Consider the following 72,089-nt stretch of genomic DNA (forward strand, 5'->3'; position numbering starts at 1 on the left):
TAATGCCTTTGAGATTCATCACATTGATACATATATCAGTAATTAATTCCTTTTTATGGCTGACTAGCATTCTGTTTTATAAAAATAGCATAGTTTGTTGATCTATTCACCCATTGAAGAACATTTGGGTTATTTTTAGTGTTCAGTAATTATGGAAAAGCTACTATAAACATTTGTGTACAGGTTTTTTTGTGTGTGCAAACATAAGGTTCCACTTTCCAAGGTAAATATCTAGGAATGCAATTGCTGGGTTGTATGGTGAGTGTATGTTTAGCTTTATAAGAAACCACCAAATCATTTCTCAGAATATGTGCCATTTGCATTCACAGGAATATATGGGAGTTTTAGTTGCTCTGTATTTTCCTCTGCACTTAGAATTGTCAAATTTTTTGTTTGTTTTTTAGCCATTCTGGTAAGTATGTAGTGGCATCTCACTGCAGTTTCAGTTTTCATTACTGTAATGGTAATGAATTTTAACAACTTTTTATGTACTTATTTGCCATTTGTATATTCTCTTTGGTGAAGTGTCTGTTCATGCATTTTAACTGATTCTAATTGAACATTTTCCCCTTTACTCTTTTATTTGAGAGTTAGTTATATATTCTGCATACAAATTCTTTGTCACATCTGTGATTTGCAAATACTTTCAGTCTGTAGCTTGTCTTTTCAGGCTCTTAACAGTGTCTTTTAAGCAGCAAAACTTTTGAATTTGATATAATTTAACATTATTTTCTTTTATGGATCATGCTTTTGGTGTTATCTCTAAGTTCAGATCATAGAATTTGCCTCCTATATTTTCTTCTAATAGTTTTATGGTTTTACATTTTATATTTAGACCTAGGATCCATTTTGAGTTAACTTTTAAAAGGTACAAAGTTTTTGTCAGGGTTGTTTTTTGCGTATAGATGTCTATTTGTTCCAACATAATTTATTGAAAAACTATCATTCCCCATTCAACTTCTTTTGAGACTTTCATCAATAATAAAATTGTTGTATTTGTGTGAGTTTATTTCTGGACTCTATTCTGTTCCATTGATTTATTTATGTGTCCTTTTATGAAGATCTCACTGTCTCAATTACTACAGTAATCAAGATTACTATATAGTAAGTTTTAAAATTGGATAGTGTGATTCCTCTAAGTTTATTCTTTGTTTTAAAAATTATTTTAGTTGTTTTTAGCCTTTTCATATAAATTTTAATCTACAAGTTTTCTGTTGAGATTTTAATTGGAATTGGGTAAAGTCTTTATATAGATGTGGAGAGAAGTAACATCTTTATCAGTCTTCCAATCCATGAACATGGTGTGTATCTTTATATATTTAGATATTTTAAAGTTTACTTCATTAGGGTTTATCATTCTTAGCATAAAAATTTTATAGGTATTTCATTACATTCATACCTAAATATTTTATGTTTTGGAGCTATTTGGAATGATTTTTTTTAGTTAAAAATTCAATTGCTCATTCTGGTATACAGAAATATGATGGAGTTTTCTTTGTGTTGACATTGTATCCTATGCCCTTGCTACACTTATCTGTTTATTCTATGTTTTTTGTAGATTCTTTGAGATACTCTACATGGAGAGTCATACCATCTGCAAATATAAACACTTTTATTTCTTCCTTTCTAATCATTCTGACTCATTTATTTTCCTTGCTTTATTGCAGTGGCTAGAACTTCTAATACAGTGTTTAATAGAAGCTGTGAGAAAGGACAGCCTTGCCTTGTTCCTGATCTTAGTGATAAAGCATTCATTCTTACACTATAAAGTATGATGCTAGCTGTAGAATTTTTATTGATGCTTTTATTAAATTGAGGATGTTCTCTACTGTTTCTAATTTGATGAGAAGTTTTATCATGTTTGGATGTTGAATTTTGTCAATTTTTTTCTTGTATCAATTAATATGATAATATTTTTTATTTCAAGTCTTAATATAATAAATGACATTAATTTATTTTAGAATATTGAATCAGCCTTACTTTCCTAGGATTAAACCCCTTGATCATGGTGGAACTTAAAAAATACATATTGCTATTTTTGATTTGCTAAGAATTTGTTTAGGATTTTTGTTGTTATACTCATGAGGGATATTGGTCTATGTTTTTCTTTTTTGGTTTTATTTTATTTGTAATACAAATAAAACAATTACATATTTATGGGGTACAGTGTAATGTTTTACTATATATATAAATTGTATAATTTTTTAGTTTGTTATAAAGCCCATCCTGGCCTCGTAGAATAAAATGGGATGTATTCTCTTATTTTCTAGAAAACAATATGTATAATTTGTATAATTTTCTTCTCTTTAGAATTCACTCATGAAACTTGGAGATTTCTTTTTTTGAAAGGTTTTAAACTATTAATTTCATGTATAAATAATGGGTTAGTATGGGCTTTCTATTTAATCTTGGGTGAGTTTTAGTATTTTGTGGTTTCAAAGTACTGATCTATTTTTTTAAGTTGTTGAACATATGTGCGTAGAGTTGTTGTAGTATTCACTTATTATTCTTTTACTATCTGCAAGGTCTGTGGTGATATCTCCTATTCTATTTTTGTCATTGGCAATTTGTATGTTCTCTCTCTTTTGTTTGTCAGTCTTGCTAGAGGCTTTTTAGATTTTAAAAAAATCTTATTGCTATTTTCATTGCATGTTTAGATCAGTCTTTCTGTCCTGTCCTGTGTGTGCGTGTGTGTGTGTGTGTGTGTCTGCTTTCTTTCTTCAACCTTCTGCAGGGTTATTTGAGCCTTTTGTTTAAATATAACATTTTAATTTTCTGATTTATTTTTGACTTTATCTTTTTGCATAATTTCTTCTTAGTGTTTTTTTTAATTGCAAAAGATGTACTTAACCTTTGGTAGTCTAGTTAGAATCAATACTTTACCACTTAAAGAGGAATTTACAATATTTTCATCTTATAGGTTCCATTACCCTCCCCTTTTTATGTTGTAGTTGTTTTATGGATTATATCCATATGCATAAAAAACCCCATCAGATGATGTTTTTGCTTTTGAGTATTACATTTATTTTAAAGAACTCAAGGTGTGAATAGTCTGTTATATTTACCTAGATGTGTACTATTTCTGTTGAGCTTCATTTATTTATCATTATTTACTTAGGATTATTCCAGGTTTCCCTCTGATAACACTTCCATTCTGTTTGAATGACTTCCTTTAGTAATTGTTTAAAGTAGATGTGCTGACAAGATCCTCTGTTTTTCTTCACTTGAGAATGTATTAATTTCACCTTTATTTCTGAATGATATTTTTCCTAGAAACACAACTCTCAGTTGACTATTATTTTCTTTATTTTTTTTCTTTGGGGCTTGTTAGGCTACTTTATTATGCAAGTCTATGTCTTTGATTAAATTTGAGACATTTCTGGGCAATATTTCTTCAAGTTTTTTTTTCTAATCTACATTCCTTCTCTTCATCTGGAGAATGTTAGACTTTTGTATCACCTACAGGTCTCTGAGTCTCTGTCAACATTTTCTTTATCTTTTCCCTCTTTTTTCTGATTAAATAATATTTATTTATCATCCAGTTCACTGACTCTTTCCTCACCTGGGTGGCTTGCCACCCACACTCATTCATCTCCATTCTGCTACTAAGCACATCTAGAGAAATTTTTACTCTGGTTATTGTATTTTGAAGTTCTAAACTTTTTATTTGGTCCTTCTTTATAATTTCTATTGCTTTTCATGCAAAAAGTTTTTAAATTTTTTCCATAGGTTATTGGGGTACAGGTGGTGTTTGATTATACAAGTAAGTTCTATCATGTGATTTGTGAGATTTTGGTTCATCCATCACCTGAGCAGTGTACACTATACCCTATTTGTAGTCTTTTATTCCTTGCCCTCTTCCTACCCTTCCCCTTAAGTCCCCAAAGTCCATTGTATCATTCTTATGCTTTTGCATCCTCATAGCAGCTCTCACATATCAGTGAGAACATATGATGTTTGTTTTTCCATTCCTGAGTTACTTCACTTAGAATAATAGTCTCCAATCTCACCCAGGTTGCTGCAAATGCCACTAATTCATTCCTTTTTATGGCTGAGTAGTATTCCATCGTGTATGTATATATATATATATATATATATATATATATATATATATATATATATATATACCACAGTTTCTTTACCTGCTTGTTGATTGATGGGCATTTGGGTTGGTTCCACGATTTTGTAATTGTGAACTGTGCTGCTATAAACATGTGTGTGCAAGTTTCTTTTTCATTTAATGACTTCTTTTCCTATGAGTAGATATCTAGTAGTGGGATTGCTGGATCAAATGGTAGTTCTACTTTTAGTTCTTTAAGGAATCTCCACACTGTTTTCCATAGTAGCTGTAGTAGTTTACGTTCCCACCAGCAGTGTGGAAAGTGTTTCCTGATCACCACATCCACGCCAACATCTACTGTTTTTGATTTTTTGATTATGGCCATTCTTGCAGGAGTAAGGTGGTATTGCATTTTGGTTTTGATTTTCATTTCCCTGATAGTTAGTGATGTTGAGAATTTTTTCATGTTTGTTGGCCATTTGTATATCTTCTGTTGAGAATTGTCTATTCATGGCCTTAGCCCACTTTTTGATGGGATTATTTGTTTTTTTCTTGCTGATTTGTTTGAGTTTGTTGTAGATTCTGCATATTAGAACTTTGCCGTATGTAAAGATTGTGAAGATTTTCTCCCACTGTGAGACTTTATATTTTTGTCTTTGTTTCATGATTGTTATTCCATACTTTTCAGAGCACTTTCATAATAGCTACAGAAAGCCTTTCTTTTATTATTCTAATACCTCTGTCATCTCTACATTGGTGTCTGTTGACTGTTTCCCACTTGAGTTGATTTTTGGTATTGTAAATAATTTTGGATTCTCTCCTGGACATTTTAAATATTTTGTTAGGCGACTCCGGGTCTCATTTAAATTTTTTAAAAAGTTCTTATTTTTATTCTAGCAGGCCATTTACTCAGTTGAGTTTAGGCCAGTTCTGGCCAGCATCGTTTAAGCTATGGTTTTAATGCCCTTTCCATTTTCCAAGCCTTTGCAGTACTGTTGGGATTTGTCCTGCATATGCATCACTAAGTGGCCAGTGCAACTTCAGTGTGAGCTCAGGAGCTCATAAACGACTTTATGGGGTTGACTTCTCAGTGTCCTCCTTCTTCATGATGTCTCACAAGCTCTCCAGTTTCCTGAGCTCCCTATTTTTTGTCTTCTAACTGGAAAGCTGTGGCTTTCTTCACTCTGGGCAGAAGGGTATTACTACTGTATATGTCCCACAATTGTGCCCATGTCTAGGCAAGCAACAGGTGACTGATGGGAAAAAACTCAGGGTTTTAGGTACCTGCCCCTGCAATTATCACTGACTCTGTTACTATGGGGTTATCTGAAGACAGGGATATGAGACAACAAAAAGAAAAAGTGGGGGACTTCCTTTACTGTCTCTGAGGGATTAGCTTCTTTCTTGTTTCTCAAGCTAGACCCAGAGGATTTATCCTAGAAATTTCTCTGAGCTCCAGGGCCCAATTCTAGATTTGGGGGTGCCTCAGCTCTGGGTCAGGAGATCTACCAGAGGAAAAATGGGAAATTTACCACTTACGTAGCTTAGGATTTAGAATTCTGGTCTTCCTTCCCAATTTGCTTGCTACTGTTTCCTTATTAGAGTCCTCAAATATCTGCTCCATGCATTTCATGCTAGTTTTATTGCTGCATTCCATGGGAAAGACAGGGTGGAGTGTTCTTGCTCCATCTTACCTGGAACCAGACCATTCTTTTCATGCTCACAGCCCCCTTGCACGTGTGGAAGCACAGCGCTGGCTGCATTGAAGCATAGGTGGCTGTTGCTACTACACTGGTCATTGAATTTTATAAAGGGATGTGGGCAAGATTGGCCCTCTGTGAGTTAAAGGCACACCATTTGCACTTGTACTTCAAGTGCAAAGCAGCTTGTGCAGCCCTTCCCTGGAACTAAGCTCATTTTTTCTTTTCTGACACTGGTCTTGGAAACCAGTGACCACCCATGCCTTGATCATCACATGGAGATGTTTTCTTTCTTTCTCTTTTTTGAGAGACAGAGTCTTGCTCTGTCAGCCAGGAGTACAGTGGCGTGATCTTGGCTTACTGCAGCCTCCACCTCCCAGGTTCAAACTATTCTCCTGCCTCAGCCTTCCGAGTAGCTGGGACTACAGGTGTGTGTCACCACACCCGGCTAATTTCTATATTTTTATTAGAGATGGGGTTTCGCCATGTTGGCCAGGCTGGTCTTGAACTCCTGACCTCAGGTGATTCACCTGCCTCGGCCTCCCAAAGTGTTGAGATTACAGGCGTGAGCCACCGCGCCTGGCCGAGATGGTTTTCAATTACAAATTAAAATATATGTATATGAAATTTAGCTTATCTATTGATTCATTTTGTGTGCCTAGATTTTTACAGTTTGTTTGAGATGTAATTCACAAACTATAAAATTTATCCTTTTATAGTGTACAATTCAGTACAATGTAGTGTGTTTTCGTATATTCACCCTTGGTCTATTTGTGCAGGCTGTCAGGGGACCAGAGCTCTGAGACCAGTTGCCTTCAGCTGCAGTCATCCTTGTTTGTTTATTCTTGTGTTCTCACAAATATTAGCATTTCCTATTTATAATTTAAAGTGTAAAAGGCTGGGAGTGTCACTCTAAACCTCCTCCAAAGTGCCTTCCCACTCTGCGTCTCCATGTCTCCATGGACCTGTGTTTCCTGCCTTCTGGTTGATTTCTCTTTCTGCTGTGCCTTCATGGCATTGTGTGTGGTGCCACATTGCAGGTGAAGGAGTAATGGCCTGGGCTGACCCAAGTACACTGATAAAAACAAGTAGGCAAAACCTAGTGAAGATGCAGATTCCCAAGCTGCTGTGATCTACCCACCCCACTACTCAGTCTACACTGAGGGAAGTTCCAGTGCAGACACGTAAGGAGACACACAAGTGAATGCACGAGGGAAGTTCCAGTGCAGACACGTAAGGAGACACACAAGTGAATGCACAGTACAGCATGGTCTGCAAGAGCATGCATCCCTTAGTAAGCGGAGAGCTCTCTTCAGACACTGGCAGACTGTGCCACAAACAAGAGGAATGAACCAGCATAGGTATCACAATGGGTACATTTGAGAAACATCAAATAAGCAAGAAAAGCAAGTTATTGAATATGTTCATTATATCAAAGACAGTAGGGGTGGAAAACAATAGTCTATGTTGTTACAGAGAGATGCAAAGTCTTCAAAGAAGGGGAACATGCATGTCAAAGCTGCAAAGTAATTTTGGGAAGGTGGTCACCTTTGTGGAGGGTAGGAGAGGAATGGGTCATGTAGGGCATCCAGGAATATAACTGGTGTGCCACACATTGTAATGAAACAATGACATCATGGCAGAAGGTTTGATGAATTGCAGGCTGGGTTCTGGTCACACAGGCACTTGTTGTGCTACTTTTTTTTTTTTTAAACTTTTTTTGGAAACATTAAAAAACAAAACTAAGCAATGAACTGAAGGGCTCCATGTCAAGCACTTAGTCCTCGTCCCAGCACATGAAGCTCCCATTGAACTTGAACTGCTCACTGCATCTTCCCAGACCTCCTAGAAGTTCATGATTTCACAGATGGGAGACAGGAGTGCTGCAGGGTTGTGTGGAGGGTCTAAGGTTGCACACGGAGTCACAGGCAAAACCAGATGTGACCCACGTCTCTCTGAAGCCAGAGTGGGACCCTCAACACCACTCTGGTCCACAGGTTCTTGGGATGCTCCTGAGGCTGAGGGACCAAATAATGGGTGACATCAGTCCCTCTCATGGCCAGCCCTCTGGGATTGTCTAACCAGGGTGAGTGGTTAACAGCAGGCACTGCCATCCCCTGAATGGGGCTGTGCTGTTTTCTTAGTCCCAGGCGTGCATCTGCTAAACAGCAGCAGGGCGTTTGCCTCCGGCTATTGTGCAACATGATCTTGATTCCTCTTTTAAGGGGAGCTTTTAAGACGAGCTTACTCATGTCAGCCAAAGCCCAGCATCAGGCTGAACCATGACAAGCCCCTCTGGACAAACCTGCCAGGGCAGCTCAGAGAATCAGTCCCCAGCCTCGGTGGCACTTGGTGCAGACCTGCCAATTGTCCCACAAAAGCTGGGAGCCTTGTGATGTCCCCCACTGCCCACATGGCCTCCAACCTCTGTGTTCTCCCCAGGATCTGAGGGCCCGATTCATGTCTGGTCCCCTAGCAACTGATGCGCGGCCCTGGACAAGTCATTCCCTCTTAAAATGCTCTGGTTTCTTTGTTGTGTAATGAATGGGTGCAGTCAGCAGACTCTTGGGTCTCTACCACCTTCAGTATTTTATGGTGAGGAGCGAGCAAGCAAGAAAGGTTATTAGCAAGCAGGAAGCACAGAGGAAGGTGGTGTGTGTGTTTTGTGTGTACTGTGTGTGTATGGTATGTGGTTATGAGCTGTGTGTGCTGTGGTGATCTATGGGTGTTGTGTGGATGGGATGCGTAGAATGTGTGTGTTGTGGTGTATGTTGTATGTTGTGGTGTGTGTGTTGTAGTATGTGTGTTTTGTTGTGTTGGGTGTGAGGTGTGTGTTGTGAGCTGTGTGTGGTTTGTGCGCCGTGTTTTGTGTGTTGTATATGTGTTGTATGTGTGAGATGTGTGTGTGTTTTGGTGTGTGTTGTGTTGTGTGGTATGTGTATTGGGAGCTGTGTGTGGTGAATATTTGTAAAACTTGCACACAACAGGAAGTGCCTTCTGGATCTCAAACCTGGTTGCTGGCTACCAGAGGAAGGGAAGTGTCTGATTAATTCAAAGGTCTCTTGTGAAAGTTGAAGATGCAGAAGACTTGGGGTGAGAGGAAGCTTCACTGAGAATAAACCTAAGAGTTCCTAAAAATCCAGAGTGCCAGCACCCAGCTCGGGATTGATTCTGGATGCCCCGCCCTACAAAAGTCTGTGCTGTAGGTTCAGTAGGAGGAACACTGCCCTACATCATTCGGGAGACACAGTTCACTGGCTGTCTTGCTGCCCAGTCAGTGTCACCAGACATGCATGCGTGGGTAAAGGGCTGGGTAACTGAGAGGTGAGAGAAGTCCACTTGCCAAGCGAGCCCCCAAGTGTCTCGGCAAATCCTCACACGGTAGAACAATTCGTAATCACCTGGAAGACAGGCATGGGCCTAAATAAATCATTTTCATCTCAAGCTTGGTCTTTTCCAGGAAGGAAGAGGCGCAGTTTCGCCATTGCCAACCACAGAGCAGCCGACCGGTGCATCACCGAGGCCGGCTCCGTCAGCTCGGTCAGCTCGGGTGGGCTTATTTCTTTGAGTGGAGGCACCACTCAGTTCTGAGTTCAGAGGAAAAAGAATGAGTGGACAATGTTGCTGTTGTTGTCTGCACAGAATGCTAGGGGAGTGAAAGGTGTTTAAATAGAGGAAGGGAAAGTTCAGAACAGCTGCCAGGGCAGAGCAGATGCTGGGAGGGCGGGAAGCGGTGAGAAGGCTGGGGTACAGGATTGCTCCCGAGACCCGCCCAGGCACTGGATGCACCTGCAGCCTGAGAGCAGCAGGGGGCGGGGTGCCGGGAGGAGAGGGATTTCAGATCCCCTGTGCCCTGTGGACGTCAGAAAGCAGGACTTTCTCTTCCGAAACCTGGGCTAGTTCTCAGGTGCAACAGGCCCTGGGTGTGATGCTCTGACCAGGCGCCCCGGGTGTAAGTACTCAGGCTTCTCGTGCTTCCTCTTCATACTACACCTTTTGGAACCCAAGAACCTCGCGGCTGCTCCTTCTGGCAATGGAAATGTCAGAAAGCAAAGGAAATTTAAGCTCCACTCAGAGAAAAGAGAAGATACCAAAAAGTCCAGGGCAACAGACTGTGGTAAGATGAATGTGTCATATATGCTGATGGGGCTGAAAGAATGATCTGGAAAGCCAGGGCATGGTAATCAGGGAGTGGGGTCCATGATGAGACCCTGTCAGGGCAGGGCTGGAGTTACTGCTTATGGAAGTCTGGGAGTGGAAGGCCGAGGTGGGTGCAGGACAAGGTCCTGGGAGAAAAGAAGGTCAAGAAGAAAAGGAGGTCAGATAGGACAGACTTGTAGACAAGAATTAAGGTAGCCAGAGTTTTGGAGAAAATGGCAGAGGCACTGGAGCTAGACTCACCCAGGAAAGAAGGGGAGAGGCCCTGTGGGAGGGCAGAGCAGCAGCAATGAGCAGTAATGGGTGAGGGACTCCACTAACAGAAGAGCGGTTCAGCCAGGAGCAATTGTCAGCGAGAAACAGGAGTGCACCTGCGTCCTCTGCAGGTCGAGGGGGTGCAGGAGCCGGGGCAAAACAAATTACAGTGGAGAGGCAGCAGCACCCTCTGGGGGGACTGATCCCCTTCAGAGTAGGAGTCAGCAAACTGCTGCTCAGGGGCCACATCCAGCTACCCGTTTTTGTAAACAAAGATTTATTAGAGCATGGTTGCCCCCACTCATTGGCAGTGGGTTTTGCTATTTATGGGATCAAAGTTTTCTTAGTATGCTCTGAGAGGGTTACTGCAATAAATAAGATGACTATATTTTTTTTTAGCAGAAAGGTCATATGATTGTGAGAGGTGAAGCCGGCTGGGATTCTGGGTCAGGTGGGGACTTGGAGAACTTTTCTGTCTAGCTAAAGGATTGTAAACACACCAATCAGCACTCTGTGTCTAGCTAAAGGATTGTAAATGCACCAATCAGCACTCTGTGTCTAGCTAAAGGATTGTAAATACACCAATCAGCACTTGTAAAAATGCGCCAATCAGCACTCTGTGTCTAGCTAAAGGTTTGTAAATGCACTAATCAGCACTCTGTAAAACAGACCAATCAGCGCTCTGTAAAATGGACCAATCAGCAGGATGTGGGTGGGGCCAAATAAGGGAATAAAAGCTGGCCACCCGGGCCAGCAGCAGCAACCTCCTCAGGTACCCCTTAGTGGTGTGGAAGCTTTGTTGTTTCGCTGTTCACAATACATCTTACTGCTGCTCACTCTTTGGGTCCGCACTAGCTTTATGAGCTGTAACGCTCACTGCGAAGGTCTGCGGCTTCACTCCTGAAGTCAGCAAGACCACGAACCCACCGGAAGGAAGAAACAACTCCGGAAGCACCACGTTTAAGAGCTGTAACACTCACTGCGAAAGTCTGCAACTTCACTCCTGAAGTCAGCAAGACCACAAACCCACCGGAAGGAAGAAATTCCAGACACATCTAAACATTGGAAGGAACAAACTCCAGACACACCATCTTTAAGAACTGTAACACTCACCGCGAGGGTCTGTGGCTTCATGCTTGAAGTCAGCCGGACCAAGAACCCACCGGAAAGAACCAATTCCCGACACAATCGTATGTAAAATTTTACTTCCTGATGTGGGAGTTCATGAAAATGAATTTAAACCTAATTTTAATTATGCTTATATTCTTACCCCCTCCTGTTGCCATTCCGTCCTATACATGACCCCAAACCACAAACACTTGAATTGTTTATTTTTAATTACACCACGAGGCTACATTTTTATTGTTTTACAAGGCATAGGTAAAAAGCAAGGAGTTGAAAGCAAGTGGACTGGGGCAGGGAGGTGGTACTGGAGCGCACTGCAGTCAGAACCCTGGGTTGGAGGTTTTGTTTCTGTCTCTGCCAGAAGCCGTCTCTCTTAACTGTGGACAGATCTTGTTCCTGAATGGACGCTTTCAGTATTTCTTTCTGAAGTCTGATATTTGCTATAGATTTTATTTTTTTCTGTGGCTATAGATACCCTTTATCTGGTTAATAAAATTATTATCTATTACTATTTTGCTAAGTTAAAGAAAAGCATGACTGTTGAAATGTATCACATACTTTTCTCTGCACCTACAAAGATGACCAAATGAACTCACCATTGGTTTATTAATGTTGTGAATGACATTGATTTTGCTCCTAATGTTTAACCAATCTGTGTTCCTGATCATGATCAAACCTGGTCTTTATTCTTCTTCCCCTTTTCTTTTTCCTGCTCCTGCTGCTTCTCATCCTTCTCCTTTTCCTCCTCCTCCTTTGAATATTACTACATTAAGTTTGCTAATTATTTAGTGTGTGAATTTTGGGTTTACATACTTTTCTTTCTTGTACTACTCTTCACTCTTTAAAAAATGTTTATTTTGAAATGTTAGATTTCTAGAAGAGTTATAAAGATATACAGAGAATTCTCACATAACCGTTCACTCAGCTTTCTCTCATTCATCTGACATGACCATGGTACATTAAGATTAAGAAATTGGCCAGGCGTGGTGGCTCATGCCTGTAATCCCAGCACTTTGGGAGGCCAAGGCGGGTGGATCATCTGAGGTCAGGAGTTCGAGACAAGCCTGGCCAACATGGTGAAACCCCATCTCTACTAAAAATACAAAAATTAGCTGGGCGTGGTGATGCGCACCTGTAATCCCAGCTACTTGAGAGGCTGAGACAGGAGAATCGCTTCAACCCAGGAGAGAGAGGTTGCAATGAGCTGAGATCACGCCACTGCACTCCAGCCTGGGTTACAGAGCAAGACTTCATCTCAAAAAAAAAAAAAAAAGAAAAAGAAACGTTAAGAGATTAACATTGGTACAATGCCATTAACTAACTGCAGACTTTATTCAGATTTCTGCATTTTTTTCCTCTAAGATATTTTTTTCTGTTCTGGGATCCCAATCTAGTATACCTTGTTGCATTTAGCCATCATGTTTCTTTATTCTCGTCCAATCTGTGATAGTTTTATGGTTTTTCCTTTTTTAATGACTTTAATTTTTTAAAGAGTAATGATCAGGTGTTTTGAAGAATGGCTGTCAATTTGGGCTTGTCTGTTATTTTCTCATAATTAGACTGGGCTTACAGATTTTAGAGGGAAATGTCATAGAAGCGAACTTCTCTTCACATATTATATCAGAGTGTCATTACCGGCATGTTAACTTTGATCACTGGCTGTAATGTTGTCTTACAAAGTTTTGTTCAGGTTTTTCTAGCCTGGTAAAATAAGTTAGGGAGTATATCTTCTCTTTCTTTTACTGTAGAAGAGTTAGTGTAAGGCTAGATCATTTAAACATTCTGGAATTCACTGTAGAACCATCTGAAGTTGGAGTTTTCTTTGTTAGAACATTTTAAATTTCCGATTGGATTTCTTTAAAAGTTTTAGGAATATGTGTTTTCTCTTTCTGCACTTGTCAATTTTGGCAGGTTATTTTCCCTTGAAATTACTCTTTTCAACTAAATTGTGTATTTATTGACATAAAAGTTGGTTACAATATCTCCTTGTTGTCTTCTTAACGGGGACAGGATCTCAAATAATGTGTTCTTTTTCATTTGTGTTATTGATTATGCCATCTCTCTTGTTAAACAGTTTTGCCTGAGGTTTTGAGTTTTATTATTAGTTTTTGCAAAGAATAAACTTTCTGATTTCTTTTGGCTCTTATCGTTCTATTATTTATTTTCTGTTTCGTTATTTCTGCACTCATTTTTTATTATTTGCTTCTTAAAGCTTATTTTAGTGTTCTTTTTTAATCTTTGGGGACATACGTTTAGATTGTTAATTTTTAGCTGTTCTTTTCACACACGCACACCATACACACACACCATACACACACACATATGGTAAAATTCATGTCCTACTAAGAATTATTTTAAATTCATTACTCAGTTTTGATATGTAGTGTTTTGTTTGTAATCTAGTTCAAAATATTTTCTGTGACCCTTACGTTTTCTTCTTTGACCCATCTAATATTTAGAAGCATGTTTCTTAATTTTCAAATACATGAAATATGCCTGATTTTAAAAATGTATTTCTAGCATGATTACACTGTGATTGGAGAACTTTCCCTGAATGATTTCAGTTCTTTAAATATTTAAAGGACTTCTTAATGGTCCTGTATATGGTTAATTTTTTAAGAAGCTTACGTGAGTTTAACAACAGAATGTACTCTATAATTTTTGGATGCATTGTTCCTAGGTCAAGTTTATGAATCATGTTGCTCAGATTTTAGATAAGATCTGTATTTTTTGTGTGTTTTATTGTTACTTAATGCGAGATATGTATTATAATCTTCCACTCTTGTGAGTTTGTCAGTTTCTTCTCATGGTTCTGTCAATTTTTGTTATATATTTTTAGGCCATGTGAATTAAGTACATATACATTTAGTATCTTCCTTGTTTAGCAAATCATTTATCATTATAAAACAACTGTATTCATCTCGAGTAATTCTTTGGCCTTCTTTAGAATTCTTTGCATCTATTCTCTTCTGATGTTAAATAGAACTACCCCAACTTTCTTTTGGTTAGTTATGTATGCTATCTACACAGTTATTTACTCTTACAGCTTTCAATATGTACCCAGCAAATTTAAGCGTGTCTCCTTCGCAAAGCACAGCATTAGATTTTGATATTTAAATCTAGTGATTGATATTTCACTCAAACATCCAGTCTACTTACCATTACTGTACTTACTAATATATTACGGGGTAAACCAACCATCTAATTATGTGTTTTCTATTTGTCTGGTTTTATGCCTTTTCTCTTTCTTGCCTTCTTTTTTGGGTTGATTATTTTTTTCTTTGCTCACAGTAACACTCACTCTTTTTGGTGTACAGTTACATGAGATTGGCGAATGCATGCACTTATGTAACCACAAGGCAGCGTCATCGCAAAACTCTCCCCTGCGCTGGCCATTTGCACTCAGTCATCTCATCTCCACTCTCTGGCAACAACCAATGTGTTTGTGTTCCTCTAATTTTGAATTTTCCAGAATGTCATATAAATCAAATCATAGTTGAGCATGGTTTCCGTCAGTTATAACGATGTGTTTGAAATTCATTCATGGTGTGTGTGTGTGTGTGTGTGTGTGTGTGTATAATAATAATCCATTCCTTTTTATTGCCAAAGAGTATCGGCCAATAACATTAACTTTGGATGCACCACAGCTTTTTTACCCAGTTGCAAGTTAAAGAACATTCAGTTGTCTAAGCTATATTCCAGGACCAGGCACACCCTGAGGGGATATCTTGGAAAAAAAATAATGGGGAAAATAGGGGATTCCCATGTACACCCGTTTAGCCTCAGGAGCCCTTTTCTTGGTTTCTCAGGCCTAACACACAGAATCCATGAATTCTTAACCACCAATGTTGAACAGTCTATGATTAGGACTGCCTTTGGATCCATGTTGTAAGGGAAAAGAGAACAAACAAAACTAGAAAACACCTCCTTTTAGGCTACTTTTCCGTGTTTTGACTCTCCCCACAATTGTTGACTTTTGTTTACTAGATATTTTAGTTGTAATCAGTGATTTTTGTAGCTGTAGAGGTCTAATCCTAGCTAGAAGGAGCTTTCCTAGTTGATTAATTTTATGATTTTATAATGCTTCTTCCTGGTAGTTTTGAAGTGTTTTTTTTTTTTAGTCGTCCTGTAATATTTCCTAGAAATTACAATAAGCCTTCTTAATTTATAAAATTCAAATATTAATTGATAATTGTACTCTAGTCCTGTGAAGCAAAAGCACACTCAGACATTTCAGTTCTATTTGTCCCTTTCCTGATTTCTGTGCTCTCGTTGTCATGTATTTTAATTTCACCTGTATAATCTACATCCTAAAAATGTTAGTGTTCTTGTTTTAATACAGTGTTCATTTCAATATAGTCTCACAATTCTTTTGATCCCTTTCTGCATCTTCAATTTTTCATCTGTGATAATGCTCCTTCTGCCTGAAGTACATACTTTTTTACATTTTTTAGTGTTCTATTCTATTGTATTTAGTATTCTGTTCTAATAAATAAGTTATTTCAGTTTTTGTTCATCTGAAAACTTCATGTTACCTTATTTTTTACCAACCAGCCAAGTGTCCTGTATAAAATGAAAAACATGCATTGATTGTAGTAGTTACTGGCTAATGTTATATAGAATAATTAAGATTATTTTTTCTGTGGAATAAGCCTCATATTTTTGATCCTTTAAATTGAATTGCAAGGGCCAGATGATGTGATCTATCTATTTCTTTTTTGTAATATATTAATATATCAAATTATTTAAGCAATCTCAGTTTCTTTTCTTTTGCCTTTTCACTTTGGTTCATTTCATAAAGTAGGTGTTATTTTCAGTTTTGCTGGTACAAAGTTAATTCATGATTGCTTTATGTTTTTTGCACCATGTCATTTTCAACATTTATTCATTTCCCATCATTTATATGCTGCAAAGTGTTATCACTAACAATGTATTTTTCTGTTTGCTTGCTCTTAAATGTGTAGACTTCTAGTTAGGTGTGGTGTTTTTTTACATGAACAGTGAATAATGACTTTATAGGTTTCCTCATCATTCTCTTCGAATACCATTGTGGATCCTAAGGTTCAAGTCTTGATGCCAGTTTAGTGGGTGGAGGGAGGGAGCTAAAGCTTTGATTAATTTTTGGAAAGGAAATTTGCTTCTCTGTCTGTGTCTTTTCTCCTCTGGGTTTGGCAAATCTCATTTTTTTTTTTTTTAGTACCAGTCTTGACATGGCTGAGTCCCATTCCTGGTGGAGGGAGGAGAAGCATATTCCTTTTTCTCTTTGGAGAGGAGCTAACTCCCCACCTTGCCTGTTGCCTTCTCCTGCTGTTTGCATAAATGAAGAACTCTTGCAGTCCTGGGAAACTGTCCTGGGAGACAAAGTCCCATAGACCTGAGCCTTTTCATCACTACCCACAGATTCCACTGCAATGGCCGTCAAAGCCATCTCAGATGTAATTTTCATTTTCTCCTCTACCCTCCAGTTTGGGGGTGCATTGGAGTCTCAGATCTTCGTTTGTATCCTTTGGGTCCATACTGCTTCTTCAGTGTGGTGAAGTTTCGAAAAGTTCCAAGAGTTCTTAATAAACCTGGTCCCATTTTCACTGTTCCTAATAAAAATTCTTTTGAGTTTTGGAATTTTTTGGCTTCCAGTCTTAACATTTCAGTTTGCACATTTTCCTCATAGGATTCATAATTAATATATAACTTCTTTTTTTGTATGAAGGTGGGAGAATGAAACTTACCTCCTAGATTTACTATGTTTTCCAAGGACTTTGTTTTAGGTGACTTTTAGAAATTTTTTCTCTCTCTTTATTCTTTATTTCATTAGTCGTTTTTTCTGATCAAGTAATCCATGCTTATATAAAACAATGTAGAAAGTCAGAAATAGTGTAAATCAGAAAATATTATCTTAGACTTTGTTGTTTAGTAAAGAATCTATCTGGTCTTTGTCCTTAGTTCATGGGAGGCAGCCCCTAAACCTTTGGAATCTTCCAAGTGGTAAGAATGTCTATTTTTTTTTTTTAAAGGGCTAAATTTCTTTAATATACAAAGATCTCTTACAAGTCAATAAGCAACAAATAGGCAAAAACCACTCACATCCAGATACTGAAATGAAAGATAATAGCCTATTGACATGAGTATATTTAATATCTTCACAATTCAGAAAATGCAAATTAAATAATAAGGATATAATTTTCCTTGTGTCTGATTGACAAATTGAACAGGTTAACATTTAATATGGGGAAGGATGTGGGAAAACAAATATTTTGTTGGAACATAAATGGAATTAACCCTTTTAGAGAGCAATTTGGCAAAATATATCAAAATTGTAAATGTGTATTTCCATGCGTAACAATTTTATTTACACCATTTTCTATGAGTGCTTGAAAATATTAGTATATTCCAGGTAGAATCCCTAAGGAAAAAAAAAACAAACCACTAGTACAATGAACTTAATTATCCCAAATGCTAGGGAAAATGGATATGGAATTTGTGGTCTGAGCAAAGCATTCAATGCTTTTCTTCTTTTCATCCTAAGTTATAGTTGGTTACTTCCAAATATAAAGGCTAAAGCTTGGCATTACCGTGTTTTCAGAGATTCAGAAATTCTATTTTTTTTTTTAAATTATACTTCAAGTTTTAGGGTACATGTGCACAATGTGCAGGTTAGTTACATATGTATACATGTGCCATGCTGGCGCGCTGCACCCACTAACTCTTCATCTAGCATTAGGTATATCTCCCAATGCTATCCCTCCCCCCTCCCCCCACCCCACAACAGTCCCCAGAGTGTGATGTTCCCTTTCCTGTGTCCATGTGTTCTCATTGTTCAATTCCCACCTATGAGTGAGAATATGCGGTGTTTGGTTTTTTGTTCTTGTGATAGTTTACTGAGAATGATTTCCAGTTTCATCCATGTCCCTACAAAGGACATGAACTCATCATTTTTTATGGCTGCATAGTATTGCATGGTGTATATGTGCCACATTTTCTTAATCCAGTCTATCATTGTTGGACATTTGGGTTGGTTCCAAGTCTTTGCTATTGTGAATAATGCCGCAATAAACATACGTGTGCATGTGTCTTTATAGCAGCATGATTTATAGTCCTTTGGGTATATACCCAGTAATGGGATGGCTGGGTCAAATGGTATTTCCAGCTCTAGATCCCTGAGGAATCGCCACACTGTCTTCCACAATGGTTGAACTAGTTTACAGTCCCACCAACAGTGTAAAAGTGTTCCTATTTCTCCACATCGTCTCCAGCACCTGTTGTTTCCTTTTTAATGATTGCCATTCTAACTGGTGTGAGATGGTATCTCATTGTGGTTTTGATTTGCATTTCTCTGATGGCCAGTGATGGTGAGCATTTTTTCATGTGTTTTTTGGCTGCATAAATGTCTTCTTTTGAGAAGTGTCTGTTCATGTCCTTCGCCCACTTTTTGATGGGGTTGTTTGTTTTTTTCTTGTAAATTTGTTTGAGTTCATTGTAGATTCTGGATATTAGCCCTTTGTCAGATGAGTAGGTTGCGACAATTTTCTCCCATTTTGTAGGTTGCCTGTTCACTCTGATGGTAGTTTCTTCTGCTGTGCAGAAGCTCTTTAGTTTAATTAGATCCCATTTGTCAATTTTGGCTTTTGTTGCCATTGCTTTTGGTGTTTTAGACATGAAGTCCTTGCCCATGCCTATGTCCTGAATGGTAATGCCTAGGTTTTCTTCTAGGGTTTTTATGGTTTTAGGTCTAACGTTTAAGTCTTTAATCCATCTTGAATGGATTTTTGTATAAGGTGTAAGGAAGGGATCCAGTTTCAGCTTTCTACATATGGCTAGCCAGTTTTCCCAGCACCATTTATTAAATAGGGAATCCTTTCCCCATTGCTTGTTTTTCTCAGGTTTGTCAAAGATCAGATAGTTGTAGATATGCGGCGTTATTTCTGAGGGCTCTGTTCTGTTCCATTGATCTATATCTCTGTTTTGGTACCAGTACCATGCTGTTTCAGTTACTGTAGCCTTGTAGTATAGTTTGAAGTCAGGTAGTGTGATGCCTCCAGCTTTGTTCTTTTGGCTTAGGATTGACTTGGCGATGCAGGCTCTTTTTTGGTTCCATATGAACTTTAAAGTAGTTTTTTCCAATTCTGTGAAGAAAGTCATTGGTAGCTTGATAGGGATGGCATTGAATCTGTAAATTACCTTGGGCAGTATGGCCATTTTCGCGATACTGATTCTTCCTACCCATGAGCATGGAATGTTCTTCCATTTGTTTGTATCCTCTTTTATTTCCTTGAGCAGTGGTTTGTAGTTCTCCTTGAAGAGGTCCTTCACATCCCTTGTAAGTTGGATTCCTAGGTATTTTATTCTCTTTGAAGCAATGGTGAATGGGAGTTCACTCATGATTTGGCTCTCTGTCTGTTGTTGGTGTATAAGAATGCTTGTGATTTTTGTACATTGATTTTGTATCCTGAGACTTTGCTGAAGTCGCTTATCAGCTTGAGATTTTGGGCTGAGACAATGGGGTTTTCTAGATATACAATCATGTCATCTGCAAACAGGGACAATTTGACTTTCTCTTTTCCTAATTGAATACCCTTTATTTCCTTCTCCTGCCTGATTGCCCTGGCCAGAACTTCCAACACTATGTTGAATAGGAGTGGTGAGAGATGGCATCCCTGTCTTGTGCCAGTTTTCAAAGGGAATGCTTCCAGTTTTTGCCCATTCAGTATGATATTGGCTGTGGGTTTGTCATAGATAGCTCTTATTATTTTGAAATATGTCCCATCAATACCTAATTTATTGAGAGTTTTTAGCATGAAGGGTTGTTGAATTTTGTCAAAGGCCTTTTCTGCATCTATTGAGATAATCATGTGGTTTTTGTCTTTGGTTCTGTTTATATGCTGGATTACATTTATTGATTTGCGTATATTGAACCAGCCTTGCATCCCAGGGATGAAGCCCACTTGATCATGGTGGATAAGCTTTTTGATGTGCTGCTGGATACAGTTTGCCAGTATTTTATTGAGGATTTTTGCATCAATGTTCATCAAGGATGTTGGTCTAAAATTCTCTTTTTTGGTTGTGTCTCTGCCCGGCTTTGGAATCAGGATAATGCTGGCCTCATAAAATGAATTAGGGAGGATTCCCTCTTTTTCTATTGATTGGAATAGTTTCAGAAGAAATGGTACCATTTCCTCCTTGGACCGCTGGTAGAATTCGGCTGTGAATCCATCTGGTCCTGAACTCTTTTTGGTTGGTAAGCTGTTGATTATTGCCACAATTTCAGAGCCTGTTATTGGTCTATTCAGAGATTCAACTTCTTCCTGGTTTAGTCTTGGGAGAGTGTATGTGTCCAGAAATTTATCCATTTCTTCTAGATTTTCTAGTTTATTTGCGTAGAGGTGTTTGTAGTATTCTCTGATGGTAGTTTGTATTTCTGTGGGATCGGTGGGGATATCCCCTTTATCATTTTTTATTGTGTCTATTTGATTCTTCTCTCTTTTTTTCTTTCTCAGTCTTGCTAGCGGTCTATGAATTTTGTTGATCCTTTCAAAAAACCAGCTCCTGGATTCATTAATTTTTTGAAGGGTTTTTTGTGTCTCTATTTCCTTCAGTTCTGCTCTGATTTTAGTTATTTCTTGCCTTCTGCTAGCTTTTGAATGTGTTTGCTCTTGCTTTTCTAGTTCCTTTAATTGTGATGTTAGGGTGTCAATTTTGGATCTTTCCTGCTTTCTCTTGTGGGCATTTAGTGCTATAAATTTCCCTCTACACACTGCTTTGAATGCATCCCAGAGATTCTGGTATGTTGTGTCTTTGTTCTCGTTGGTTTCAAGGAACATCTTTATTTCTGCCTTCATTTCGTTATGTACCCAGTAGTCATTCAGGAGCAGGTTGTTCAGTTTCCATGTAGTTGAGCGGTTTTGAGTGAGATTCTTAATCCTGAATTCTAGTTTGATTGCACTGTGGTCTGAGAGATAGTTTGTTATAATTTCTGTTCTTTTACATTTGCTGAGGAGAGCCCTACTTCCAAGTATGTGGTCAATTTTGGAATAGGTGTGGTGTGGTGCTGAAAAAAATGTATATTCTTTTGATTTGGGGTGGAGAGTTCTGTAGATGTCTATTAGGTCCACTTGGTGCAGAGCGGAGTTCAATTCCTGGGTATCCTTGTTGACTTTCTGTCTCGTTGATCTGTCTAATGTTGACAGTGGGGTGTTAAAATCTCCCATTATTAATGTGTGGGAGTCTAAGTCTCTTTGTAGGTCACTCAGGACTTGCTTTATGAATCTGGGTGCCCCTGTATTGGGTGCATATGTATTTAGGAGAGTTAGCTCTTCTTGTTGAATTGATCCCTTTAGCATTATGTAATGGCCTTCTTTGTCTCTTTTGATCTTTGTTGGTTTCAAGTCTGTTTTATCAGAGACTAGGATTGCAACCCCTGCCTTTTTTCGTTTTCCATTTGCTTGGTAGATCTTCCTCCATCCTTTTATTTTGAGCCTATGTGTGTCTCTGCATGTGAGATGGGTTTCCTGAATACAGCACGCTGATGAGTCTTGACTCTTTATCCAATTTGCCATCTATGTCTTTTAATTGGAGCATTTAGTCCATTGACATTTAAAGTTAATATTGTTATGTGTGAATTTGATCCTGTCATTATGATGTTAGCTGGTTATTTTGCTCATTAGTTGATGCAGTTTCTTCCTAGTCTCGATGGTCTTTACATTTTGGCATGATTTTGCAGCAGCTGGTACCGGTTGTTCCTTTCCATGTTTAGCGCTTCCTTCAGGAGCTCTTTTAGGGCAGGCCTGGTGGTGACAAAATCTCTCAGCATTTGCTTGTCTGTAAAGTATTTTATTTCTCCTTCACTTATGAAGCTTAGTTTGGCTGGATATGAAATTCTGGGCTGAAAATTCCTTTCTTTAAGAATGTTGAATATTGGCCCCCACTCTCTTCTGGCTTGTAGAGTTTCTGCCGAGAGATCTGCTGTTAGTCTGATGGGCTTCCCTTTGAGGGTAACCCGACCTTTCTCTCTGGCTGCCCTTAACATTTTTTCCTTCATTTCAACTTTGGTGAATCTGACAATTATGTGTCTTGGAGTTGCTCTTCTCGAGGAGTGTCTTTGTGGCGTTCTCTGTATTTCCTGAATCTGAATGTTGGCCTGCCTTGCTAGATTGGGGAAGTTCTCCTGGATAATATCCTGCAGAGTGTTTTCCAACTTGGTTCCATTCTCCCTGTCACTTTCAGGTACACCAATCAGACGTAGATTTGGTCTTTTCACATAGTCCCATATTTCTTGGAGGCTTTGCTCGTTTCTTTTTATTCTTTTTTCTCTAAACTTCCCTTCTCGCTTCATTTCATTCATTTCATCTTCCATCGCTGATACCCTTTCTTCCAGTTGATCGCATCGGCTCCTGAGGCTTCTGCATTCTTCACGTAGTTCTCGAGCCTTGGTTTTCAGCTCCATCAGCTCCTTTAAGCACTTCTCTGTATTGGTTATTCTAGTTATACATTCTTCTAAATTTTTTTCAAAGTCTCCAACTTCTTTGCCTTTGGTTTGAACCTCCTCCCGTAGCTCAGAGTACTTTGATCGTCTGAAGCCTTCTTCTCTCAGCTCGTCAAAGTCATTCTCCGTCCAGCTTTGTTCCATTGCTGGTGAGGAACTGCGTTCCTTTGGAGGAGGAGAGGCGCTCTGCTTTTTAGAGTTTCCAGTTTTTCTGCTCTGTTTTTTCACCATCTTTGTGGTTTTATCTACTTTTGGTCTTTGATGATGGTGATGTACAGATGGGTTTTTGGTGTGGATGTCCTTTCTGTTTGTTAGTTTTCCTTCTAACAGACAGGACCCTCAGCTGCAGGTCTGTTGGAGTACCCGGCCGTGTGAGGTGTCAGTCTGCCCCTGCTGGGGGGTGCCTCCCAGTTAGGCTGCTCGGGGGTCAGGGGTCAGTGACCCACTTGAGGAGGCAGTCTGCCCGTTCTCAGATCTCCAGCTGCGTGCTGGGAGAAGCAGTGCTCTCTTCAAAGCTGTCAGACAGGGACATGTAAGGCTGCAGAGGTTACTGCTGTCTTTTTGTTTGTCTGTGCCCTGCCCCCAGAGGTGGAGCCTACAGAGGCAGGCAGGCCTCCTTGAGCTGTGGTGGGCTCCACCCAGTTCGAGCTTCCCGGCTGCTTTGTTTACCTAAGCAAGCCTGGGCAATGGCAGGCGCCCCTCCCCCAGCCTCGCTGCCACCTTGCCGTTTGATCTCAGACTGCTGTGCTAGCAATCAGCGAGACTCCGTGGGTGTAGGACCCTCCGAGCCAGGTGTGGGATATAATCCCCTGGTGTGCCGTTTTTTAAGCCCGTCGGAAAAGCGCAGTGTTCAGGTGGGAGTGACCCGATTTTCCAGGTGCCGTCTGTCACCCCTTTCTTTGACTAGGAAAGGGAACTCCCTGACCCCTTGCGCTTCCTGAGTGAGGCAATGCCTCGCCCTGCTTCGGCTGGCGCATGGTGTGCACACCCACTGACCTGCGCCCACTGTCTGGCACGCCGTAGTGAGATGAACCCAGTACCTCAGATAGAAATGCAGAAATCACCCGTCCTCTGCGTCGCTCACGCTGGGAGCTGTAGACCGGAGCTGTTCCTATTTGGCCATCTTGGCTTCTCCTCAAGAATGTCTATTATTCATCGGAGGCCCCTGGGATAACACCTGAGTTTAGACTACTAGAGTAACCCATGGTAGGCCCCCTCTGTATCTTCAGGTCAGGTCAGAAAGACCAACAAAGTGATTAGAGGGTTGGTGCTTTAAGCCACATCACATCATCCCAACATCTGGGTAGGAAAGCTGGAGACTGAGTCAATCACATGGGCAGTGATTCAATCATGTCTTGCTAATGAAATCACAATAAAAACTCTGGACACTGAAGCTGGGGTAGGCTTTTCTGGTTGATGGTACACATCAGTGTGCACAGAGGGTGCCTTGTCCTGAGGACATGGAAGCTTCACATTTGAGACCTTCCCAAGGGTCATCCTACAGGTCTCTTTTTTTGGCTGGTTCTTATTTACATACTTTTTTCTGTAATAAAACTATAATCATAAGTATATGACTTTCTTGAGTTCTGTGAGTTGTTTTCTGAATTATTGAACCTCAGTGGATGGTGGAAGCCTCTGGATTTGTAACCAGTTGGTTAGGGTTGCCTGGGAACCCCAAGCTTGTGGCTGGCATCTAAAGTGAGGGCAGTCTTGTGCTAACTGTGCCCTTAACCTGTGGAATTTGAGCCACCTTAGTTAGTGACAGGATTGCATTGCAGAATGCCACCCCTCAGATCCCCTGCCTATTTACATGTTGAAATACTTTAGTCTTTATGAATTTTTCTTCCTTATAATTGAGATCACCCCATCCATACAATTTTCATATCCCTTTTCTTGTCATTGGAGACTTCCAATTTGAAATAAGGTGTACAAGATGTAACTTTACGTACTTAATTTTATATTTGTAAATTAAATCTTGTTCCTCATCGTTAGATGTTATTTCTTGAACTTATCTTTTATGGCTAATTCCATTTTTCTGATATACTGAAATTTATTTTATTGCCTCCTTATTGTTTGACATTTATGTTGCTCTCAAATTAATTATAAGAATATTTTTACAACTCCTTTGTACATAAAGCTTTTATCACATTTTGTATTTTTCCAATAGATACCTAGTAGTAGAGCTATTAATACTTTATTAAAAGGCATATCAGTTTTAAAGCTCTTTGCCGAGACTTTTAAAAATTTGCAAAGTACCTCTTTATTGAGGTATAATAAATCTGTGCATTTGAGATCTGTGCATAGAGGAAAATGCAGAGATCTTAAATATATACTTTGCTGGATTCTGACAAATGTGTACACCTACCTAACTGTAACCCACCACCTGTCAAGATGGAATATTTTCTTCACCCTAGAAATTTCTCCTATGCCTCTTTCCAATCAACGCTCACCCCCAACATCCTAGACAAAACCTCTATTCTGATTTTAATTATTATAGTTTTTGCCTATTCTAAGCTATTAATGGTCATCATAAATACAACTTATTTGAACATTCTTTTTTTAAAAATGAAATTTTTATTGTGCATATTTGAGATTTGCAATATGATGTTATAGGATACATATAGGTAGTAAAATGGTTATGATAGGCAGATTAACGTATCTCTCATCTCACACAGTTACTTTTATATAAACATTCTTGTACAAACCTTTGTGCAGACATGTCATTTCCTTTTTCTTGGACCTCAAGTAATCTATATATTCCTTCTCTATTTTTTCATTGAGTTGTATTTTTTGAAGAGTCTGGATTCTTTATCTTGCCTTTTCCCAAAGTCTGGAGTTTGCCAATTGTACCTCTAAGATGTTAACATGTTTCTCCATCTCTTATAATTTTTCTAAATGGGTAGATGTGCTCAGAGGTATTTCATTGTTTTTTAGAAAGAACTCTTTGTAGGTGGTAATATTTCTATTAGGAGGCATAAAATGGTATTTCTGATATACCAAAATTTATTTTATTATTTTCTTATAGTTTGACATTTATGTTGCTCTCAATTATAAGAATAGTTTTACAATTTCTTTATACATGAATCTTTTATCATGCTTTGTGTTGTTCCAATAGATACCTAGTAATAGAGCTATCATTACTATTCAGACAGCCACAAAGGGCTGACAGAGCTATTCAGACAGCCACAAAAATGCTGTCTCCTTTTTGTGATATTAGTAGGCATTTATGAACATTGCTTAGAACCAGTAATTTATACCAACCTGAAAAGTGGTGATATTTCAATTCTATTTTCTTAATTTATTAGTCAGAATACCCTTGTGAAAAAAAGCTCTTAAGTAACAACCTTTCTGAGAGACACTAGGGCAGGTGACCACTGGCAAGTGGGACACCACTACCATTAGCAGCACAGTCCTGGTGGCTTCCTCGTCCCAACTGGCCTGAGACTCTCTTTCCCCATGGCCCACTGGAGAGCCCCATCCATCCCCTCAATCAGCAGGGATAGCAGTAGCCCCGGTAGTACAACACCAAGGAAACAGAAATAAAACTACAAGAATTGGAAAGTAAAATTCTCATTCAAACCAAAGCCCACAAAACTAAGCTAGCACCTGTATGATACATCTAAAGAGGTGACTGGATACTGAAATAGAAGATGTAAATGGACCCAGAGCCTCCAAAAGTTGACATGCAGTATGATTCCATTTATATTACATTTTTGAAATAACAATTTTAGAAATGGAGAGCAGATCAGTGATCCAGGGTTAGGGACAAAGGAGGGGAAGACAGGAGCAAGGTAGGTGTGGTTATAAAAGGGCATCAGGAGGGGCTTCCATCAGGTGATGGAATTGTCCTGTGTTTTGACTGTAGTGATGGATACATGAATCCACACTTGGGATTTAATTTTCTAGAATGAAATACACACACACACACACACACACACACACACACACACACACACACGTTTTTAGAAGTAAAACTGGCAGAAATTACCTGAATTCAATTGTTGGATCTATGTCATAATATATTGGTTTTATAATATTGTACTATAAATTTCAAAATGTTACCGCTGGGGGGAGTTGGCTAAAAGGTACATGGGGTCTCTATGTATTATTTTTTACAAGCGTATGTGAAGCTACAATTATGTCCATAAAATTTTCAGTTACTTCAATCAATGTTACCAAAACTCAGTTTTTTGGAAAAACAAAACAAAACAAAACAAAACCAAACCAAACCAACAAAGCTCAGGAACTAACAAGGGGACATTATTACAGATCTTACAGACCTTAAAAAAGTTATGACAATATTATGTAGCATTTTTTGCAATAAATTCAACTACTTAGATGAAAAGAATAAAATTCTTGATTGACAAAAATTACTAAAGTTGACACAATAAATGACAGAAAACTGACACAACAATTTAAGTTCTAGGTATATATATTTATGGCCCATGAGAAAGGAGAGTCTCAGACAAGATGAAACAAAAAGGCCTCTAGGACTGGGTTTCTAGTTGCAGTGGTATTCCAATTGCCAGTGGTCTCATGCCCCAGTTTCTCTCAGTGTAGGTAAGAAGAGGCCTCATGAATACTCTCCCAGTGTCTCTTCATGAAGAGAAGAGTATGGGCCAGGCAGAGAAGTGCATATCACCTGGCCCCTCATTATTAGAGGGCTTCCAAGCAATCTTTTTTGCTGATGGTACCTGACTCCCTTGTGTTGTGAAGAGACTTCTGTTAGATCCAGGGGAAGATCTTACCTTAGATGCTCTAATGGTAGGTTAGGGGTTGGAAAGTGCCAACTATGGGTCACCTTCTATTGGTGGGAATCATGAGATATCCTGTCACTGTGCTGTTCTTTTAGTCTGGGGAGTGCAAACCAGTTCTCCTTCCTCTTACTACTTTTTAAAGTTCTCCTTTGGTTGGCTCTTGCATTACTTCCAGAGGTATAGTTGTATCTCATGGAGAGGAGCAGGGAAAAATAGTCTGTTCCATCTTTTCCTGATCAGAAGTTGTTTTGATTGATTCTTTCTACTCCTATTTAATTTCTATTTCTTTGATTTCTACTTTTAATTATTTTTCTCTTCGTCCTAACTTTAGGTTTAACTTGCCTTTTTCTGGAACTTTTTAAGGTATAAACTTAGATCATTGATTTAAGCTTTTTTTTTTTCCAATTTAAACACTTCAAGCTATAAATTTCACTCTAAGCACTGCTTTAGTTGTTTCCTATTTTGATATAGTGTGCTTTCATTATAATTCAGTTCTAAATGCTTTCTTATTTCCCTTGTGATTTTTGTCATTGAACCAAGGATTATTTAGAACTGTGCTACTTAATTTCCAAACATTCATAAACTTTCTTGTTATCATTATGTTATTGATTTCTAATTTAATGCCATTTGGTAAGATAAAATACTCTGTTGATTTCATGACTTTGTAATTTATAGAGGCTTGTTTTGGAGCCCAGGAAGTGGTCTCTCTTGGTGAATGTTCCATATGCATGTGTAAAGAATGTGCCTTCAACAGTTGTTGAATGTAGTGTTCTGAACACGTCTGCTGGTTATGTTAGTTTACAGTGTCTTCGTTATCTACTGCTGCCTAATGAATTACTCTCAAAGTCAGTGACTTAAAAGAACAAATATTTATTATTTCACATAGTTTAGGAGTTTCAGGAATCTAGAAGAAGCTTATCTGGGTGGTGTTGGTTCAGGGTATCATGAGGTTGTAGTTCAACTGCAATCCAATGGGGCTGCAGTCAGCTTAAGGCTTGGTTGGGTCCAGAGGACCCACTTCCAAGATGGCTTAGTCATATGGCTATTGACAAGAGGACTTAGTTATTTACCACGTGGGCCACTCCATGAAGCCACTCGTGACATGCTGATGTCTTCCCCACAGTAAGTCATTTGAGACAGACAGAGCAAGCAAGATAGAAGCCATAGTGACTTTTTGTGACCTAGTCTCCAAAGTCACAATTTTTCAATTCCATTACTCTATTCATTAAAAGCAGGTCCAGCCCATACTCTAGGGGAGGGGAATTGGGCTACACATCTTGAAGGAAGGAATATCAATCAATTAACTATTAAGAGAATAATATTATAATTTCCAGTTACAACTGTGGATTTGTTTATTTCATCCTTTATTTCTATTGGATTTTGCTTCATGTATTTTTAAGGTCTGTATTAAGCATCTATGCATTGAACATTGTCTTCTTGATAAATTGATTCTTTTTTAAAAATGAAATGTCTATATTTATATAATTTGTATCTTTAATATAAATAACTTAATAGAAATTTTAATATCTTTAATGTAGCTTAATGGAGCGACCCACATGGTGAGAAACTGAGGCCTCTTGGCAATAGCTATGTCACTAAACCAACTTGGAAGTGGGTCCTCCAGGCCAACCAAGCCTTAAACTGACTGAAGCTCCACTGGGTTGCAGTTGGACTGCAACCTCATGGAAGTTTCTGCCCTGGGTACTTTTCTTGTCATCTACTTGAGGTGGTATTAACTACTTGGTATGTATATTTCATCATTTAAATTTTAACCTAATGGTGTGTTTATGTTTAAAGTTTCTTTTTTTATAAATATAGTTGGGTCTTTATTTTTATTTTTAAACCTAGTCTGATAATCTTTGTCAGATTAATTGGAGTATTTAGTTAATGTAAATCTAATATAATTATTCATTTAATTGGGTTTAAGTCTACCATCTTGCCATTTATTTTCTATTTGTCCTGTTGAATCTTTGTCCTGTTTCTCTTATTCTGCCTTCTTTTGGGTTTATTATCTTTCAATATTCCACTTTATGATTGCTATTGATATTTAACTATACGTTTTTGTATTGTTTTTAGTGTTTAGAGATTACAATTACACTTTAAACTTTTCTCAGCATACCATTATTTAATAATATACCGTTTCTCAAACAACATAAGAATATTAGACCATCATAATTTTATAATTTGACTTACTATGACCTCTAATCTTTGTGCTATTGTTGTAATGTTATAAAACACACAATACAATATTCTTATATATTGCGTGTATGTTATAAAACATACAGTGTTCTCACACTGTGTGTATGTTATGCAATACAGAATACAATGTTCTTATTTTTTCTTTACAGAATCAATAGTCTTACATGTTTTGAATTTTATCTTTATTATATCTAAACTCACTGATTCACTCTGGTGTTCCTCATTCCTCCCTGCAGATCCGTGCTTTCATCTTGGCTCATTTCCCTTCAGCCTGAAGATCTTCCTTTAGTATTTCCTTTGGTGTAGCCCTGCTGATGATGATCCTCTCCGCTTCCTTTATTTTCTGAGAATGATATTATTTCATCTTTATTTTTAAAGAATATTTTTGCTTACTGTAAAACTTAGGGTTATAAATGTTGTTCTTTCCACACTAAAAAATAATTGTCTTAATTCTGGCATTCCTTGTTTCTAAGGAAAAGTTACTTGCCTTTCTTATTGTTGTTACCCTGAATACAATTTGTTTCCTTTCTGTGTGTACTTTTACCATTTTCTCTTTATTCTTGGTTTTAGAAAGTTTGACTAGGGCATACTTTGTTATAGATTTGTGTGTGTGTGTTTATCTTTCACTGAATTTGTTGAGCTTTTTGAATTGTTGGGTTGATGACTTTAAACAGCATTGGAAAATTCTCATTTATTATCTTCAATTATTTTGCTTCATTATCTCTCTCCCCTTCTGAAAATTTAATTTCATCCTTATTAGACTTTGATATTGTCTATATCTCTCTGATATGCTAGAATATCTCTTTTCTATCTTGTCCATATTTTTTGTACTTCAATGTGAATACTTTCTATTAAGGTGTTTTTGAGTTCACTAATTTGTTTCTTATTGTCTTATTCAGCCATTTTTTTAAACCAACTGAATGTATTCTTAATTTTACCTATTTTTTTCATTCTAAAATTTCCATTAGGATTTTTTAAAAATAGTTTTTCTTTTTTTGCTTAAATCATCTCTTTTTAAATACTTTTTCATATTTTTCTTTAGTATTTTAGTATATGTATCACAGTTATTTCAAAGTCTTTGTCTGTTAATTTCAGAATCTGTGTCATCTTTCAGTGTGCCTCTACTACCTGCTTTCTCTCTCTCTCTTTTTTTTTTTTTGAGACAGAACCTCCTTTGTGGCCCAGGCTGTAATGCAGTGGCGCAATCTCGGCTCACTGCAACCTCTGCCTCCCAGGTTCAAGTGATTCTCCTGCTTCAGCCTCCCAAGTAGCTGGGATTACAGGCGCCCGGCACCACGCCCAGCTAATTTTTGTATTTTGTAGCAGAAACGGGATCTCATCATGTTGGCCAGCCTGGTCTTGAACTCCTTACTTCAGGTGATATGGCTGCCTCAGCCTCCCGAAGTGCTGGGATTACAGGCGTGAGCCACTGTGCCTGGCCTGCTTTCTCTCTTTATTATGGGTCTCATTTTCTTGTTTCTTTGCATGTCTTATGATTTTTGATTGTATAGTTGACTTTGAATATGAAGAACAGTAGAGAGGACATACCTTTTCCTTTGTCAAGCAGCTAGAGTGAGGAGCTAATCACTTTCCTACAATTATGAAAAGAAATTGAGCCAGGCCATGGCTGGTTTGCAGTTTATTCGTAGCTCATTCTGGTTTGAAACATCTTCAGGGTGACACACCAGGTTCTTCTCGGTAGTAGAATATTTGGATCTAAATATTTGAAAACAGTGATGTCTCTCTCACTCTCCTCTTTGAGGTCTCACTTCCATCCTCTCAACTGGGAGAACAGGCAGGATAGGTGAGCTAGCTCCATGTCTGGGAGTCCTCCAGATTCCAACCCAACATGCCAAGCCAGTAAATCTCCTTACCCCAGCAAAGTTGCTCATCTTATATTCTGCAATTGCCCTCAGAAAGGAAAATGGCCATTGGCTTTTTCTTACCTGGAAAGGGCTTATAAGCCTTCTGGAATTTAGTAAATTTAGACTTCTGTGCATATGCAGATCTCTGATGGGTCTAAGTAAAATACGATATTTTAGAAGTTTATCAGCTTATCTTCTTTTCTCATTGCTTTGGTGAGAGCGATGTCTTGTAGTTGAACATTCTATCTTGAAGCAGACATCTTAGTTATTTAAGTATGATACTCCATTAAGTGATTGTATGATCATTTGTTTAATAGTCCCCTATTGATAAACATTTTGGTCATTTCTAGCGTTTTCCTTTTGTAAAACAGCACTACTATGAGTAATCCTGTGGATGTCTTTCCAAATTTTTGCCAGTATATTCTTAGAAGTGACACTGCTGAATTCAAAGGGTAAATGAAGTAGTGATTTAGTTATATCCTCCTCCATAGGATCTGTGTCACTTTGTATTCTCACTAGCTATAGATGAGGAAGCTTCCCCTTGTCTTGCCCGTGTTATAGGTCATCAGTCATTTGGATTTTCTGACAATTTGATACGTGAGAAATGGTAACTCAGTATACTTGGAATTGGCATTTCTATTATGAAAATAGTTAGTTGAGCATCTTTCATTATATTCAAAAGTTATTTGCAGTTCTTTTTTTGTGGCCTGTCTGTTCATACCTCTAGCCCATTTTTTTCTGTAGGATTCTTATTCTCTTTTCTTCTTTAAGAAACTTCATATTTTAAGGATATTAATCATTTTTATATAGGTTGCAAATGTTTTTCCCTTTTTGATTTTTTCTTTCTTGTAAGATTAAGCATAGATTTTTATTTATTTATTTATTTTTTTGAGACTGAGTCTCACTCTGTTGCCCAGGCTGGAGTGCAGTGGTGTGATCTCAGCCTACTGCAACTGCCGCCTCCCAGGTTCAAGCGATTCTCCTGTCTCAGCATCCCCAGTAGCTGGGACTACAGGTGTGTGCCACCATGCCCAGTTAAGCATAGATTTTTGAAGATTTATTTTGTAGTATAATTGTTTAAGACACCAGTTGTCACTTCAAATAGAAAGGTATTGATAGAATTTTTTTTTTTTTTTACTTATAACATAGATTACAGACTTATTTTGGTATCCCGGAAGGTTCCCCTTGGTACCTCTCTGTCTATCTTTTGCACATTGTTGATTGGATTGGCCATACTGAATTATGTCTTGAAGATATTACACTGTTTTCTGCCATTTTGTGTAAGCTCTCAATGACATTTTCCTTTCTTAGAGCTTCAAATCAAAGTTGAAAGGTCACCGTTTCTCTAAGTGTTGCCTGATGCCTCCAGATTTTTCATTACCTTTTACTATGATTTTCTTGTGCTCTATTATTGACCTCTATAATGGAGCTTATTCCGCTTTTAAGAAAATTGATTTTATGTCTGTTTCTCCTCTTCAAAGTCAGGGACCAGGTCTTACTTTTTTTTTTTTTGAGACAGAGTCTCCCTCTGTCGCCCAAGCTGGAGTGCAGTGGCGCGATCTTGGCTCACTGCAAGCTCCACCTCCTGGGTCCACGCCATTCTCCTGCCTCAGCCTCCCGAGTAGCTGAGACTACAGGGGCCCACCACAACACCCGGCTAATTTTTTCTATTTTTTTGGTAGAGACAGGGTTTCCACTTTGTTAGCCAGGATGGTCTCGATCTCCTGACCTCGTGATCCGCCCGCCTCGGCCTCCCAAAGTGCAGGGATTACAGGCGTGAGCCACTGCGCCCAGCCTCTTTCACCTCTAATCCCAATTCTTCCAGATAGGTGCACTATGGATATTTTAACAATGGAGAAAACCCTGTTCATGAGCTATGATCCCTGGGAAGCTGGGCTGCCAAGTGTTTAAACATGTAATGATGGGACCGGGTGCCTCAGTGGCTGGGAGCTGGGGTGGACATAGAAGTCATGAGTCCCTGGAGACCAAGCTGGAGCTTATGGCTTTGGAATCAGGATCAGGATGGAATGCTGCTGTGGCCCTCTAGCAGCCAGCCACATAAAAGCAAGACCGATCATTCATTAAACACTTATTAGATGTCAGTCTTTACACTAGGCATTTCATGTAGTTTATAATATTTAATCCCTATAGCAGTTACATTATGAGGATTTTACAGATGAGGAATCAGACCCAGGAAGCCCTTTTTGAAAATGTCACTTCAATGGGCAATGACAGTATAAGAACCTGTTCATTTGAAGATTTCCTAGCCCTGAGGTGCATGCCCTTCTCCACTGTGCTGCCATGCCTTCATTTAGTATTGTTCTCCAATGCAATTTCAAATAACTCTACTCGATTCAGAGATGATCATTTTTGCTACATAGATGTATGAATTATGCAGTTACTTTCTGAGTTTGAAGACCTGGTATAAGAAAAAGAAACCAGATATTTGATAGAATCAAACCTGGTAAGGTATTCAAAGGCCAGGGGTTTACAGAAAGTGTGGGAGAGAAAGAGAAGGATGTCTAGGTAAATATTTCAAACTAGAGATTTAAGAAGATAAAAACTTCCCCTGTTGTATAAGCATGCCATCTCCTTTTAAAGAGTTGGGTGGAATTTTTGGAGGAAATCCTATTTCTCAGTAAGGCAACAGAAGAGATTTCTGATGATCTGAGATACATTTCTTATTCCATTTAAAACAGCCTTTCCCTAAGGATTGTGTATGTTTGGGTGAACTTGTGTATGTGGACATGTGCGAGAGCGTGTGCACACCTGTGAGTGTATGTACACGAGTGTGTGTGTGTCTGAGTGTGAGCGTATGTGAATCTGAATATGAGTTTTTGTGTGTGTGAGTGTGTTTGATGCAGGCACAAACTCACATTTTCTCATTTTATCACTTGTTTTTAGTTGAAGAAAGTATTAGCTAGAGGCATAATGAAACAATAATGATCAAGATTGGCAGAAATACAAGCATCAATTCAATTTGAAAACAACTTTACTGGCCAAAGATAGGTTGTATTTTGTTGAAATGCAGAAAATAATTTTCACTAATTTTAGGGTGGAAGGGTTCAAAAAATAAAGCCTTTTGTAAAGACTTCTGAATATCCCCCCTGAAATCACCCAATTATATGAGGATGATTTAAAATGTCATTGTTAACTTCAAAAGTTCAGAGGCTTCTGAGCATGCCCCAGAACATATTGAAATATGTGAAAAAAATTACGAATGAGAGCAAGTAACTTTTCTAACAAGCCGCAGGCAAACAAGCAAAAATCCCAGTTCAACAGGGGCAGGCCATGTAGGCGGAAACCTCAAGCTGTACACAGCCTACTCCCTACTGTAAGGTTTGTAGAGTGTTGATCCACCAGAGTATAGAGATTGGGCTTGGAAGAGCCTCCAAACCTTGCCTAATTTCCAAACGTGTGAGCTTTTTCAATTCTAGTTAGCTTGATGAGGAAAAGGTAATTAGGCAAATCCCAAATACTCTGGTAGCACCCTTTGTGGTGTGGCCTGTCCTGGGAGGTGTGGACTCCTGGCCTAGAGGGCGTATGAGCTATGTGGCCCTCCCTACCTCTGTCAGCTCTCTGAGCTCAGGCCTGGGATCTGCCTCCTTGGGGTGGTGCTGGCATGATTCTCTAACTTGGGACACATTAACAGGTTTAGGGGCTCTAATCAGGGTGGTGGACACGATGCTTCACCTCCCCACAGGGTATTCAACAGAGAAATAATTCTGAGATCTCTGTAATGAAGCATAGAGATGATTTTATTATGTAGATGTTGACCCCTTTTGCCAATACAGCTTGGTACAATATTTGGGGGTTTCTTGGTGGGTCAGTTTGGTTTACTCATCCAGAGTGGGACTGAGTGGCCTGGTCTCATAGGTTGACGATCAGGCTGGCTGTTACCCTCTGCCTGGGCATGGCCCATATAGGGGAGCAAAGGCAGAATTTCAGAGGCAACGTACTAATGCTGGGGGTTGGGGGTCTTTCCCACTGACACCCTCTCTTCCCCTGCTCTGCCCTCCTGGCTGGGCCTCGGGGTGAATCTGCCTCTTCCCCACCTGGTTAATGTGGCTCCGCAAGTGTGTCATTACATTTGTGTGGCTCTGCTCATCCAACCCCATGCTGGGCCTGGGTTTTGGTCTCCGTGAGAGGCCCTGTGTGGGCAGACCCCTAGCCAGCCGATGGGACCCCATCTGGGGTGACAGCTTGCAAAGACGGCACCCTGACTCTGAGTCTGCACAGTGTCTGTGTGGTCTGCAGAGCTAAGTCCTTCTCCATTTGCAAGGACACAAAGCGCACAGGAGAGTGAAGACACACTCTGTATATGTTTGCTTTAATGCTTAAAGGCCTGGTTTGGGGCTCGGTGCAGTGGCTTATGCCTCTAATACTAGTATTTTGAGAGGCTGAAGTGTGAGGATCACTTGAGGCTAGGAGTTCAAGACCAGCCTGGGCAACATAGTGAGACTGTGTCTCTCCATGCAAAACAAAACACAAAATCTAAACCAAAAAACTTAGCTGGGTGTGGTGGCATGTGCCTGTAGTTCCAGCTCCTCCGGGAGGCTAACTGGGGAGGATCCCTTGAGTCCAGGAGTTCAAAGCTACAGTGAGCTGTGATCACACCACTGCACTGCATTCCAGCTGCGTGACAGAGAAAGACCCTGACTCAAACCAAAAAAAGGAAAAAAATATCTAGTTCGACTTCCTTTGAGAGTCTTTTCCCTGGAGCTGTGGAGCTGGCAAAGCCTTCAGGAGTCCTGAGATATTTTCTCCCTGAGAGTCCTAGGACACCCTTTATCATTGGAGCCTGCAGAGCCCATAAGGAATGTTTAATTACAGCTTCGGTCCTTAGAAAAGAAGGTCCATCTCCTGGGTCTGTCCCTGCGGTTCGAACCCACCATGCAGGTCTGGGCGCGCATGACCACATGTTTCTACAAGTGCGTACTCATATCCAACTTCCCAGTTTAAACAAACAAACAAAAAATACATCAAGGAAAAGTTATTTTATACTTAGCAATCCACACTATCAAAATTTTTCAGTCAGAAAAGTCCTTAGTATGTGAATCAATTCCATCATTTTATAAAACCGATGTTACACACCTTGTCTTGTCTCATAGAACTGAGCCTTTTTATCAACCTCTTGCTGTTAGAACCTGGCCTGTTTCCTCTGCCTGCCTGGCATAGCTAGAGACAGGACACATTTTGGTTCTTTGTCCCCTTTGTAAGATCCCCATGAGGTCTTGAGTGTGAATCTCAGAAAACAGTTTTGCTCAAAAACCAAACACCCCCTAAGATCCCAGGAAGTGGTGGTGACTTTGCACTGTTTTCAGCAGTGCCTGTTCCAAGGAAGGTTGTTAGCATTGGGTTAAAACCATCAGAAAATCCATCATGAGGGCGTTTTCAGCTTTACCAGAAGCAGGAAGTTACAGAAATCTCTGAAGTAGAGTCCGTCCTGGTGCAGCCCGGCTGACTCAATGGGTTTACATGTTTTGGTTGTGGTTTGAGGATATAAACCTGTGGATGGGATGTCAGGTGAACCTGCAGTTTGCTGATGGCTAGTAGGGTTTGAGTATTTCTCTGTATGTTGCTAGCTGTTTGTGTGTGATGCTCCTTTCCAATTTTGTTCTTCCAGATCCCCTCCTCTCCTTCAAGAATGTGTGGACTTGTGCTGCTATCTTCTCAGCCCTTCGCAGAGCTGGGGGTCTCCTTTGTATTTTGCGATGTTTCAGAGTTTCTGGGGCTCTCTGGGTTGGCCTCCCTTTGCCTGAATGCAGGCCATTGTCTTGTACGCTGACTTGCCCCAACTATTGTATGGCTGTTCCCGAAAAGTAGACTTCACAGCTCACTTTGTTAATTCTACCAAGATGTACTCTATAAAATCTTGGGGGAAACAGCTGAATACGGAGGATGACATTACCTCCCTAGAACCGGCTGCTGGTAGAACCACACATCTGGATCTGGCCCTAACATTTCCCAAAAGGAATCTCTGCACTTTGGGATCCAGGCCTAATGTGCTGCCCCCTCTGTCCTGCAAGGAGAGCCTTATTCCAAGTTGCAGCATGGTCAACCATGAGGACCTCTGTTTTCTCAGGGATGATCTTTTCCTGACCCAGGGGAATTGGGACCTCAAAGAGCTAGGGCAAGGTCATCATAAAATGTAAGTTTACTTATATTTTTATATATAAGATGGAAGACTCCGTCAGGCTTCCCTCCCACTGTGGGCGCTCTCTCAAGCCCTTCATGCTGCCTCTCCATAGCTGGTCTGGCCCAGTCTCCCCAAAGACTTTGCCTCAAATTCTCAGTGAGAACACACTTGAACCAAGAGAATAGATTCATAAATTCATAGGTCATAAATAGGTCATACATTCATAAACTGGGAAAAGGAGTAAGTTCTTAACCTTCCAGGGCTGTGGTCTTCCTATTCCAACCACAACACAGAAGTGCTGTATCCTCCCAAAGGAGGATTAGAAGGGATCCTGTGGCTCAGAATCATGCACAGAACGCTGCAAAAGTTTACTCCAGGGCAATCCCAGCCTCCCTGAGACTCACTCACAGCCTTTCCCCTTCAGAATGGACCCACTGAGCCCTTAGCTTTGACTTGAACCTGAACAAGGTGACCTTGGGCAGGTGGTCTTCCCCAGCCTGAGTCTGACCCTCAAATGTGGAGGTTGGAGGTGGCCAGGTCTGCCCCTTGCTGCCGTCCTGTGCTCTCCCTCACTGCTGGAGAGGGGATTTGCTGGGGCACGCTTGCTTTTCTGACCCAGGCAAGCTGCTTTTTGGTGCCTTTCTCTAACAGATAAAAAAATGGTAAGAGAGAAGAATTGAGCACCTGTGAGATGCCTGCCCATTCCCAAGGGTTGGGGAACTCAGCCTGACTCCCACTCCCTGGGCGGGCCTGGTTGCCTCACCCCCAAGGTCCTCACAGTCCAGGCCACAGAGAGCGAGGGCTGTGGCTGTTCTGTCTTTTTCCTGTGTCATCTCAGCAAAGGGGGATCCTGCCAGTTAATGCAGGAAACAGACTGGAAAATATGGCAAACCCAAAGGTAAGAGTGTCCTGCCAGAGCTCCCCAGGGCTCAGGAGACTTCCCACCCTTCTCCTGAGGGTGGGCCTGGCTTTCCTGCCTCTCCCACCCCTGGTGCCTGCTGCTCGCCCGACAAGACCCTATTTGGTCAGTGCCCACATCCTCTAAGGCACACAATCCTGGGCCTCCAGGCAGGGCCTTCTCCTTGGATTGACAGGCGGGGCCTAGGGGAAGGAGCTTGTATTCTCCCACACTCTCTGTCTCTTCTGATCCTTTTTTGTTTTTCAGAGAAACTGTTCCAACAACACAGGAATATACAGACTCAGGTGTGCTGGTTCTCGCTCACCTGCCCTCCCAGCCCTCTCTCCCCGCAGAGGTGAACAGAGCCATTGCCTGGTGAGCCCCTGCGGGCTCCATAAGTGCTGCTTCCATGCCCTTCCTTTAAATGGGCCAAGGGCGGGCTCTATTGATGTAGCAACTTGCTTTCCACAACGTGTCCCGGCTCTTTCTATGTGGGTGGACACACATCTCTTTCATCTTTCAAACTTGCCCCCTTTGCCCAGGTATGGTAAGTGTCCAATGGCTACAGAAACTTGATGAATAGACTGTATTAAGCTTCTGATGAGCTGTAAATCCTTGTGCTTGGTGTTGGAGATCTGGGGTAGTATCTGTTGCATGCTGACCTTCCCAAGTCAGGATTTCTCTCCCTTCTGATTTGCCTTTTTCCGATTAACGTCCAAACGTGAGGAATATTCACTTCTCTTTAGATGAAGAATCTCCTCAACTAAGAGTCATCTAGATGGAAGATTTTGAAAATTTAGTTGCAAAGAGATGAGGCTGTGTCCTGTTTTGTATTCTGCTTTCTCTCTTGTGGGAATGTCCCCACCCTTCACGGAGCTGCGCTCCTTCCTCGAGGCCGGCAGGGCGGATGCCAAGTGTTCTGGAGAAACTGAATTAAGTACACATTGTTTTCTACCCCTCTGTGCACTCATTTTGTTTCATATCAGATGATATCATTTTGTTTGGATATATATCGGATTATACCATTAAATCTGAGGGGACCATAAATATCGCAAAGTGAATCCCTGGCTAACATTCTGACCTTGCTTACCTGCCTGGATTCTACACTTAACAGAAAGTAATTTATTCCAGGGGTGACAGGGAATTTCCATGGTGCGAGTGGAGAAGAATTCTGAAGGCTTGCCCATGCTGGCAGGAAGGAGTGTCTTAATGATTAATTATGTCCTCTAGTCACTCTAAGGCCAGTGACAAAGGGTGGGCAAGTATTTGCCATCTTCTGGAGTGAGCAACTGTTGCTACCCTCTTTGGCCCATCCAAAAAGAAACATCCAAGCTCCTGAGGGACAGAGAGATGCACATCACATAAGCCAGTGGGTGTGCACTTTATCGCTTAGTGCTTAACCTGGTCATCTCCCTGCCAATCAGCTGAAACATACCAATCTACGTGGGAAGCTTCCATTCGTACAGTCCTGCCACTTCCTGTGGCCGCTGCATATTCGATGCTCCTTGCTGCTTATTTCTGGAGTTGAGGTGGCCTCGTGCTTTTATAGGACAGCAATTGACACATTTGCCCTGGCAGCTGAGACAGCCCATGAGGAAAGAAGCTTTGGGGTCCACCTGTGCTATTTAGAAACAGTTACACAGTGAGTTAATTTCCAGATGCTGGGTTCATTTTCAGAAAGTCTTTTGGAAGCAGGGAAAAGAGTGGTTTGGAACCCTTGTTCTTTTGGAGTTTTTGGGGGGAATGGAAAATAACCTCTGGGCAGTTCTCTTTGTGTCAGAAGCCTTGTATCAATCACCAAATAGTTATCCAACATTTACCCAGTCTGGAGTGTATGGGGCTCCGGGCCAGAGCCCAGGCACAGAGCCCTAGTTGGGAGGAGCCCACGTTCAGCAGGGCACATGGCAAAAGGTGGTACTCGTTCAGGTCAGGGCTGGGAGATCAGCAGTATAGAGAGACTGGTGTGGCTGCCCAGGCAGGGGGTGGTTGTGCCTGCCTGGGGCATTGGGAAGGCTGCCGAGACCCAGTGACACTTGGGCCTGGCCTTGAAGGTAACTAGGAGTTTGCAAGCTAGAGAGTGAGGGAGAGGAGAGGTTGGGAAGGATGCACAGAGGCTGTGTTTCGGACTTGGGGAGAATTGGTTGGGTTGAGGGAATGTCCAGAGAGAGATTTGGCAAGGACACTTGGAGACTGGTGTGTGGGTGGCCTCCTGGGCTGCCTTAGACCCTCATCTTCATGCCCTGCTGCTATGAATTTTTTATTATTGTATTTTGTTTCATTTTGACAGGATATTTTGATAGACTTCTAAAAATGGACAGGACTGTTTTTCTAGCCTTTTGTGATAAAAGTGCCCTTTGTGCTAAAAATTCTAGCCCATGGTGTGTTGCATCTGTAGGTCTCTAGCTTGGCCAGGCCTGCTTCTGTTTGGGGTTTCTAGAGCTGATATTCCTCTGCTGAAGGCTTTATAAGCTCAGATGGCATTTCCTGCCCTGAATCCAAGTCTGCCGCTTAAGAATACGCCATTAAAGGCTCACTGGGTTTGGGTTGGAGTGTGGAATTCTCATTCCACTCAGAATGAGCACGGTTGGGCACAGATTGCAAGACCTCTTTTAGATTTGAAGGTCTCAGCTCTTGCACATGGAAATGACTGAGCTCCTGGTGCTGACCTGAGAGCTAACATTGAGACAGAGGAACTGTGGGCACCATCCACATTCACCTGGATCCTGAGTGTGGCTTCTCTTTTCCTCTGCCCTTCTCAGTTTGAAGTTTTTGAAGCTCTCATTTCTTCCTCCAGTTCTGTTTACTTTGCTTTTTATTTCATTTCCTTTATCCAGTCTGTTTCTCCTATTTCTGTGAGAAACTATCCTAGTTCAATCTCTCATTTGAATTCAGTGAAAGCTGTCTGCCTACAGACTCCACGTCTCTTAAACCTCTGTTCCTTGGAAACCCAGATTCCTTCTTCCCTTCAGAGCTCAGTTTCATCAGCACTTCTGGGAGATTGCAATGTTGTCTGCACAGAAAAATGACCCCTTTATTTCACGGCACTCCTCTCTACCTTCCAGAAGCACGGTTTTGGGTGTGAGCTGCCAGTTACAGTCCTTAGCATGGTTTGCTAAGGTCTGGGCCTGGGCACATGATCCATCCCAAGCCAAAGGCAATCCTTCCCTGGGACTGCATCTGGAGCTGGCGTGGGGCATATATGTTTCTCTGCGGTCCTAAAGCCGCAGGGTCATCGATTTGGAGATGCTTCCAGCCTTGGGGTGGATGAAAGAACTCCTCCCTCAGAGAGTGAATCCATCACCAACCAGGAGAAACACATAAACAAGAGACGTGGGCCTTCACCTTTATATCTAGGCCCATTCCTTTATTGCTCGGTCCTTCAATTCACCAACTCTTTTTACCTTCTCTCCCCCAAACTCTTGCTACAGCATTACTCCTTTGTGGTACGCTCTTTGGAAGATTTCTGTTGAAACTAGAATGAAATCTCGACTCTCATGTGGTCAACAGGCCTGGCTCCTGCCTGCCTCCCTCCCTGCTCCCTGGGTGTCCTAGACCCATCTTGCAGCATGTTCCTCCCTCAGGGTCCCTTCCCAGCCCTGTTCAGAGAGGCCTTCCCTGGCATGTCCCTGAGGGAAGCCACCCTCCTCACTCTGAATCATCAGGTCCCAGAGATTTCTTTTTAAAGTACTTACATCATTTTATATCTGTACCTGCCTTGGAAATTTACTTGCTTTGTTCCCTCTTTGTCTGTCCCACAAAGAGTTCAGCACCACGGGGAGCCCATCTGCCCAGGACACTGTATCCCTAGCGTTTGGCATGGGTGGGCTCCAGAAACTGCTTGTTGAGTGCACGAATGAGAGTGAGAATACTGGAGAACATCCCCCTGTGGCCAGGGGCTTGTCCCCTAAGCCAGCCAGCTCTGGCTTTCCCAAGGTTACGCTATGTGCACCAATAGCGTCTGGGTGCCATCCTTTCCTGTCTCACTGTGGTAAAATGTGGGTTAAGAAGAATGAATTTCACTGGGTGTGGTGGCTTATGCCTGTAATCTCAGCACTTTGGGAAGCTGAGGCAGGTGGATCACTTGAGGTCAGGAGTTCGAGACCAGCCTGGCCAACATGGCAAAACCCCATTTCTACCAAAAATACAAACATTAGCCAGGTGTGGTGGTGTGCACCTGTAATCTCAGCTACTTGGGAGGCTGAGGCAGGAGAATAACTAGAACCCGGGAGGCAGAGGTTGCAGTAAGCTGAGATCGCACGACTGCACTCCAGCCTGGGTGATAGAGGGAGAGTCCGTCTCAAAAAAAAGAAATAAATAAATAAAGAAAAAAGAACAATGAATTTGAGGGGTGTAGTCTTTGGGCTGGGCCCTGAAGGGCACATGGGATTTGGGCCCAAGAGATATTCCCAGCTGGGTGGGGTCTCAGACCTCATAGCCGTGTGAAACACCTGAGTCTTAGGAAAGGCCTTTCAGTACACCCCATTCACATTGGCTGCCACTCCCTTCCCCTACCCTCTGATTTATGAACTTTGGCCTCACTTGTTATCTTCCTGATATGAGAAAGCATCTTTTGTTCATTTCCTGCATGGTTGGACCCAAGGTCCGTGAGACCAAAGACAAGGTCCAGCCCAGGATGTGGAACGGCCACAGAGGATGATGGTGACAGCTTGGGGCTGAGGGAAACCGTGGGAACAGAGCACCCACGGTGTGGGCTGGGCTCAGTCCCCAGGCAGGGCGACTGTGCGGCTGGGATGTAGGAATGTCAGGTGCTAGTTGGCTGGGGAGGCACAAGCCCCTGTGGGCAGGGGGAACGCAGGCAGCCCTATGGTTGGTTTATGGGGCCCTGGAGAGCTGTGGAACAAGTGAGGGCGTGGTCAGGCTGCATTTGGGGAAGACAAGTGGAGGGGGAAGACAGAAGCTGGGACAGGGCAGGTGGCTGTTGGTGTCGGTGCAGAACTGGGCAGACACCCCAGGTCACTTGTGACCAAGAGTCTTTTCGGAGGTGAGACCCAGGATGTGGGTGTGAGTGAAGAGGGCTGAGCCAGAGGAAGTAACTCTCCTGTTTTCTGAAGGAGCTGCCTGATTTCCTTTCCACTCGGTGTCTTCCTGCACCTTTCCTATTTCCACCTGTGCTTTTCTCATTCAGAAAAGAGCATAGACGTGGATGCCACCCACAGCAGACGGTCCCGAGGGGCCTTGAGAAACACCAACTGCAGCTTCTGCTGTCCTGGGGCTCCCCCACCCCCAGAAGCTCCCCCGCCTCACAGAGTCCTGAGCTAAGCACAGAATATTCTGGAACATTTTCCCTGTACACCCTGGGGGAGTGGACACAGAGCTGGAATTATCACGGTTCATCTCAAAAACGGACACATAGTTTGTATTCTGTTCTGTAATACGTTTTTATTTAAAATAAATACAATGCTTTACATTTTTACCCTAGAGAAAATTTCATGCTGCAGCATCTCATTTAAACTACACTGCAGCACCTTCGAGTGGGTTCTAGTGTTATTATTACTATGACTAAAAGTTCCATTTGACATTGATGTAGATTTTGGGAGACTCAGAAAAGTGAGGGCCTATCAGCACTCAACGCCAGAACCGAACCTTAGGTTGTTGGCCAGGTGGGGATCCTGAGGAGCCAGTTGCTGAGGATCAGGACCTGGGAGGCACCCACTGCACAGTTATTTTATTCATGTGATTCCATCTTCTCAGCAATGCTGTCCACAGGCACCGTGGCTGTCCTTACACCCTCAAGGAGGAACTGGAGACTTAAAGTTGCCGGGATCCTCTAGGGAGGCCTGCCTTGGAGATGGATGGGATGCTGCCGCTTCCACCGGCTGCTTCTCCAGCATCCACTACTGTCTCCTGGGCGTGGGCCTGGCCTTGGAGAACCAACTTGATCCCTTGCCCCCTGTGTCCCCTCTGTGGTCATTTGTTAATTGTGCTTTCCTTTCCCAAAGTCAACAGAACAATGCACAAAGCCCCTTTCATTCTGGAGAGCCTATTTATTTGTTTAGATAGAGCTTCAGAGAGTTGGCAGCCCTCACGCAGCTGCCCGCTGCCCATCCCAGGCAGGAAATGGAAACCCCCACACAATCGGCCTGTTGTGTAAAGCACAGTGATGACCATCAGGAGGTGGCTTAGCCTCCCGGGATGGGGGTGTCTGCTTGCTATGCAGCATCTCCAAATGCTCCCTAGTTACTAGAGTCAGTGTGCTCTCCCCCTCCGGGGGTTTCCTTAACAGCCCATGTGCTGACACATGGTTCTCAGCATTTTTCTGCCTCCATGCTACTCACACTAAACCCTCAGGTCAATGTCAGTGTCACCTCTCTGATGGTCAGTGATGCTCCTTTTTTCCGTGGGGGCAGCACCCAAGGAAGGGCTGGGGAAGTTCTCTCCTCCCAGAGTTCCTATTCATAGGGAGTCATGGAGAAGGTCCCAGAATAGAAATATCCTACACCCCCACATACCAGCCACATAGCTCCCCCTGCCTGGGGACTGAGCCCAGCCCACGCCCTCGGTGCTCTTCTCCCTAGGTTTAAATTCAGAGCCCTGTTGCCTGAGTTGACCCTGCTCTCACCTTGAATGCACTGGCAGATTTCCATGGGCTTCCAGCACCTCCTCTGTGCCCACTGGCGCCTGGTTCTGGGGATGACAGCAGGAGTGAAGAGGGGATGAAAACTGTCCCTAAAGAGCCAAGTGATGTTGAGTGCATGGGGAAGGGAACAGCATGATCTGTGGGTACACACAGACCATGGGGAGCTGACAGGGAAGGATATGGCTGGGCTCCTTGGAGGTGCATGAGGCACATGGAGCACAGTGCTCAAAGGCCGAGACACCAACGATGAAACGGGTGCGTTTAACACACTGACAGCTTTTAAAATGTGCCCTGAGGCAGGTGGCTGAGCTTATGTGTGATATTGATCCCTCCAGGGGTAGATGAGGCAGCACCACAGACTGAATGCTCACCCGGCATCAGCATCACGCATCCTAATTCTCGAACTCATCATTCGAGTGGGGTTGTATCTACTTTTTAAAGATGAGGAAATTCAGTAATGTTTTTGCAGACATGGTAGAGCTAGTGGATGGCAGGAGCCCCTATCTCTGCTCAAGGGTGTCTGTCTTAGTCCATTTAGTGTTGCTATAACAGAATGCCTGAGACTACGTAATTTATAAAGAAAAGAGGGTTTTTTTTTTTTTTGGTTGGGGGATTGCTTTCCAGCAAAACCTGAAAAGCCTGCTAGACAAATTCTAAAAGAGCTCTAACACTTAAGAAAAGAGGTTGATTTGGCTCATGGTTCTGGAGGCTGTGAAGTCCAGGAAGCATGGGGCTGGCTTCTCATGAGGACCTTGTGCTGCACCCTAACATGGCAGAGAAGCAGCAGGGGAAGCAAGCATGTGCAAAAGGCCAGCCATGAGAGGCTGCCTCAACCTGCCACAAACTGCTCTTGTGAGGGTGAGTCAATTCCCGTGAGAACTGACCCAGTCTTGTGAGAATGGCATTAACCCATTCATGAGGGTGAGTTCTCAAGACCCAAACACCGCCTGTTAGGTTCCACCTCCTATCACATGAACTTTTGGGGGACACACTCAAAATGTAGCAGTGTCCTTGTCCTCAGGCACCCCTCCGGTGGGGTGAAGGCTGGGCACAACAAAATTGGTGTGAAGACTCATCCCAAATGAATGGGGCACCTTCTTCCCTGCAGGAGCGTCCACATAGCAGCTCCAAGCACTCAGCTTCCAGGGCCAGCAAGCTGCACGGGTGGCACCACTGGGCTCCCGAGAGGGCTGGGGGCTGCCAATGACATTTGCACTTCCCTTCAAAGCACCGAGGCACCAAGACTCTGAGGATGATGCCCAGGGGGAGGGTTTGGATGAGGTCCAGGAAGAAAGAAAGCTGAAGCCTCTTTGGGCAGGTGAGGGAGATGGCAGGAGCTTGTGGTTTTAGAGGCTGTGTGAAGTGAGATTGCACACTCAGCTGGGTCAGCCCAGAGGCTGGGTCCTGAGGTTGGTCTCAGGGCAGCTCCGGGAGACTCCACGTGTCCCTTCTGCAGGATGCTTCCCTCTCCTCGAGGCCCATCAGTGTGGAGTGGAGCATCCACCAGGGCCCCCAAGAACTTGGCACTGAGGGCACTGGGAATGTTTAGCAGGGCAGTGCCCAGCCTCAGCATGACAGGCTCGATGGCCCCAGGAGGATGTTCCAGCACCTCCCCTGCCATCCTCACCAGGGCTGGGAGGTGGAGATAGGCACTGGTGCTGCCCATGCAGTGCCCTGGGTTCTACATCTGGATTTCCCAGCAGGATGGGGTTTCAGGAGTCCCCTTAGAGAACCAGCTAATTTAACCTTATTAATCAGATGGGAATCAAAGGTCCTGGGTGGGGAAGTGAAGAGCTGCATGCTACAGACACATGGAGGTGATAGGGGCTCCTCCATCCACCCGGGAAAGGGCTCTGGGTGGGAGCCCTTGCTCTGCCAACCTTGGGAGGGCTTCATCCATCTCCTGGACACTCCCAGGGCCTGAGGAATCCTTGACGTCTCCTCTAGGTGCAACCCATGTCCCTGTGTGCATCCCAGGGGTCATCCTCAAATACTACCGTGGTCTTGGTGTCCAGAATCTTCTTAGCAGGTGGGGCTCTCCTTTCTTCACCAGCCTGTTGGGATCAGCTCAGCCAGTCTGGTTAAAGGACAAGTGGCTCTGAGCTTTACTGTAGAACTTACTTTGTTTTCCTCATAACTTTCTCTTTCCATGTCTGCAGCTGCCATTGTGTGGGGCTCCTTGAGGATGGGGACCCCCTGTTCTCTCAGCTCCACTCCCCAGCATGAGTCATGGTCTCTCTAAAGACCCCCTGGCCTTAAAGCAAACATCACCAGGTGCACCCAGCAAGGCTGGTGTCGTCTCTGGATTCTCTTCATAACGCTATGGGAACACAGGAAGATAAAGCTCAAAGTGGAGGGAAATTTTTGGTGGCTTTGGGTGTTGGAAGTGGTGCAGTTCCCCAGGACCCCAGCCCCTCAGCAAAGCCGCCCTCAGATACTGTGTATGGGCTGTAGCAAGTCTGTTGATTTCTCATGGGGTAACGCCCTCCTTGGATGTTACTCTTTGCAGTTCACATAATACTAGACACATATTATTTTCTTTTATCTTCATACAACCCTACATTTTCAGCATTCTGGGAATTAACCACAGGCCCCACTATCTGGTGCCCAGAAAGACATGGGACACCCTTGGAGAGGAGCACTTGGCCTCTTTGCTGTCCTCGGACTTAGTGCAGGGTGGTGGGTGCCGGGTGCGGTGGATGGGGCTGGGCAGCAATGATGGTGCCCTTTACTCTTCTCCATTTACCTCCAAGGTTCTTCATGGTCTATGACTCCAAGGTCTGAAATGATCTCATTTACCCCACATGATAGATGTGGCCCTTCCAGATGAGGAGTTCAACAAGACTACATGGTAGAGCAGCCAGAGAACCCACTGGAAGTAAGGCTCAAAATAAGGAGTAACCACAAAATAAGGTGATTTATAAAGGTGCATTAACTTATTTCACTAGAGAGGCAGCATTTTATTGAGTAAAGAGCACTGGGTTTTTAATCTCAGAGTCAACTATAGGGTTCTGCTGTCTGTCTAAAGATCTTGGTCAAGAGTGTCTCCTTTCTTCCCTTGTAAAGGGATGAATGGGAATCCCCACCTTAGAATCTCTATGACATTATGAAGCTGGAAGTAAATAAGGGACATAGACAACCTTTCAAAATCAGCAAGGGTTGTCCCAATAGGGTGTTGGCTACAAGAATTATTTCATGAAAGAATATCTCAGGGATCACAGTTGAGCTGAATCTGGATCATTCTTTTGACCTGTACTGAGGAAAAGACAGGAATTTGAGTGCATTTAGGGTGAGCTGGCATTTTTCAGTTCTCACTTCTCCATGCAATGATGCTGTCTGCTGGCCCCAAAGGCACTGTGTTTGCCATCTCTCACCAGAGCCTTGTCAGAGCCTGCTGCAGCCAGGGGCTGGGCTTGCCTAAGAGCCGGGAGCCACTGTTCCCAAGTGGGCATTACAGGGTTAACTTGTGTCTGTGGCCAAGGCACAGAATCAAAGTAGGATGAGTCACCTCTTGTGCATTTCTTACTTCAGCCCTCCTGCCACTTTAGAAGTTTCTGATGTTTAATTTCCTCGTTTCATTCCAGAGACAGAGAATGCTGATTCACTATGCAGTGAAACATGCCTAACGTGTCAACAGCTAAATGCCCGGTGACAGTGTGGTTGTCTGGGCAACAGAAGAAGTCACCCACGCAAACACTTAAAGGTGAGCTGTGAGAGTTAAGCAAGCGGGAGCTTTTCACTGAGTGAACTCACGTCCACACAGGGTGCGTGTTCAGACTCACGGGGCAGCTCCAATTATGGGGAAGGTCGGAGAAATTCCAGGCTCCGAGGAGTCCAAGACAGCATTCCAGCTCATTCCTAGTTTTATATTCAGGTTCCTTAAAACAAAAACTTCACTATGAGACATTCAAACCCTTTGCATGTTACAGTCTGCAAAGTTTGAAAAGCATTTCCTTCCTTAGTGTCTCTGAGTTGCCCTAAATACTTTCTTTGAACCAGCAGGATAGGGGACAGTAGGTTTTTGTGACTACTTAAGTCTTGGCAGCAAGAATGGGGCCCCAGAAGGCGCTAGTGTTTCTGGAACAACCGATATCAGGGCAGATGTCTTGTGCTTGGCCCCTTGGTGGGCCACTTGCCTGGAGTTATGGGACAGGGATGAGCATGTTCCTGCCCCTGAGGAGTTCATGGTCAGTAGGGGAGGCTGCATAGACAAAACTCAACCCCTGGACTATGGCTGTGGCCCTGGATGGCCCAGAGGCCCAAGAAAATATTGGGCCAGAGTACCTCTTTTCTTCCTCTGTAAAGGGAGTAATAGGAATTCACACACTACAGTCATTGTGACAGGATGCATGGGTGGGGGTGTGCAGGGGACTTGAAGAGGCCACTGCATCCCAACTTTCTCTTCTGCTGATTATTTCCTTTAAATAACTCCTTGTGGATATTGCTTATGAGCAGATGCCTTGCTAGGTGGGAAGGGGGATGGAAGTGAAAATACATAAATCATCATCTCTGTTTGTGGAACTCGAGGTCAGGTGTGGAGAGGGCTGAGCAGGTGAAACTGAGTCTCCAGGTTGGGGCATGAGCCGGGGGCTGAAAGGGGCTCTCCCTGTACTGGCAGGGAGGATTCTCTTCTTCCCTGCTCTGTGGTTGCATGTGGCCTGGCAACCGTTTCTCTGTCACACCATGATGCAGTCATGGGTTGTCCACCCATTGATCTCAGGCATCTGTGGTCCTCCTCAAGGGAGAACACATGTTGGGTCATCTTTGTCTCTGATCTTTGTCCCTGCTGTGCCTGACCATGCTGGAGGTCAGGAAGGAGCTAGGCTCACAGGTGTGCCCAGGTGTTTGGCAGGGCAAAGGCCTGGGCTGAGACTCTACAATCTTGGGCTTGAGTTTTCCCATCTGTAGGACAGGAGCAGGGCCAGCATCCTAGGTTTGTGGTGAGGACTGGTTGAGGGCCACACCAGGCTCCTGGATGTGGCCGGCTGACCAGGGCTGGGTGTCTCACTGGCTCGCAACAGGGAAGAACAGAAATTGAGAGTAAATCAATGTGAACTTTACAGCAATTAGGCAGAGTAATTTCATATTTGTTGAATCTAACAAAAGATGGGATTTGTGTTTTGTCTTCATTTCATTTTTCTAGGACCTTATTTATTTTACAAGAGGAATAGTTTTCAATGGAATGGGTATTAAACACACACCTGGATCCCTTTACCACAGGTGCTTTGAGAGGCACCATCAAGGACAGTGAGCTAACGCAGGTAACTCAGGTAACTCAGGTAACAGGGCAGTGAGCTAATGCAGGTAACACAGGTGACAGAGTCATGGGCTAATACAGGTAACACAGGGTAGTGAGTTAACTCAGGTAATATAGCTAAGCCAGGTAACCCAGCTTACACAGCCAACACCTGGCAGTGGGCTAACACAGTTAACTCAGGTGCTCACCTCGGACACATCCCCAAGGCCCCTCGTGAGGTGGTCTGATGGCTGTCTACATGTGCCCCTGGACATCTGTATCCTGATGCAGGGGAGCCTGGCAGGAGAGGGGACCCTCAGACTCTCCCTCAGCCACATAGGGCAGACATCCTCCACGTGGCTTCAGCTGCAGCTGTCAATTGAGTGGTGGGCAAGGCCATGCTCTGGATAGTCTCCCTGGTCCTCGGTGAGGCCCAGCCCCACTGACAAGCATTTGGGGTCTGTTTAATTGCTCAGCCTGTCTGCTGCTATTTGTCACATGCTAGTATTGGTGTGGCAGCTGCTTCTCTGAGTTCTAGAGCAGGAAAGTCCTGGAGACGAGGCCACTGCCAATGGGGGACCCTGCAGCCTGGAAGGGAAGGTGCCTGTGTGGTCCAGCCCTAGTGGCAGAAACTTGGGTCTGCTCTGTGTGTTGCGTCTATAAGTGTGTCTGCTTGGCTCCTCACTGACAACTGGAGTCTAAGAGATTCCTAACAACTGACTAAACAACGCAGAGTCTGAGCAAACATTACAGAAATGGGGGAAATTGCAATGAAATTCTGGAAAAGGAAACAGGCACAACTGAGACAACATGGAACCTTGCTTCTGAAGGAAGGGGTGGGGTGCTGTCTGGAAAGTTCTAGAAGACAAAGCACTAGCAAAAGGCAAGAACATATTGTGAATGACTCAGGAGAGGGATTCTGCAGTTTTTTTTATCCACTAGGACAATCCTGTACTGAAGAGAGTGGGGCTCTGGGCAAACCCTTCTCTCCCCCGAGTCTCATTATTTTCAGTCTATAGTAGGGCAGTAGTGGGTAAGATGCCACTAAAGTCCCTTCCAGGACCAATGCTGGGAGTTTTCTTTGAAGGGACACAGTGGCTGCTCGTTTCCACCCTGATGGCTTCCTCATGCCTCTTCCTTCCTTGCCAACCCACATCATCTCCCTGGGACTTTGCTTGCAGTCAGCTCAGAGGCTGCCTCCACGCCTGCATTCCTACTGTGCTGTAAACACAAAGGATTCTTGCCAGATAGGGTGGAGTGGGGTGGGTCTTACCCCTCCTGAGGGAAGCCTATGAACTCTGACTCAGTGAGTTAAGGAGAAACACTTCTCAGGTGTGGAGAACACATACGCTGCTGTGTTGAAGGTGGTGCCGGGCAACACTTAAGTCTCCTCCAGGAGCCCCGGGAGCAGCCTCTGGGGGATGACCTGCACGTGGTCCAGTAACCTGTGTCAGGTTTGCAGGATGTTAGGGCCTTCAAGTTGATTTAGCTCAAAAATATTCAAACTTCCTTAGCAGCAAAAATATTCTTTCTCAAACAAGATCTTATATGAAGTCCAAATATATAAAATTTCTATATTAAAGACAGCATTTTGTAAATTTCTTTATAATTTCTCATTGACAATGCTTATTTATTTGTAATTAAGCCAGTCAACAAAAATGTAAAGGACATTTTGGTCAACCTGGATACTTTCAGTTGTTTCAATATTTTCCTATCTTGATCTTCCTCATGTGGTTCCAAAAAATTCCAATTCATAAAGATAAGTAGCAATATAATAATTTCTATAATTTTCTTGAATAGATATGTCCAGTTTTGAATTTCAGGGAAATAAAAGAACCTCCTAATCAAAGACATGCCTGAAAGAATTTGACTCGAACTCAAAATATCTGAGATGATTGATAAGCTAATTACCCAAATCTGACCACTATACATTATATGTGTGGAAGCTTCACTCTGTAGCCCATACATATGTATAATTATTATATGCCAATTAAAAAAAGAAATCTGAAATATGCTTGTGTAAGAGTCATGAAAGAAGTACTTTTTAAAATTGAGGTAAAATTCACATATCATAAAATTCACCATTTTAACCATTTTGAGGCGTACAATTCAGCGGCTTTTACATTCTCAGTGTTGTGCCAGCATGGTCTCTATCTAACTGCAGAACATTTTTATCACCCCCAAAAGAAAACTGACCCTATTAAGTATGCATATTTTCACTTAAGTTTTGAAGTAGTTACAATATATTAAAATGAAATGAATGCAAACCAGAAAAACCAAGATGGTTTTAGGTCATGATAAATTCCGTGAAGGGAAAGTGATAACGAATGAGAGGGAAGAAAGACACTTGATTTAAGACCCAGATAATGGGAAGGTGTCAGCAATGGAAGGGGCAAAGGAGGGGCCTGAAGAGGGGAAAGAGAGGGTGTGCAGAAGCCCTGAGGCAGGAATGAATTCAGCAGGTTTAAGTATAGAAATGAGGCCTGTGTGCTTGGAAGGGAATGTGCCCAGGAAGGATGGGGGAGCCAGAGTGGGCTGCTGGGGTTTGGGGTGCACTTTAGAATCCCCTGAACAATGTGGGAGCTCCTGGCCTGGGGCCTAGCCATGGTCGCTGGCAAGCTCTGCAGGTGATCCTAGTGAGAAGCCGGGACACAAATACCTGATGGCCGCTGACGGATTTGAGAAGCAGATACGCAAAAATGGTCTGAGTGTCAACCATAAAACTCAGGAGTTGAGCTTGGTTTCTTCTCAGTCTGCATATAACACCTTTAAAATGTTTCTTTCTGACAGTATGAATCTTGACTTCATGAAACTAAGAAGAAATATAAAGAAAATAAGCTATTCTGGGTGAAATGTTTTCATGCTGGGTCATTAGCAGTTACAGAAAAAAAACCCCATTATCTCCTTGCTATTTTCCAACAACATTAAAGATTTTATGACATTTATTTTATTGAAAATAATTAGTGCCTGCTGGCCTGGCAGGCAGCTGAGAGGAAGGCACTGTCCCCAGAGCCCTCTGCTGCAGCCTCTACCCAGGTCCAGGGGCTGCCGTTCCTGCATCTGCGCTTATCCCCGCAGGCACTTTTGTAGCGGGTGTTAGTGTTAGTGGTTCTTGGCTGATTAACAAAGATAAGTTTAATTTTACCCTTAGATGGGAAAACGGAGATTCAGTCTTATCTGATGCCTGCCAACTTCAGGCTCTGGGTCTAAATTATGGGAATTTGAATTTCCTTGGCTGTCCACCATCAGAAATCAGTAGATTTCTGCAAAGGAAACCAAACAAGACTCCAGCTGTCCAGGTACCATCTGCCAGAAATGGGTTGATGCTGCTTCTATTTACAAAAATACTGGCTGTGGAGCGTGTGTCTGTCCCACAAATCCAAGGCTTTCTAGCCTGGCCCTGGGGGTCCAATGTAGGGAGGGAGTTCAGCTGTGAGGCGCAGGCCAAGCCTGTGCTGTGCCTGGGGGAGATGCTCAGGGACCTGGCAGCCACTCATGGAAACTCTGCATGGCACATCCTCAGGAGAAATCCAGGCCACCCACAGCCTGTGGGGCTGTAAGTGGACAATTTGCTGCTTTGAGTCTCAGTTTCCTTGTCTGAAAAAGGGCCTGATGATAGAGCTTGCTTCTTAATTTCAGCTGTGTTTGTCCTATGCTCTGCCACATTAACTGGGGCAACTTGGTTAGAAGCAACCCTGGCCCCGACCTGATCCCCCTCACTGTGGGGCCCTGGCCAGTTCTCTGTGGGGATGGGAGCCCCCAGCCGGGCTGATCCACAGCTGCCCTCATGGGATTGGTTGAGTGATGCAGCACTTTGGCCACCATCCCCTGACCACGCCTGGCTCCTAGTGCCCTTGGGGGTCCTGAGCTTTTGGCTGTGGGAGCAGAAGTCCCAAGGGAGGCTCTAAGAATAGAGTCCTTTCCAAAACTCTCATTTCCAAAGTCTGAACTGACTTTGCAATACTAAATAAATATTGAACGAAGTTGACCTTCTCTCTCCTGCCAGAATTTTCAGCTTCTTTTTCTAAAATCCATGCTAATAGCTTCTGAACCTTTTCCTCTGCGAGAAACCCCCTCTTTTTCAAAATACTTGCTGAAAAGTCGATATCTCGTAAAAGACAAATGCATGAAACTACCAGGAACTTAGGAAGTCCAAGGGAGTCTGAGAAAAATCATAACTTGGTAAGAAAATCTTAAAAAATATTTTTATTAGCTTCTTGAGTAATGGAATTTAGTCAGGACTTCAGACAGAGCCAAATATGAAATTTGTTGTTATTTAATATTATCCAACATGAAACTGCTCTCCATTTTAAGCAATGGTTTAAATGTTAATTTTCATTAGAGATCTTTCTGCTTTCAGGAAAAATAACAGTCAAACCTAGCGCAAACTTGATTAGGTGATTGTTTTGCTTAAAATCCCCAGAGATTTAAGGTTAGAGATTTCATTCTCATTGTCCTTTGGCTCTGACCGAGGCTTCTCACCTTTCAGTCTTGCTGTTGACTACTGTCTACTGTCTACCTGCCTCCATTCCGTGCCTCCACAACTGCCCCCAACCAGTTTCCAACTGGAGGGGACTGGCTCCTCCATGGAACCCTGGAAATCTTGCATATGTCCACCAGGCCATGTGGCAAGACTGTCACTGTGGCTAAATCCAAATCTTTGCAGAGTGTCTTGTGGTCCTCTTAGACCATGGGATTGATCATGGAGGCTTATGAGAAGCTGCCATTTCTCAGTTGCTTCCCTGGGATTGAGGAGGCTGTGGTGAAAGTTTCTCATGGCCTCCTGGCTTCTGACGAGACCTCCCTTTGGGCACAGCTACAGGTGATAGAGCTGCTTTGCCACAGGGTGGCAGGGTGTCCCATCCCTCATTCCTGTTGCTGTTGTTTGTGCGCTGTCTTGAACAGGGACCTGGGGAGCTGGCACGTGCAGCTCCTCCTCTTTTTGCCGTTCATGGGCCCAGTAAACTCTCCCGGCCTGAGAAGGGCTCCTTGTTTCTCTGCCTGCTGAATCAGTCCTGTCAGCCTCTGCTTTGTCTTGTTCTTGATATCTCCTCTCCTCCCTGCTCCCGGCCCCCTCCCTGAGATTCAAGTCTGTGTCTGGGGCTCTTCACTTGCTCTGTGGCACCTCTTTCTGAGATGCTGCTTGCCTATCCTAACTTCAAACTGTGGAGTGGTCTGTCTTCTCTGGAGTGTCTTTGCTCTGCCCTGCCCAGCTATGGGCTGGAATCTCCAATGTTTCAAGTGATGAAAGTGGTAGAATATGTCACCTTTGAAAATGGGGAAACTGCCCTGTCTCCCTCAGCCACACAAAGCACCAGCAGGGGCAGGACACCAGGGGTCTTGGCTGAGGTCCTTTTCAGCTCTGAAAGCTCAGTATCCATCCAGAAGCGCACCAGTCTCCTTGGGAGCTTTAGAGCAGATGACAAGATTGTTGGATACAGGTGGCCAAAGGAGCCCTTTTTTCTTGGGACATTGAAGAAACAGATTAAAATGCTACCTGCACATGTGCTACTTAAAACCCCGCTGTGCTCCTGAATTCCCTCATTCGTAAAATAGTAATACCAATATTTATCTCTCCACCTGTTGAGAGGACCCCAGAAAGGTGTCTAGGAGGACACTCTGCCCCTCCAGGACCTGCCACCACATGTCCTATGGGAAAAGCACAGACATGGGATCCGAAAGATCCTAGGTCTTGCTCTAAGTCTCTCCCTCAACAGGTGGGAGAAAACCTTAGTTTTCTTATGTACCATATGAATGTAGCATTAATAGCTAACTTATGAGGTTTCTGTGAAGATCAGTGAGATTATTAGCAAAAATATATATGAAAGTTCCCAAGCCATAGGAGGTACATAATAAATGTTAACTGAATTGATGTTTGAAGTTGTAGGCTTTGCACATCCTATTGGCTTAAAACTAATTAGAGATATGTGCTCTCACCAGGAAATAAGTGCCTAACACTCTTACCACATCGTCTTAGGAAGGCAGTGTGGAGCTGCCTGATGGCCTTCTGAGTCACATTTCTTCCCTAGAAGCTTATTGGCCAGAGTTGCAAAGTTCTGCTGCCTGAGCCATCTTGAGGGCTGTGTCTGCTCTGCTGGTGCCCATCCATGTTGGAGCAGAAAGGACCCTAGCTGAAGCTCAGAGGCTGTGACTGGAGCCACGACAGGAAGGGCAGGCTGCTGCTTCTGCAGAACCAGAGGCCTGGGGGAGAGGCCCCAGAGCTCAACACAAAAGCCCCAGATGAAGCCCTAGTGAGGCCAAGTCCTGTCTGAGACTCTGCCATTGGGGTTGCCTGTGAGTGGCTGACACTGACCCCTGCCCCCAGCCCCTTTATTGGGATTCTGCTGTTCTCATCCCTGTCCCCTGGTGCAGCTACACACATTTGCTCAGAAAGAGAGCCCCCAGCAGCTTAGATTTCAAGATTTTCTTGTTGGAAAAACACAACTTTTGGAGAAAATAAAAATGGCAAAATGCTAAATGCTGGTGTGAGCCAAGCATGTGTCAGGCGTGTGTCAGGCACGTGCCACACATATCAGATCATCCTCTGTGTTGTTTCTATGGTTCCTTTCCACCACGTTGTGAAAGACGCATCATTGTTCCCACGTTGAAGAGGAAATGGAGGCCCGAAGGGTAAAGTGTGTGTCCACCTTGCATAGCCCATAGAAGGCAGGCCCAGGACGGGTGGCCCTGGTCCTGCAGACTCTGAATTTGCTGTGCTGTGATCACACCCATTGTAATCATGATGCCATAGCCACTGGCACTTGCATTGCTCTCAGCCTTAGAGACTGCTCCCCTGACACTACGTCCTTGGATCTTAACTTAGCCCAGTTGGTAGACAAGCTGGTCATACCCATCAGAGGATTAAAGAAGCCCATGGGAAGTTGGCTGCCCTGCCCTGCCCCTGCCACCTGGGGAAAGGTTGGGAGGAGAGGACTGTTGGAGCCACCCATAGGAGAGCCAGGTTGGGACTGCCAATGCAGACCCGGTGTGGTGATGCTGTGTGGAGAGTGCCTCTTCCTCCAGGAGAGTGGCTCCGTGTTGAAGAGGACTGAGAATGTGGCTGGGACAGGCAATGAGAACTGTTGTCAGCAGGATGTGCCCACGCTAGGGAGCCTGGTCCCAAGCCCAGGGGTGCGGGTGTGCGGGGAGGGGAGGTGCAGGAGGTTGGAGATGGCAGAGGAGATGGACCAGCTCCTTCACTGCATCGGTGGTCCCAGTGGTCGACAGGATGGGCTGGTTGGGACTGGCAGTGGACAGAGAGAGGAAGTGTGTCTCCAAAGGGCAGCACAGAGCCATGTGCCCAGCCGAGGGGCATGCAGGATCCTGAAGCCAGCCCAGAGATGGTGTGTCTGGGTAGCAGGGAACTGGGGCATGTTGCAAAAAAAAAAAAAAAAAAACAAAAAACAGGAAGTGGGGCATGCAAGAGCCTGGATGGCAATGATCTATTAAAGATGGAACTCAGGGCTTCTGATACATGACCTGGGTCCCGGAAACATTTGGGTGCCCCACAGGACAGAGCATGGTGTGGCAGGGCTGCTTGGGGAGATGACCTCGAGGGGAGGGGAGGCTGGAGAAGGTGAGATTAAGCTGTAGGAAGTCCCTGCGACCGACAGCTCCAGGTGTGAGGCTTGCAGTTCACAAACGGGTTCACACCTACAGCTGCTTTCACCTGGGTCCCAGAGGACCCTGAGGTTCAGGAAGTCTCCTGGAATTGCCTGGGGTCACAGGACTTGTAGGGCCAGAGGTCACCAGGCCTGGCTGTGCCCTGTCCTCCCATCCCCTCTATCAACTGGACACGTGATTTCCTGTCTACTGCAGAGGGACATACAGGGGGAGGGGCAGGGGTGCAGAGACTGTGGGGTGGAGGGTGCTTTATGGCACGTTTACCCTCACGTGATCAATAAGCGCTTTTACCTTATTCCCGTTTTTTTTTTTTTTTTTTTTTTTTTGCAACATGCCCCAGTTCCCTGCTACCCAGACACACCATCTCTGAGCTGGCTTCAGGATCCTGCATGCCCCTCGGCTGGGCACGTGGCTCTGTGCTGCCCTTCGGAGACACACTTCCTCTCTCTGTCCACTGCCAGACCCTCGGAGGCATTTCAAAAACAACTTTCCCAGTGTTAAAATGAGTGAAGTCAGAAGCTGAAGCAGGCATGTCCGGGCTCCCTCCAGTGTGTGCGTTTTCCTGGCGTCACTGGGCTCCTTGCCCTGCTGGCAGCTCCACACCAGCCCCTCAGCCTGGAGGCAGCAGCCCCAGTGGTTGAGCCAGGGGTGCTCCCCAAAGGACCCTGTGCATGTCCAGTCTAGGGAGAACCAGCCTCCAGTCTAGGGAGAACCTAGGCTGGCAGACGATGAAGTCACTTCTATTTCTATTAAATACTGTGTGGCCTGGAATAGGGACACATGTACAGATTTTAAAACCACACTCAGCCAAGACGGTTCAATGATGTGTCAAAGACATCTGACAGGGGTCACCTGTGAGAGCAGCTGAGGTTGACCTTTGATGTTGGAGAGTACACAGGACACTTGAGTTTCTTCTTACCGATGACACAAGTTCAAACCCAGAGAGAAAGTTAAGCCCATTTTAGTCCTTCCTAGTTTATAAGCATGGACCTATTTTCTTCTGAGCTGGGGGAAGCAAAAGATACTGCAGAATTTAGCTGGGAAGCGCACATTCTCTGAGGTCTGATTGTCCACTCTGGTGCCAAGGATGCTCATGAGCACTCTCTGGCTGTTCCGTAGCCAGCTTTGACGTGGGGCATTCAAGGACATCCAGGGACACGGCTCACCTTTGAGTGTCAGCCAACCTGGGGAGCAAAGATTCCCCAGGCAATGCAACTGTTAAGTCCCATCCACAAATGCTTACTGAACACCTTCTACAATTAGTCATTGCACCTAATGGAGTGACAGGGACGTGAGGAATCCATAGCCCAGGGGTCTGGGGGCCAGGCGTACATGTGTGTGTGATGTTAATGATCGCCTCAGGAGGTGGAGCAAACTCCTCACTCCTCAGGTTGGGGCACACAGAGCAGCTTCCATCCACAGAGCACAGCATGGAAAATGGGAAGGGAGAGGCACTCTATGGTGGAAAAACTAACAGGACCTCCTCCCGGTGGTCAAGGCCAACACCCATAGTGATGAGTCACACTGACAATGTGTACCATTTATGTGATGTGAGGCCATTCACCACTGTGGGCTTCCTCCCCAAACCCATATTCCAGTCTAATCCTGAGAAAACCATCGGACAAACCCTATTTTGGAGACATTCTACAAAATACTTGACCAGTCCTCCTCAAAACTGTCAAAGTTGTCAAAAACCAGAAAAATCCTGACAGCCAAGAACTGCCAAAAGAGGTATGACAACTAAATGTCCTTGGTATCCTGGCACAGGAGAAGAACGTTAGGCAAAAACCAAGGGAACCTGAGTAATTTATCAATATTGGTTCATTAATTATAACAGACGTGCCATACACATGTAAGACATTAATGATAGGGGAAACTGGGTACGGGTTACGTGGAAACTCTCTTCACTATTTTCATAAATTTTATTTACAAAATTTGTGACTTTTTAATCTAAATCTGTTCCGAAATTAAAAGTTTATTAAAAAAGACCACTCCATCCAGTAGGCAATAGCAGGTGACCTGCCAAAGAGGTGGAGCCAGTTGGTGGCTGGAGGCAATCGAGATGCTCGGGGGATGGTGACAGATGCATCTAAGACATGACAGTGATGAGGCAGTGTCCCAGACACCAAGGCCGACACCCCCAGGAACGTGGACCCTTTACGATGGCTGAGATCCTTGCAGGATCAGTACAATGAGAGTTATTATGGCTACTCTGACCCGTCAGTAACCAGGCTTGTGAGATTGGCAGGAACCTGGGATAACATAAAGCTATGAAGGCAGAGGCTCAAGAAACCTGAAGAGTGTAGCCAAGGTCATGTTGAGATCAGAGCTCACAGCTAACAGATAACAACACAGCAAAGGCATGAAGCCCAGCACGAGTGAGGGGCATCAGTGATGCAGACACCAAGACGACAATAGAAGGGGTCCAGAAGGGTCGTCCTGAAAATTAAGTTGATGTAAGTGTCTATTGGAGAATTTACCTTTCCTTTGTATCAGCAATCAGCATGCTTGCTCTTTCAGACATAGGGATTCAAGTTCATTCACTAAAACCAATCTTAGACATAGGAGAGGACTGCTCTTTCTGTCAGATGAGTCCCACTAGAGCCTGAAATAAAGCCGAAATGCAAGTTGGCAAAACTATGGTTTGGAGAGAGACAGACAGCACACACACTTGATAGTGTTTAGTTCCTGGATGGAGCTGTTCCTGAAGTCTACACCTGAGCTTGCAGTATAACTTTTGTTTGTATTTTGCTTAAGCCAGTTTGAATGGGATTTATGCTACTTACAATAAAAGGGTCCTGAGAATCTTCCTACTACTGAGAAATATCGCAGAATAGTGAGTGCTTCTGTCCCCAGAGGCAGTCCTGGGAGGCAGTTTGCAAATGCATTGGGGAGGAGATGAGATTTTCTGAAGTCAGATTGTGGTGAACAGGGCATATCCTCAGGAAAGTACAGAATGCCACAGCTAGCCAGGCTGTGAAAGGCTCTCTGGAGCCTGGAATGCCATCATTGTTCTGAGGTTTTGCATCATGTCTAAAGTCACTGTCCTGTCCTCCTAACAGGAGAATAGAGTCCCAGAAACCTAGGAGGAGAAGACAAAGTGTCAGCCTCTCGGCATCTGCAGTGTTGCCAGGAAAAGAGCTCTGATCCCAGGGGCTTACCCACTTCCACAGGTAGGAAGCATCCCTGAGAGGACTGGAACATTAGCATATCTCAGATCCATCTGCAAAACTTTTGCAAACATGGAACTCCCTCGTTCTAATCTTATCAGCAACTTCCAGAGCTGAACCTTGATTAATCTGGATACAAAGAGGATTGAAACGCCACATAGTAAGCATTAACAGGAGGGTGTTTCCTTTATCAATGAAGCTTGATGGATCCATGATGATCTAGTGCATTCTCCTCCCAAAAATCAGGATCATCCTCTGCATATGAAGCAACAGACAAGCCCTCAGCTCTACCACTTTGGAGAGAGGGGGATTGGACAGCATGAGCCTTCAATTGTATCTCTTGGATGACCAAGGAAGGCTGGATTTCTGCACCTAAAAAATGGAAGCACAAACTGTACAACAAATACTCTCCATTCAAGTTGAAGTTCTCAAATAAGGTATCCAATTAACCAATGTATTAATAACATTGAAAATAATAATCTCATAGCAAGATTCCAAAAATTTCTGATTTTATATCTAGCAAAAACTTCATGCACTATGTTTGATTTGTATGTAGAACTCAGGGTGAACATGCCAGTGACAGTGGCAATGAGAGGGGTAACTGGGGGCCAGAAGCAGTCTGAGGGAGAGGAGAGGAGGGGGCAGAGTACGCTCAGGGAACCATGAGCCATGCAGGATAAGCAATAGGGCAGAAATAAACAGGACATACCCATCTGTTTATTCTCTCTGTATAATGTTTTGATTCTCTTTGTACCCTAACTAACCAAGGCACAGCTCAGGAAGTTGCTGCCAGGATTAGAAAAAGGGAGTTGCACATTCTCAAAAAGCAATAGTACAGTGCAAAGAATGGTAATTAATCCCCCAGCACACTTGACCCAGCCCCTAAAGAACTTTGTGACCTTGGGCCAGGCAGGCAGCTCCCAGGCTTCTGTTTTGTCATTTTTGACCTCTTCTGGCTGCAGTGATTCATTTCCAGATATAGGTTGCTTCAGCTCATCTCAAACTCTTCTTGTAGCCTGTTCTTTGAGAAATGGTAATATATCTCTTGAAAAGTTGCTTTTTCTTGCAAAGTCACCCAATTCATGAGTTAATGAGGTCCCACCAGTGATACGATTGCAGAGTCACAAATATCACTAACTGAAAGGAGTAGAAGGAAGGTGGGAAATGCAGACACACCATGAGTGGGTGGCTTCCAGGAGATACACGTAAGACCAGCCCTGTGGTGGGCCAGGTCAGAAGGACTTCTGCTTAGACTAGGTGGAAGCTTCTCAGCATTCTGAGGAGTACCACCATCTGACTGGCAGTTTGAAGGTATCACTTGGGCTGCTGTATCAAGAATAGACTTCAGAAGACAAGTTGAACATAGCAAGACCAGTGAGAAAGGTGTCATAGCAGTCCAAGTGCAGGGTGGCAGTGGAGATAGGAGTTATATTAAGGAGAGAGTCACCAGGATTTGCTGATGGGTTAGGTGTGGGCTGTGGAAGAAAGATCAAAGTCAAGAATGACTCCAGTGACATTGTCCTAAGTGATTGGAATGATGAAATCGTAGTTGTTGAGATGGGGAACCTGCACATGGAGTGAGTCTGGAGGAGAGATTAGTTGTTTGGCTTTGGACATGCTGAGTTTCAGATGTGTTTCGACACACATGTGGAGGGGTTACGCTTGAATATCTGAGTCTGATCTTTGTATTGAGATGTTCCTATCCTACTTCTTCCTACCTCTACCCTGCAAAGGACGACCATTGTATCTTCAGTGCCCCCACAAGGCTCTGTGCAGATTCCTGGTATGTCACATTTATTTCAAATGGCTTTACTGAGATGTAATTGATATATAGTTCACCCATTTAAATTGGACAATTGAATGGTTTTTAGTATATTCACAGAGTTTTGATCATGTGTAACATGGTCTATTTTTAGAATATTTTTGTCACCCCTTCCCCTCTAAAAAACCTCATAGCCATTAGGAAACATTCTCCACTTCCTAGCATGGTATTTTAAAATAGTGACAATTCCTATTTTCAAGTCTGTCAGTAAGCCTCTTAATGGTAGGGACTTCCATGTTATTTGTTTTTGCATTTCACCCTATAACAATTACTCAAAAAAGCTGTTGTATGAATGAACTACAGTTTGAAAAATACGACCCCCAAGACTGTGTGTCTTTAAGAGAGAACCAACCCTTTGCATTCCGGTGCTCTTCGTATGGCTGCCTGTAGCATTTTTCAGATCTAGTTGAGAAACCGATGGGAGAATATGGAGATAAGTCTCATTACTCTTTTCTTTCTTGGCTATACTTCTCTAGCATCTGTTGTAAACAAAACAGAAAAGAGTCTTTCTAAACCTGGTGAAAATATCTCAAATGCAAGGAAGCCAGTGATGAAAAATGCAATATCAAAGTTCGGGCTGTTATAAACACATGGCATAAATCACATCTGCTCATTAAACTTATTACAAAGAATGATAACAAAAGCAAAGAGATGTCTGAAAATGTCTTGGGAAAAATAAAGTAGCTGATAAATTCTTGGTTTTACTGTTTTATGTCATAAGGATGGATATAATTTCATTTGGGACAAATGTTTCTGGACTCAGACTACAGACTACAGGTTTGGAGCTGAAGGCCACTACCAAGGCAATCTCCTCTAACATCTTCATTTCAGAGCTGATGAGCTAGATAGTCATGCCCTGTGACCTCTCAGCTGGTTATGGCAGAACTCGCCCAAGAGCAAGGGGCATAATGTATTAATTAGTTTAAACTGATATGCGTTATGTACTAACAGGGTCTGGGCAGAACAGTAGCATCTAAATATTATTCTAAGGGTCAGAAGCTTTTTTTCCAACAAAGCCTTATGCTGAAAACAATAATTATGGCAGAATCCTTCTGATGGAGCCTGGTGGGTGGACTGCTTTTTCCCTCTGCTGCTGCAGCCCTGACATGGTTTAGTGTGTCCTGGGACTATCCCTTTGACATCCCTCCTCTGTGTTCTTCTGAAATACAGGACCCATCCACCGCGTATAGTCACAAGTTTACTTGCTTCTCTTCCCTCCTAAACTGTGGAATCTCTCAACATAATGATTGTGTCTTACACAAAACTGTATATCTCAGTTTCTGAACTCAGGAAATATTAACTTTGTTCTTTGACTTGCCAGGTTCTTTTCAAGGTGTTGGTGACACAGATATGAGGAAAACAGAGTTGACTCAGGGTGATGGAGCTTACATTCTATGGGGCAAGAGTGAGCAGAGGGTAAATCATCAAATAAAGAACCTACTATAGACACATATTGTGGGGAAAATACAGCAGCAGAAGATAATAGGAAGTGTCAGGACATTTGGAGTGGCTAAATTTGCTGTTTTTTTTTTTTCCAGAAGGTGGACAAGAAGACATCTTCAATAAAGTGACATTTATATAGAGACATAAAGAAATGAAGGGGGAGCCATGCATATCAAGGAACATAAGTGCAAAGGCCTTGAGTTAGAATCCTGTAGGGTGATTCGTAGGAACAGTAAGGCCAGAGAGGAACACAGCTGGAACAGAGTGAATTAGGATATGTGGACAGAAAGGTTGCAGGGAGTCAGGTTATTTAGGACTCTGTAGGCCATTGTAAATATTTGGGATGGGACACTGGGCAGAGGAGTAACATCATCTCATTTCAGTTTTGAAAGGTTCACTCCAGCTACTCTGTTGACAATGGATTATAGAAGACTGAACATGGAATCCAGGAGACCAGTCAGAAAACTTCTTCAGGAATCCAGCACAGTAATGGCAAATTCATCCTTCCCCTTTATTAGGCCTCTCCACTCCACATTTTTCATTGCCTACATTCCAATCCATCTGCAAATCCTTTGGCTGTACCACCTAAATATGCTCAGAATCTAATCACTTCTTATCACCTCCACTGTTCCCCATCTAAGGCACCCTCATGTCTCATCTCATTATTGCCATTAGCTTCCCAGCCTCAGTCCTCTCTATTGCTTCCTCTTAACACAATAGCCTGTGGTTCTTTGAAAATGTCAGTCAGAAGCAGAAAATGGCAGAGTAGGGAACTCTAAAACGGTTTCTTCACTAAAGCAACAATAAAGTTGGCATAAACTATTAGGTTAACTTTTTAAAACTAAGGAATCTAATAAAAAATATACAACAATGAAAGAAGTGTTTCACAAAGAAAGAAGCTCCTAAATTTCAGCAAAAGAGTATTGTGGTGCTTTAACTTACCTATACAATTTACCACTTTCCAGCTTGGTGGTAGCTGTGGGGCTGGCTGCCCATGTTATTGACATAACTTGATGGCCCCAGAGGAGGCACTTAGTCTCAAACAATTATGATTGTATGTCTGTCTGGTGGCTCCCCGAGTGATTGGTGAGGGAATTCTGTATGTTTCACATGCCTCTGAACTTTCTCAGGCCTGAAACAGCCTCCTGAGTGGCATTTAAAGAAATCATTTAAGGCAAACATACTCACTGCTGCTGCCTGGGGAAGGTTATAACAGATAGCAAAAGCAGCAGACAGACTAGAAAGGTTAGGAAAAGTCAGGGAAAGAATATAAATGTGAGAATAAGTATTTTAATAGATTCCACATAATTGGATAACCTGGAAGTCCACACAAATGCCCGGGACTAGATATGCTCTGAAAAGACTGGAGAACACCATGAACTTTCATCTCTGGCTCCTGTCTTTAGGCTCCCGTGAAGCTGAAAGTGGACATTAAGCAAAGGTAAATGGCCTAGCTAAGCATTAAAGGAATGCTCAAACACATAGCCAGTCCACAAAGACTTGAAGTATTTTTTGTTACGTTGGGTTTAGGCATTTAAGAAAATCTCTGTTAAATCACCAGCGGACCAGTAAGTTAACAGCACTGGAACTTTGGTGACTACGCATAACAGAGAAAACAGTCTTATAAAAAGAATTTAGAAGAGTCACTAAACAACTACAAACTACAAGTAGCAACAGCAAATCCTGGGGAGAAGAAGATTATGATTTCTAGAGTTACACATTATGATATTCAAAATGTTCAATTATCAAAAATTTACAACACATGCAAGGAAACAAGAATGTATGGCCCACTCACAGGAAAAAATAAATGAACCAAAACTGTCCCTAAGAAAACCCAGACATTGGATTTACTATAAAAAGACTTTAAATCAACCATCTTAAATATGCTTAGAGAGATAAAGAAAAACCATAGACAAAGGAGACCATAAATATGATGCCTAGACAAATAGAGATTACCAACAAAGATAGAAAATATAAGAACAGATCAAACAGAAATTCTGGAGCTAAAAAATGCAATCTGAAACTAAAGCTTCACTAGAGAGATTCAGCATAAAATTTGAACAGAAAGAAGAAAGCATCCTCAAAATTTCAAACTAAACTTAAGATAGCTCAATGTAGATTATTCAATTTGAGAAGCAGAAGTGGAAAGAAATGAAGAAAAATGGACATACCTTAAGAGACCTGTGGGACACTGTGAAGTGTACCATTATATGCATAATGGAAATCCTAGAAGAAGGAGAGAAAGAAGCAGAAAAGTTATTTCAAGAAATAATGGTCCAAATTTTTCAAATGTGAGAAATAACATAAATCAGCATATCAGGGAATCTCAATGGACTTTTAACCGAAAAAGCACAAAGACTCCATTACGCGTTATAATTAGACTTTCAAAAGGAAAAGCCAAAAAAGAATCTTGAAAGCAGGAAGTAAGAAGCAACTTGTCATGTTTTTGTACAAGGAATCTTAAATAAGAATAAGAGTCAACATCTCATCAGCAAGCATGAAGGGCAGAAGGAAGTGGGATAAGATATTTAAAGTGCTGATAGAAAAAAAACTGTTAACCAAGAATTCTGTCTGGCAAAACTAATCAATGAAGAAGAAATAAAGACATTCCCAGATAAATAAACTTTGAAGAAGTTCATCACTAGTAGGCCTGTCCTACAAGAAGTGCTGAAGGTATTCCTTGAGGTCGAAATAAAAGGACACCAGACAGTAACTCAAAGCTGTATGAAGAATTAAAGAAGACCAGTAAAGGCAACTACAGAGATAAATATACAAGCTAATATTATTGTATTTCTGGTTTGTAACTTCTCTTTTCTTTTTCTTTTTTCCCCTATATGGTTTAAAATTCAAATGCCAAAAATAATATAAATTTGTGTTAATGGGCACTCAATGTGTAAAGACAAAATCTGTGACAATAATAACATAAAGAGATGGATGAGGCTGTATAATAGCAGAGGTTTTGTACACAATTCAGGCTAAGAGGGTATTGATTCAAGCTACATTGTTATAAATTTAATATGTTAATTACAATCTCCAGATTGTGCAGTAGAAAATAAAGAAAATAACTTAAAAAAGTGAAGAAAATAATTAAAAACTATGCAGAAAAGAAAATAAGAATTGAACAAAAATGGACTAGAAAAAATCAATTACACAAAAAACAAATCCATAATGAAGGAATTGAGAAAAACATATACAAAATCTATGGAATATAAATAGCAAAATGAGAGAAGGAGGCCTTTCCTTGACAGTAATTACTTTAAATATAAATGAATCAAACTGTTCAATTAAATGGCAGAGATTTTCAGTATGTATTTAAAAACGTGATCCAACTATATACTATCTAAAAGGGACTTATTTTAGCTATAAAGACACAAAAATGCTGAAAATAAAAGGACAGATAAGATACTTCATGCAACTACTAATCAAAAGAGATCTGGAACATCTCCACTATTATTAGACAAAATAGACTTTAAATTTCTTTTTTTTTGCTTCCAAAAGCTTTATTTTAATTTGATCCAAGGCTTGGGAGAGTGCTCCAGGGTAGTTAAAAAGCTGCCCAGTGGCTGGAGGGAGAGGCTTAGGCAGAAGCCTTGTTACTTTGCAAGGGGCCCCCCAGAAGTCCCTGGGCTCAGTAGGCTCCTAGTTGTACTTGAAGGTGAGCCTTTCAAAGAGATACTCGCCCAGCCCAGCCAGCCTGTGGAGGTTGGTCAGGTGGTCACCCATCTTCTTGATGAGTTTAACTTCCTCATCTAGGAAGTGACTCTCCAGGAAGTCACAGAGATGGGGATCTGTGTAGGCAGAACTGAGGGCATGAAGATCCAAAAGGGCCTAGTTCAGATTTTTCTCCAAGGGCATTGTGGCTTCCATGGCATCCAAAGTTGTACCCCACTTATCTTGAGCCGGTTTCTGGATGTCCTGGAAGACAGCATGCTGCCACACTGGTTTTGTATCTTTGAGCGATGCTCGGTGCTCTCATGCTTCTCCTCAGCTGATTTGCAGAAGTGGCCCATGCCTTCCAGAGCCACATCATCATGGTCAAAATAGAAGCCCAGAGAGAAATAGGTTTAGAAGAGCCACAAGCACAAATTGACCAGGTGGTTGATGGCTGCCTCCACCTCAATGGAATAATTCTGATAAATCTGGGAGCTCATGGTTAGTCAGCAAGAAGGAGCTAACTACAAAAATGGTGTTGGCTGGTCCCAGAAGCAGGAGATGACCGAGAAGATGTTCCCGAAGGTTGAAAATGGAGAGAAGATTGGAAGGTAGCTGGAGACTGGAAGAAAGAGAGTTCCTGGATCTGTTCCATCCAAACACTGTTTAAGCAAGAGACAGATCCACAGGACTGCTGAATGTGCTGCCTAGACTTTAAAATGTATCATAGAAGACAAGAAAATTGTGTATTCAAAAAAGGTTAATCCATCAAGAATATATGACAATGATAAACATACCTGAACATCAAACAGAACCCCCAAGACACATGAAACAAAAATTGACAGAAATAAACTGAGAAAAAAAATTCTACAATAATATTTGGAGACTTTAATATCCCAATTTCAATAATGAATAGAACAAAGAGACAAAATGTCAGTAAGGAAATAGAAGACTTAAACAACACTATAAACAATTGGAATTAGTAGACATATAAATAACACTTCACTACCACAAACACCAGAATATGCATTCTTCTCAAGTGCACATGTAACATTCTCCAAGCTAAATCTTGTTAGGCCACAAAACAAGTCACAGTAAATATTAAAAGGTTGAACTCATACAAAGTATTTTCTCTGACTACGAAGGAATGAAACCAGAAACCAGTAACAGAAGGATAGCTGGAAAACTCAGAAATATGTGGAAATTAAACAACATACTCATAAATAAGCTCTAAGTCAAAGAAGAATTTAGAAAATACTCTTTTTTTTTTTTTCAGGATGGATAAATCCCTCTTAGGAAGCAGGCAACAAACAGCTGCAGACAAAAGTATACCTTATAACAACAATCCAACATGCTAGAAGATTTTCCAGTTTAAAAGACACAGAATCCTAAAATGTGAAACTGCAGAGGAACTCAGAGGCCACTGTCCAAGTCTGTCACAGTCCTCCATATGGCAAAGATGAAGAAAACTGGCAATCTTTTTAGGGGTACCAAGGATCTCCGTTTGTATGGTCTTTATAAATGCAGAGCAGGATGTGGCTTTCCTGCCCCAATTTCACCTCAAGGCATCTACAGCAACCCCACATGGCTCCCCTCTGTGCTCATGAAATAACTTGAGGTCAGGGTCTCTCAGCTTTAAAGCCTTGGAATCCTACGCATTGTTTGTTTGTGTGTAGATATGCTGTTTGAAGGGTAGCTTCTGTAACAAGGTGTTGAACTCCACAAAAGTTCAGAATCATGTCACTGGATCCCTAGTCCGTCTCCACAGACCAGGGTGCCAGTCAGGTCAGTTGCTGTGGTAACTGCAGCAGATGGTCCCTTTAGAGATGGAGTCCAGGGATGTCATGGCCAAGGCACAGAGTTTTATATCAACTGAAGAAAGTGAAGACCAGCTAGAGAGGCTGCAGTTCAGGGAATCCAGAGGCTCCTCCCCCACCGTGATACTAGGAAGGTCTATCCCCAGGGTGACAGAAATAAGGCACTGGACTGATTCAGGCATGCTAGGTTCCCAGCAGAGGAGGGTGAGGGAGGAGATCCAGGGGGCCTGGCTCAGTCATCTTATCTGGTGCACCTTTCTCCCCCAGAGATAATTCTTTCAAAAAAGTTTGGATCCTACACAGACCAAAAATGCTGGTGTCAGGGCTTTTACAAAGTGCCTGTGGTGCTGTAGATCCTGCAGCAAGGGGCTCTTGGCAGGCACCCAGTACAGTTCTGCCCTGTCCTCATCCTCAGTGTAGACCTCCAAATTATCAGGGCAATATTTTTGCTCTAGGTCCCAAGAGGGTGTTTCACCAAACATCACCATTAGATGATCAATAAACCTGGAGTCCTCATGAAAAGCAGAGATGAAGTCCGATTGGGCATACTCTGGGTACAGAAAGAGCACAGGCCAGCTCAGTCTGCCCTGGTCATCTAGACTCAGTCTGGCTCCATGGGGGTTCTCAGAGCTGAGTCCATCCAGGAAAAGCTCACCTAGACCTTCTGAGGCTGAAACTTCATCCTCACAGGCAGCTTCAGAGAGCCTGATATTCCTAGCCTTGATATCCTGGAGTAAAACTTCATTCTGATTCCTCTCCTTTTCTTTCAAGTTGGCTTTCCTCACATCCCTCTGTTCAATTAGCTTCAGCTTGTCTACTTTAGCCCTCATTTCCAGAAGCTTCTTCTCTTTGGCATCTATCTGCAGTCCCTCATCACATCAGTTCACAGCCTTGGCAAAGTGTTTCAGTTCCAGATGGCATAAGGCACCTCTTATTATTGCTTTGAGGTAGCACGGTTTTAACTTTTTGGCAGCTGTCACATCACTGAGAGCAGAATGAAAATTGCCCAGATAGTATTGTGCTGCTGCCCGGTTGGTATAATGGACAGCATTCAAATCAGGATTTGCACATTTCTTCTTTAATCCTTCAGTGTAGGAAATTACAGCTTTCTTGTAGTCTTTTTCTTTAAAATAATCATTGCCCTCATCTTTATAGGTCTTGGCCTGTTCTGGAGAATGCTCCTCATCAAAAATAATTGACTGGAGAAAAGCCAAGTCAGGATTCTCCCTGGGATCAATTTCTGATGGCACTTTCTTCATAAACAGGGGGACCTTTTCAAATTCCTCTTCCCACTGATTCTCATGAAAGCCACCACGGTAAGGCTGGCTCTGGAACTTTTCCAGGAACGAGTCCATGGCATCGTCTGAGGTGGGGTCCTGCTCAGGTTACTCCATAACTGATGCCCTGCCCTCCAGCCCAGGTCCCGGCACCGTGAAGTGTAGAAAATACTCTACAATGAATAAAAATAAAATACAATATTCAAGATTTATGAATGCAATAAAAGCAGTGGTCAGAAGGAACATTTAAGCTCTAAACACATTAAAAAAGAAGAATGATATTAATAGAAAATCTAATTGTATATCTTACATAACTAGAAAATGAAAAGCAGTCTAAAGCCAAAGCATGAAGGAGGTAGGAAATAATGATTAGAGGAAACATAAATGACATAGAGAATAGAAAAACAAGAGAGAGTATCAATGAACCTAAAATTTGGTTCTTTAAAAAGATTACCAGATTTGACAAACCTTTAGCTATACTAATAATAGAAGACTAAAATAAATAAAATTAAAAATGAAATCATAGACATATTATAACTGATACCACAGAAATACAAAGGATCAAAAGAAACTACTAATGAACAATTATATGCCAACAAATTGGATTACCTACAGGAAATTGATAAATTCCTACAACATGCAACCTACCAACACTGAATCATGAAGAAATAGAAAATCTAAACAGACCAATAGTGAGTAAGATTGAGTCTGTAATCAAAAATCTTACAAAAAAGAAAAGCTCAGTATCAGACAGCTTCACTGATGAGTTCTATCAGTCCTTTAATGAAAATTTATACCAATCATTGCCAAACTCTTTCAT

General features: G+C 42.6%; 1 long non-coding RNA gene, 1 other non-coding gene and 2 pseudogenes across 2 annotated transcripts; 1 reads left to right on the forward strand and 3 right to left on the reverse strand.

Moving 5' to 3' along the window:
• The first annotated feature begins 10,931 nt into the window (after positions 1 to 10,931).
• Positions 10,932 to 56,944, forward strand: LOC134810533 (uncharacterized). Its single transcript, XR_010158847.1, has 5 exons — positions 10,932 to 11,363; positions 47,984 to 48,143; positions 48,815 to 48,933; positions 50,374 to 50,491; positions 56,444 to 56,944. It is a non-coding gene; the product is annotated as an uncharacterized LOC134810533 (long non-coding RNA).
• LOC112209884 (U7 small nuclear RNA) lies at positions 45,842 to 45,903 on the reverse strand. The gene has a single exon (XR_002944876.1). It is a non-coding gene; the product is annotated as a U7 small nuclear RNA (small nuclear RNA).
• An 11,219-nt stretch (positions 56,945 to 68,163) lies between the features above and the next one.
• LOC741676 (ferritin light chain-like) lies at positions 68,164 to 68,675 on the reverse strand (annotated as a pseudogene).
• Positions 68,676 to 70,001: 1,326 nt separating this feature from the next.
• LOC463397 (tetratricopeptide repeat protein 4-like) lies at positions 70,002 to 71,386 on the reverse strand (annotated as a pseudogene).
• Between the last annotated feature and the right edge of the window lie 703 nt (positions 71,387 to 72,089).

The sequence above is a fragment of the Pan troglodytes genome, chromosome 6 (assembly GCF_028858775.2).
Source record: "Pan troglodytes isolate AG18354 chromosome 6, NHGRI_mPanTro3-v2.0_pri, whole genome shotgun sequence".
Lineage (NCBI taxonomy): Eukaryota > Metazoa > Chordata > Mammalia > Primates > Hominidae > Pan > Pan troglodytes.